Source organism: Leucoraja erinacea, chromosome 10, assembly GCF_028641065.1.
Source record: "Leucoraja erinacea ecotype New England chromosome 10, Leri_hhj_1, whole genome shotgun sequence".
In the NCBI taxonomy this organism is placed as follows: domain Eukaryota; kingdom Metazoa; phylum Chordata; class Chondrichthyes; order Rajiformes; family Rajidae; genus Leucoraja; species Leucoraja erinaceus.
The window spans coordinates 33263613-33335701 of NC_073386.1; the positions used below are offsets into that span (position 1 = coordinate 33263613).

At 41.9% G+C, this 72089-nt stretch overlaps 2 protein-coding genes across 2 annotated transcripts; both read left to right on the forward strand.

Moving 5' to 3' along the window:
• Window positions 1–15188: 15188 nt before the first annotated feature.
• Window positions 15189–38484, forward strand: zranb2 (zinc finger, RAN-binding domain containing 2). Its single transcript, XM_055641890.1, has 10 exons — window positions 15189–15520; window positions 18389–18441; window positions 21008–21116; window positions 21613–21695; window positions 22524–22600; window positions 26521–26652; window positions 27175–27326; window positions 29258–29344; window positions 35629–35796; window positions 36043–38484. Exons 1-10 carry the CDS (start codon window positions 15450–15452, stop codon window positions 36104–36106), a joined length of 996 nt encoding a protein of 331 aa, XP_055497865.1. The 5' UTR covers window positions 15189–15449; the 3' UTR covers window positions 36107–38484.
• Window positions 38485–49303: 10819 nt separating this feature from the next.
• ptger3 (prostaglandin E receptor 3 (subtype EP3)) lies at window positions 49304–58388 on the forward strand. The gene is made up of 2 exons (XM_055641891.1): window positions 49304–50543; window positions 56919–58388. The coding sequence occupies exons 1-2, from the start codon at window positions 49752–49754 to the stop codon at window positions 57216–57218; spliced, it is 1092 nt and encodes a 363-aa protein (XP_055497866.1). The 5' UTR covers window positions 49304–49751; the 3' UTR covers window positions 57219–58388.
• The last annotated feature ends 13701 nt before the right edge of the window (window positions 58389–72089 follow it).

Sequence of the window (72089 nt, forward strand, 5' to 3'; positions counted from 1 at the left end):
CTTCTGCCTCATCAGTCGGGTACTCCAGAAAATTCAGGCAGACTCAGCCTCTGGCATTCTGGTCGTGCCCGACTGGCCTACCCAACCATGGTTCCCAATGTTCCACGACATGGTGGTAGAGACACCAATGGTCCTTCAACACCACCCCCAATTATTGACTCACCCGGTAACTGGCATTAGCCATCCATGCCACCAAAAATTGAAACTCCTGGTTTCCAGATTTTGAACAGGCCTTACCGGGGATTGGGGTTATCAGACAGAACAATCACCACCATGTCGGCATCCCTGCGAGTTTCCACCAAGAAACAGTACCTGACCTTCATCAGGAAATGGGAACAGTACTGTCTGGACGCAGGGACATCCTACACGACGACTTTGATCTCGGATGTGCTGGAGTTCCTGGCCCACCTGCACCATGACCTCAAGATGAGCTACAGTGCCATCAATACGGCTCGGAGCGCACTGTCCGCATACCTCATGCCGATAGAACAGCATAGTGTGGGATCCCACCCTCTAGTCATCAGACTCCTTAAGGGGATCTTTAATACCAAACCCCCTACACCTAGATACACTCACATGTGGGATGTGAGTGTAGTTCTTACACACCTTCGAGGTTGGCCTCCGGTGGGATCCCTGAGCCTGGAACAGGCCACTTACAAAACCCTCATGCTCATGGCGCTTGTCTCAGCACAAAGGGTCCATTCGCTCCATCAGCTTAATCTGAACTACATGGTGACCACCCCAGATACCATTACTTTCACCATGCCGGGGTTGGTAAAACAAAGTAGACCAGGTACATCAAACTCCCCGTTGATCTTCCGGGCTTACCCTCCAGAACCTAGGCTGTGTGTGGTGACCCACCTTCATCATTACCTAGACACAACCCAAACGCTAAGAGGGAGAGAGAAAGCCTTATGGGTTAGCCACAGAAAGCCTTTTGGACGGGTAACCAGCCAAACATTATCCAGATGGTTGAAACAGGTCCTCAGCATGGCAGGGATTAACACAAATGTTTTTAAATCCCATTCAACCAGGGCAGCGTCCACCTCAGCGGCGGATAGGATGCAGGTTCCCCTCGACCACATCCTCAGAGCAGCGGGATGGTCTAGGGAATCGACATTCCAACGATTTTACAACAAACCGCTGATGGAACAGGACGTCTTTGCGGATACCGTTTTAAAAACCGCCAAGTTATGATTTAAAGCCCATGGGAGCTATTTTGTTTTTTGTTATAGTTAATAAATATTTCTTTTATAACTAAACAAACTTGTTGGTCTCTAGCTACCACTTCCTCCCTCGATGATCTTTCGGCAGTGAGTGATATAACTGTTACACGGTTTGAAATCACAGACCTTTGAAGTCTTCACGTAGTCACTCACGTGACTCCGAAGTAAAATAGTAAGATTAAACGAGTACTTACCAGTACGAAGTTTGATCTGTATTTTATGAGGAGTTACGATGAGGGATTACGTGCCCTCCGCTCCCACCCTCATTATATAGATCAAATTCGGACTAATGTCTCGTTGGTCTTCACTATCTTTACTTCAACTAGTGTCTATCTGTGATTCCACACCGCTGCTTGGAAGTATGCCGCGCCTGCGCGCTGGGTGGGTTCTTCACGTAATCCCTCATCGTAACTCCTCATAAAATACAGATCAAACTTCGTACTGGTAAGTACTCGTTTAATCTTACTATTCTGGTGGGTAAGCCCAGAATTCCATGACTGGGTTTGATGTTCCTGGCCTGCTCTGTTTGACCAGCCCCTGGATAGTAAATGAGGCATGGTCTGGTGTTACAACCATGTTGTCCAATCGTAACAGGTGAAGTGACTGGACTCTTTGTGCTGACACAAGTGCCATCAGAACGACCGTCTTCAGAGTTAATTGTTCCAGGGTGAGGGACCTAGCTGGTGACCATCCCCTAAGGTATGTCAGGACCACACTGACATCCCAGATTTGGGTGTACCTTGGTCTGGGGGGATTGGAGTTATATCCCTCTCATGAGCTTGATCACCAGCGGGTGGGATCCCATGGTCTGTTGTCCTGGTGCCTGAATAGGCTGACAGAGCACTTCTGGTTGTATTAATGGCGCTGTAGCTGAGTCCTTCATTGTGGTGAAGGCCTGCCAGGAACTCCAATACATTGGTTATAGTTGTAGTTGAGTATGCGGTTCCTGTGTCCGAACAGTATTTTTCCCACTTCTTGATACTTGACAAGTATTGTTTCCTTGTGGATACACGGTGGGATGCTGTCATGGTATTGATGGTGTTTTCTGACAATCCCAGGCCCAGCAGAGGCCTTTTCAAAATCTGCAACCCAGGAGTTTCATTTTATCATGGCATGGGTGGCTTATGCCAGATACTGGGTGAGTTAGCAATTCTGGGCTACTGGGGAAAGTCATTGGGGTCTCGACGACCATGTCGAGGAGCACTGGGAACCATGGCTGTGTAGGCCAGTCAGGTACTATAAAAATACCTGAAGCAGAGTCCATTTGTATTTTGCGTAGTACCCGACTGATGAGGCAGAAGGGAAGAAATGCATAAAGAAGAATTTTCCCCAGCCCAGCGCGAACGCATCTACCGCTGCTGCCTCAGGGTCTAGTTCCCAAGCGACATATATAGGAACCTGGTGATTTAGTCGGGATGCAAATAGATTGATATCTGACGTGCCATATTGCTTTGTAATTTTAGCAAATACTTTGGGATTTAACATCCATTCGGTGTTATCATTGAATTTGCATGACCTGGTGTCTGCCACTGTATTTAGCTTACCTGGTAGGTAAGTTGCTGATAGCCAAATATGTCTGTTGACACACCATTGCCAGATTGTGTTGACCAATTTGTCACATGATATCGATTTTATGCCGCCCATATGGTTAATATAGGCCACTACCGTGGTATTATCTATTTGTAAACGAACATGCAAGTGATGCATATTTGTTGAATATGCTTTTAATCCATAAAATGCACCCAACATTTCCAGATAATTTATGCCCAGTGTAAGTAGTAACAATGACTCTAGGTTAGTCCATCTACCACCTGTGCTGGATATGGAATTAGTTGCTCCCCAGCCTTGAGCACTGGCATCTGTTTGAATAATTAACGTAGGGTTAATGATGATGATAGGGCTGGAACTATGCCAAATGTTCTCTACCCACCACTGTAACTCTGATATTGCTTCAGTGGGTAATTTCATGACTCGGTCAAAGTGACCTGCATGTCGTTTTAATGCCTGCACTTTCGCTCTTTGTAAGTTTTGATAGTGCAGAGGTCCAAATTGTGTAGCTGGAAATGCTGCTACCATCTTTCCAATTACTCTCGCCACTTGTCAAATGGTTGGTCGATCGTTGACCATTAAATTGTTACATGTTTGTGCCAATTCTGCTGCTTTGTCTTTTGGCAAAGTTACAGACATGTGGACTGAGTTAATTGTGAATCCCAGATAGTCCATGGTTGTGGATGGCGTCAACTTAGATTTATCTGGATGTAAGACAAATCCCAAGGTTTCAAACAATTGATTGGTAGCTGACACAGCTGATTTAGCCAATTCCATGGTTTTGCCTACTATTAAGATATCATCAAGATATGCCATGACAATATGTTTTTGTTTTCTTAATATTGCCAAGGCTGGTTTTAGTATCTTGGTGAATAATCTTGGGGCTGATGTTAACCCATTAGGCAACGCTTTAAACTGCCATTGTTGCCCCATCCAGGTAAATTTCAGGTATCTGCGATGATCCTTTTGAATGGGCACTGAATAGTAAGCATCTTTAAGGTCGACGCTTGCCATGAAGTATCCTTTGGAAATCAGTTGTTTGGCAGTTACAAACGTTTTCATTTTGAAATGTATATACTTAGCAAACATATTTAGTGAAGTTAAGTCAATGATGATGCAACGTCCACCATCTTTTTTAGTTTTAGTGAATATATTAGGGACAAATTCCAAGGGTTCATGTTTGGCTTTTTCAATGATACCCTTTGTAATTAGCCTCAGTAATTAGCACCAGTTCGGTTTGTCCCTCTCGTTTTTCTTTAACTGAGAGGGAAAAGACCCTTTGGGGTGTATGCTGAACTGGTGGCATGTTTTCTTGAGTAAATTCTATTTTGTATCCACGAATGCTGTTGAGTATATATTTGTCATTCGTGATAGACCTCCATGCTTGCACAAACAAATGTAATCTCCCCCCTGTTAGTATAGAACCCCCACTTTTTATATGCTGGTAGGAACCAGACCCACCTACCTCCATGGTTACGGGTGTTTCTTCTGTTTCTTTGTCGGACGATGTGTTTTCTGATGTGTTCTCTGATGTGTTGTTGCTGGTTGGGGGTGGCGCATTTTCCATGGGATCCGCTCTGGGCCCTGGCCTAAAAAAGGCTTCCGGTGGTAATGTGCGGACCCCGAGCTTTCACCAGTCCCATAGGGTTGACGGCGACTGGTAGACGCGGTGGGGTACTGCCGCTTGGGTTTTGTGGGTTTGCTCGTCCCGGGGCCTGCCCTCATGAGGCCAAATGTTTTGGACTCCTCCTCCATGTCCTTTACTTTTTTGGAGAGGTCCTTGCCGAAGAGCAGGATTTCTGGCTCTGTGGTCGGCGTTTTGCACAAACCCGTGAATTTCGGGTTGAGGGCAGGTCTTATTATCTCCTTACGGAGGTTGTTAATTTCGAATTGGGTATTGCACAGCAGTGCCAGTGTATCCTGCTGATTCGTGGTCATTTCCACCCCATCCACGGAACGAGCATAGGAAGTGATGGCTGATGTCAGGAGCCTGAGGATCCGCTGTGTAGTTTTAGTTGCGGATGTGGTTGCGGATTTGTTATGACGGCCACGTTGAACGAGGCGTTCTCTGGGGCCCCTCTAGGGCCTTTACCTGCTATTGAAACATAGGCCGGCACGTTGAACCTGCAGGCCACAATATGATCATGGGATCATCGAATACAACCTGCTCTAGGGATTCATTAACAACCACATCTAACTCCCTTGTATAGGGGCTTGAGAGTTCCAGAGATTCAGGTAAAAAAGTTCTTCTCATCTCGGTTTTAAAGGATTTCCCCCTTATCCTTAAGTTTTGTCCTGGACTTCCCCATAATGGCCAATCTTCCTGCAACGTGGAGCTGCCACCAGTAGCGGCTCGTCCACGTACGGTCTACCACACCAGCAGCTCTTCCTGGTCCTATACCCCAAGCGTACTCCCGACATCTTCGGCCAGTGACCCCTCTTCTTGACCAGCCCAGCCCTGGTCGCCAAAGCTGCCCTCGGTTAAGGGGGAAACGATGGCCAGTGCGTTGTGAGGCACTGTGGTGGGAGTGCCTGAACTCCCTTTGCGAGACTGCTCCATCTCCCGAAGCAAGTCTCGCTGGAGCATTTGCTCCATGAGCCGCTCCATGCGGATCAGGCGGCTGTCTCTGCCCCGCACGGGCGGTGAGACGTCCCCGTCTGAGGAATCGGATACCACCGGCCGGTTGGTCTTCCATGCTGATTTACATCCAGCCCGCTGTTCAGGCTGCGCTAGCGGGACTGGGCTCGGCACGGTGTCGGGGATGGCGGACCGCAGGGTTTGCAGTCCTACCGCCTCTTGCCCCCCACTGATGGAATGCTCCTCTGTTGGAGCACGGGGGTCGGACTTCTTGGCTTGTCTTGTTTTGCTCATATTCCTGGTGAGACAAAACAAAACAACTTCTTTTTGGAAAAAACTACCTCAGAATAAACTTACCTGACGGTCCGTCTTTTTTAAGCTGTAGCGGGAGCGCCTGTACTCCCGTTCGTCGCTGTTGCACCGCGTGAACGCTCATGTCGCGCATGCGTGCTGGACGGGTTCTTCACGTAGTCACTCACGTGACTCCGAAGTAAAATTATTCTATTGACTTCTGATATGCAAATACACTTCACTATCCTTTACAGAAATCCAAACTTCTTGCACCATCTGCTGTTTGTTCTTTTCCATACCACTCTTTAAACTTTAGAACACATCGAAAATGAGACTTTTCTCCAAGCTTTTACCTGACAATAGATATTTTTTTAATGTGTTGTCATGGCAACATTAGTGTCCTGCGCCATGTGCTGCACCCTCAATTTATATTAATTAGTTCAAACAAACCAAAATATAATTTATTTGCATAATTAAGACCTTGTAAACAATATACGGATTTGAATTACCCACTTCCCATTCTGCTGCTACAAATGTGGCTACTTTACTTCAATATCAATAAAAAGCAGAACCAAAGCCAATTCTGCCTGCAGGCGATGGTGGACTCACTGAACTTCAAGAGAAGTTCAGTGAGTTTAGGAAACATATTGCATTGCAGCAATGTAAAGATAAAAATGGACTTCATATACAGTATTTCACAAACATTACAACTGTTCTTCTTTCCCCATGCCAGGATTTTAATCTGTTAGATATAGTGGTGACTCTGAGGAACTGGGGATTTTTCTTTACATTGGAATTGATTTCAGTGAAAACTATGGCCTTATTATTCTTTTTATTAAAGAATTGATATGATGGGATTCAATAGGTAGGAGAATCACAAACTAGTGCAAACAAAAACAAACAACTTTTGAAGAACCAACCAATTCAATAACAAAATAAATCTTCAGCGAGATTCAAATGGTGCTGACACTGTGTCCACTATCGCAATAGTCAGCAAGTATTTGTGAGCATTGGACTTCCATTCCTAATTTTGGTAAACTCAGCCAGGGTTATAGATATGAACATGAAGTTGGTATCGAACATGGAAAGTCATGTTTGTGCAGTAATATTGTTTCAATCACAAACAGTCTACATGACTCAGAAGATCCCAATTGCAAATATATGTAGTCTCGGGCTTCAAAGACGTTAAGGAACCTTGACTCATTACCGAATTCCCTAGAAATAGGATTGGATGTGGTCGCAATTCGTGCACAAACTGATTCAACTTCAATCAAAAATGAAAATCAAGTACTTAGTACGAGTGCAGGCAGGTGGGACTAAGGGGAAAAAAATTTGTTCGGCATGGACTTGTAGGGCCGAGATGGCCTGTTTCCGTGCTGTAATTGTTATATGGTTATATGGTTACTTATGGGAAGTGGCAAGAATGTCCGAGATTTTCCCTTTGGCTACTTAATACATCCTTTAGTTTAGTTTTGAGGAAACAGGCCCTTTGGCCCACCGACTCCGGACCAATCAGCGATCATCCCTGCACTAGTTCTATCCTATGCACTAGGGACAATTTACAGAAGCCACTTAACCTACAAACTTGCATGTTTTTGGAATGTGGGAGGAAACCAGAGCACCTGGAGAAAACCCACATGGTCACAGGGAGAACATTTAAACTCTATACAGAGAGCACCTGTAGTCAGGATTGAGACTGGGTCTCTGGCGATATAAGGCAGCAATTCTACCTCTGCACCACTGTGCTGCCCTTTTCTTGGATTTTGTCTACATACGCATATGCAAGGCACTCATGCAGAATAGGTGTCCAGTGATAATTGGACGTCAGCATCTTTGTTATCTTCAGGGTAATGGAGATTATTCTGTCATATGCCTAGCCTGAGCCTTATAGATGGGTGAAAAGGCTTTTGGGAGTAAGGAGCTAAACACTTGCACTCCTCACCTGTTCATGCTTTGTTGAGCTTCTAGTCTAGGATATTAATGGTAGGATTTGAAAATAAAAAATGACAGTTAATAAAAGCATGAAATAAAAGCAGAAAAAATTAAGAGATGCTCAGCTAGTCAGGAAGCATCTGTGAAAAGCAAAGTAGAACTAATATGCGTCTTCTTTTTTTCCTCCCCCCATGGGTACGGTCTGACCTGCTAAGTGTTTCAGCATATTTTATTAATGGTTGGGAATTAGTGATAATAAAGTTCTTAATTTTAAATGAATGTGAGGAAGGTGTTTCTTTATTGGAGATTCATTATCTGGCAGTTGTGTGATATGAATGTTACTTACCACATGTCAGCCCATTATAGTACAAGCCTTGCATATATGCAGAGATATAGATTACTTCATTATCTGAGGAGGTGCTAAGAAAACTGAATCCCATGCAATTATCAACAAACATTCCATGTTAAATGGTGAAGCAAAGGCAATTAAAATGTTTATAGATGTGCAGGCCTTTAACATGCCCTGAGAAACTCCTGCAGTGACGTCCTGTTGCTAAATTGATTGACCTCAAAGCAAAACCGTGAAATGCAAAATATGGTATAAATTACCACTTGACAAGATTGCAAATTATCAGAGGACAAAATTTCTGTTATTTTGCCCAATTTGCTCAACATCAGTAAACCCAGTACAGAAAACTGAGATTGACATCAAGTGCAAGTTACACCCAAGTTTCCACTAAATTATAAAAAGCATCACATTGAAATATAAAATACATAATGAGTGCACAAAACGAGCAAAGCCATCAAGCCATCAGAAGAAATTAATGATCACAGCTAAGTTGGGACCCTGTTGTGAATGCTCAGTAAATAAAGCAAAAGCAAAATACTGCAGATGCTCGATAACAAAAAAAAGTGCTGAAATATTTTGCAGGTCAAGGAACACTTGCACAGGGAGAAATATATTTACCTTTTCAGAGTGATTATTGTCTATCAAATTGGGAAAGGGAAGAAAAATATAAAAGGAGTTAGGGGTCATCTGTGAGAGAATGGATTACAAAAGTTTAATTGTAAAGCGGGAAAATGAGTAGTGATGGGACAAAGAAACAAAAGATGTCTTGGGGAAATGGAAATTAGCATAGCAAAATCATAATTTAAAATTATTGAATTCACTGTTAAGCCCGAAGAGTTATAATGCACCTAGTCAAAATACTTGCCCTTACCAAGCATTTGAGACAAAGGTTTGACAACGAAGAGGTCAGAATGGGATTGTGATGGAGTATTAAAGTATTAGGTAATCAAAAGCTTAATGTTATGTTCATCGGTTTAAATGTGTTTTTCCATAGTGTGAAGGAGATCACTTAGCTGTTTCAACTTTGAAGAGAGTTGGAGACCTGGATAGAGGAGTCACAGCTGAATTTCCTATCTGTGGCACGTGATGGAGGAGGTTTTTGAACTGTTTGTGTTTGAAAGTAAAGATATGTGGAGGCAATGATCCTTCTCGAATGTGGCATTTATCATCAAGGACCCCTACTTTCTGGGCAATGTCCTCTTGTCACGGCTTTCAGTGGGCAGAAAGTACAGAAGCACAAAGTCCAACACACCATGTCGAAGAAATGTGAATTTCCTACATCTATCAGGTTCTTGAATTAATTTACACAAACCCAATGTGTAGGAAGGAAATGTCGATGCTGGTTTAAACCGAAGTTAGACACAAAAAGTTGGAGTAAATCAGCAGGTCAGACAGCATCCTTGGAGAAAGCTTTTGACCCGAAACGTCACCTATTTATTTTCTCCACAGATGAGGTCTGACCCGCTGAGTTACTCCAGCTTTTTGTGTCTTTACACATCCCAATGATATTTCGACAAGGGAACACTGCAGCACATCTTTTTGCACTACTATGGACTAATTTTTTTAATCGAATTATGTTTTTGCACCAATGTCTTGTTTTTTGCACACACTTTTCTTTTCAGAATTTTATGTGTAATTTTGTATAATACATATATTTGCTTGGGTCTGTGTGCTTGTGATACTGTTGCAAGCAAGATTTTTCATTGTGCCTGTACCTCATAGTACTCGTGCATATGACAATAACCTTTGAACTTGAACTTATTTTAAATGACAAGCTCGTTTCAGTTGCAGTAGTAAAGTGTTCTAGCCTCACCATCTTAAACACTATTTGCTTGTGCTGTTTGACAATTTTATATTTGCAATTATGCAAATACATTTGAACTGGGATTTGAACCATGGTCAATTTGAAAAGATGGTGTTATTTTGAATTTATACAGTAAATGCTGACTACATCTAAACAGAGACTCTATACCATATCCCAATATGTGCAACTAATCAGGGCATGCAAGGACTAAGTGGAAGTAGTTAGAGAATGTACATGGTTAACAAAATGATTAGATTAAGTCAGTGTAAAGAACTTTTGAGAGCCTGTGAACCAACTGTGGGGGCGAGGGTTGTGGGGGCGTTGGTTGGGGGGCAGGGGGTTTGTGGGTGCGGGGGGTTATGGGGTTGGGGGGTTTGTGGGGGTGGTTGTGGGGGTTATGGGGGTTGTGGGGGCGGGGGAGTTGTGGGGACGGGGGGGTTATGGGGTTGGGGGGTTTGTGGGTGCAGGGGGGTTATGGGGTTGGGGGGTTGGTGGGGGCGGTTGTGGGGGCGGGGGTTGTGGGGTTGGTGGGGGCGGGGGGTTGTAGGGGCGGGGGGGGTTGTAGGGGCGGGGGGTGTCTGTATGTGTGGGGGGGGGGTGTGGGAGGGGGTGTGTGTGGTGGGGGGGGGGAGTTGTGGGGGGAGAGGAGGGTGTGCGCGGGGGGGAGGGGGGAGTGAGCTCGGAGAAAAGACGAGTAAGAGCCATGGGGAGAGGGGGGGGCATCACGGGGGAGGGGGGAGGAGCCAGCGAGGGGGAACTGAGGGGTAGTGGCTGAAACTGGTGGTGCGATTGGGACTCACATCACTGGTCGTTCTCCTCTGCCGGGATCAGAGACTCCGCTCGCCGTTTTTGCGACTTCGGCGACATCTCCGTCTCTGGGCTGTGCTAGGTCTCGGACTGGCTCGGCTGGGCTGGGTCTCTGACTCAGAGCTGTGCTGTGCTGCGTCTCCGACACTGGGCTGGGCTGGGCTGGGTCTCCCATGCTGGGCTGGGCTCGGCTGGGCAGGGTTCATGACGCTGGGCTGGGCTGGGCTGGGTTGGGTCGGGTCGCCGATGCTGGGCTGGGGGCTGGGCTGGGTTGGGTCGGGTCACCGACGCTGCTGGGCTGCTTGGGGCTGGGCTGCTTCAGGTCCCTCCGGAAATTGTGTCCGGTTGGAAACCTCCGCCGGCCATCCTCAGCTCTAGTAAAGACGCGATGGTGCAGGAAGGGGTGGACCGTCCCAGGGAGTGGCAGGGGAAGAGACTATTCCACATGGTGCTGACTGGCGGAAGAGATCGATCTGACAATGCTCGGTTTTTAAGATTTTTTAAACCTCGCTAACTTTTGCGACATTCAACCGATCGGAACTAAACATGGTACACTCGCAGCAAGGAACACGGTGGGTGAACTGGTGAAAAATCGTAGTGCTATTGTGAACCGTTTTTGCGCAAATAGAAAGACCGCGCAAACCAGAAGATAACAAGATCAGAGTTTTAGATTAGATCCTTTATTTGTCATTCAGACCTTACGGTCTGAACAAAATGTCGTTGCCTGTAGCATACATACAATAATAAACTACAGAACAGACAGTAAACACAAATTAACATCCACCACAGTGAGTCCACCAAGCACCTCCTCACTGTGATGGAGGCAAAAATCTTAGAGCTGCAGTCTCTTCCCTCCTCTTCTCCCTCTGCGCTGAGGCGATACCCCACCGTGCGATGGTAAAATCAGTCCCGCGGCTCACCGAGCTCCGCGAACGAGCTGGTTCAAACACCGCGGCCCGGGGGTGGTTGAAGCTGCCGCCCTCCAGTCCAGCGGACACAGCTGTTGACGACGTCGTCCACTGGCCCGCGGCCGAACCCCGGACTCAGGCCGCCGCCCCCAGAACGCCGTCTCAGCCACCGGAGCACCGTTCCAGCCCCAGGCCGGGTCACCTTCACGTGAGTGTCTCAGCCCCGTTCCAGGCCGCCCCCACGGGAGCGCCGTTGCCCTCTAGCTGGGCTGCCCCGACGGGAACGCCATTACCCTCGAGCTGGGCCGCCCCAACGGGAGCGCCGTTACCCTCGAGCTGGGCCGCCCCGACGGGAGCGTCTCAGCCCCACGCCAGGCCGCCCTCACGGGAGCGCCATTCCAGCCCCGAGCTGGGCCGCCCTCATGGGAGCGAGCCCAGGGCGAGTCCTGACAGGCTGCCTCCGGAGCCTCGAGGTTGCCAGCTCCGCCATTAGGCCTCAGCGCAGACAGAGGCAGAGAAGGGGGATACGACAAAAAGTTGCATTCCCCCGAAGGGAGAGACAGCAAGCCCTGTTTCAACCCCCCCCCCCCCCCCACACACACATAAACACAACCTAAAACCAAAACCTTAGCTAAACAGAACGAAAAAAAACAACACAAAAAAGTAAAAACAAACGGACTGCAGGCGAGCCGCAGCCGTTCACCAGCGCCGCCACTTCAGATTAGTTATGTACTAGACTGTTGGGTCCAGGCCCCTCAACGTGCAGTTGCGGGGGGTGGAGGCAGCCTTCGGCGTCACACACACACACTAATCCCTCCCCTTGATATTATATTGAAATTATTCATTCGCTCCTTTTATCCCATCCCCCGCCCTATCCACTCATGCATAACCCCCAACTACACTGGCGCGGCTAGAGGGTGGGGGGGAGGGGAGGGGAGTAGAGAGGGAGAGGGAGGGGGTAAAGATTGAGGGGTGGGGGCGGGGGTGACGTCACAGGGGAGGGGTGGTTCCCGAACCCAATACTCCACCACTCACCCATAGGTCCCAATAGTCACCACTTCCAAGAGAGGGGAGGGGGCATAGAGGGAGGGGGGAGCATAGAGGGAGGGAGGGGGGGAGATAGAGAGAGGGAGGGGCAGAGAGGAAGGGGAGGCAGAGAAGGATGGGGGAGGAGTCAGAGAGGGAGGGGGGAGCAGAGAGGGAGGGGGTGGCAGCAGAGAGGAAGGGAGGGCAGAGAGGAAGGGGAGGCAGAGAGGAAGGGGGGCAGAGAAGGGGGGGGCAGAGGGGGGGTGAAGAGAGGGGGGGGAAGAGAGGGGGGGGGGAGAGAGAGAGGGGGGGAAGAGAGGGGGGGGGGGAAGAGAGGGGGGGGGGGGGGGAAGAGAGGGGGGGGGGAAGAGAGGGGGGGGGGGGAAGAGGGGGGGGGGGGGAGAGAGGGGGGGGGGGGGGAGGGGGGGGGGGGGGGGAAGAGAGGAAGGGCCCCCTACCCCCTTCTTGAACGACTCTTATAAATCTGCTTCCAGCTCTTTTACCAACAGTAAATTCTAGATTATGATCACTCACTGGGTGAACAACTTTATCCTCATATTCCCTTTGGTTCTTTGGCCAGTCTCCCTGAGCCTGTCTTTTGATTTCAAATGTATCTGTCAATTAAAACAATTGACCCCTACTTGTTGAGACCACTCATCATTGTTTTAATCGGTCTCAGAATTCTCTACAAGCACAGCATTTCTCATCAAAGATCATTGTCCAGAAATGTTGACTGTTTCTCCCTCTATGGATGCTGCCTGACCTGCTGCAGCTTCTGAGTTTTCAGCTTTTAGTTCAGTTTTTCAACAAATGTAACATTTTTATTAACCTTCATTGAATAAATCAATGACTGTTTTCCGTTGTAAATCTGCTTCTCATCCAACAAAGATAATCTAACCCTAATCGAGTTCCTGAGTTTATCCAGATGTACTTTTCAGCATTTCTCTGACATCACCCTGAAGAAAGAGTGGAAGGTTCTAACCTGTAATTACATATTTTTCATCCTTATTTTCCTTTATAAACCTCCCATCTGGATCTAGTAACTTTCTAATTTAAGAGTGTTATTCATGCAATAAGTCACATGAAATTGCAGACACACTTTTCAAGCAACTGGTACCAAAGTTTGATTGTGGGCAGTGCTTGCTTTGCCTTGTTAGGATAACATACATAGAACATAGAACAGCACAAGAATAGGCCCAGGGGCCAAATTTCAGTGCCAAACATAATGCTAAGACCAACTTTTATCTCCCTGCAAAGCCATATGCCTATCCAAAAGTCTTTAAATGCCACTATCGTTTCTGCCTCTAACTTCCCTACACATATCCTTTAAACATTGCCCCTCTCAACCTAAAGCTATACCTCCTAGCATATAATCCTCCAACATTTTTGCCACCTCCAACGTGATCCCACTACTGGCCAGATCTTCCCATCTCCACCCCTTTCTGCTTTCCGCAAGGACCGATCCCTCCGAACATCTCTGGTTAACTCGTCCCTTCCCACCCAAACCACTCTCTCCCCAGGTACTTTCCCCTGCAACCATGGGAGATACAACACTTGTTCCTTTACCTCCCCCCTCGACTCCATCCAAATCAAACAGTCTTTCCAGATGAGGCAGAGGTTCACTTGCACTGTCTCCAACCTCATTTACTGTATCTGCTGTTCCAGGTGACAACTTCTTTACAGGCTCAGCGATCATTTCGCTGAACACCTCTGCTCAGTCCTTTTAACTTACCTGATCTCCCGGTTGCTCAGCACTTCAACTCTCCCTCCCATTCCCAATGCTTACTTTCAGTGATTGATGTACAAGGACATCCAAGTCTCGTTGCACCTCCCCTTTTCCTAATCTGACATCATTCAGAAAATAATCTGCCTCTCTGTTCTTGTCAACAAAATGGATAACCTCACATTTATCCACTGCATCTGCACTCACACAACCTATACAAGTCACACTGCAGCCTCATAGCATCCTCCTCACAGCTCACACTGCCACCCAGCTTTGTGTCATCCACAAACTTGGTGTTACATTTAATTCCCTCGTCCAAATCGTTAATATATATATTGTAAATAACGGGCCAACACTGAGCTTTGTGGCACCCCAACTTACTTTAAATAATGACCATTTTCCTGTCTATTGCTTGGATATGATCATAATGAAAATGGGGTATCCCTTACAGATATTGTAATGGACAATTTCCCATTTAAATAGTTTTCCTTGTGTAATATATGATTGACAATTCTTTTTTAGCTACCCATTCATAAGATAATATAATAATAATAAATTTTATTTATGGGTGCCTTTCAAGAGTCTCAAGGACACCTTACAAAAATTTAGCAGGTAGAGGAAAAAATAAGATGGAGATATTGATGACAACACGGGCTTTTATTGTCCATCTCTGATAACCCCTGAACCGAAGAGAAAATTGTATTTACAAAATGGGCATTTAATGTATCTGATCTGCTTATTAACATTCCTCTTTGTTTACTACCCTTTACAATTCATGTCTAAAGAAAGCTTTTGGATTCCCTGTTACAATAGCTACCAAAGAAAATATGTATATACTTTGAAAATGTAATACTGTTAATTATATATCAAGAAATGATGTCTATTTTGATGAAAATGAATTTGGGTTTTCTGAAATCCTTGTACCTTTAAGCCTGGTGATCTCTTGAAGCTACAGCTGGAGGCTGGCTGAGGGACCGCAGCCAATCAGCACTGGGAAGGGAACCGGAGTCCTCCTGTATCCCGGGGAGCTTTGCGGCGGCGGTACCGACTAGGCCTGTGTTGATCGAGCATCCTGCCCGAGTCTGACATTTTACTCCCGGTGGACGAGGCAGATTGCCGGGTAAATTCGGGAGGAGGGTGATGTGCTTCTTCCCCGGACACTAGCCGAGCGCGAGCATTTGTCGTCGTTGCGCCCAATTGAAGGTTTATTTCACTTTCTGTCGAGTCGGCCTCGCCAGCTCCATCTCCGCCTCTTCAATGGAAGCGGAAAAGATGTCGGCGAAGAGCTTTCGCGTCAGTGACGGCGACTGGATCTGCCCCGATAAAAAGTAAGACGTCTGAATGCCGACGGAAGGACCGGCTGGGGTGGAGTTAGGCCGGGGTGTAGCTGGGCCGGGCCGGGCCGGACTGAGGTGTAGTTGCGGGCAAGCGATGTTGAGGTGACGAGGCCAGGCGGATGAAGGGCCTGTCTTCTGGGCCGATCGGCTGTGTAGGCCCCCCAGCTCCAACCGGTTCCCTCCCTGACAACTCTTCGCACCCCAAACAGTACGTGACCGCCCTGAAATATGTTTAAATAAAAGGGTAGGCCAACTGATAACCAACAACATGTAGTTAATTCGGGGCGTTTAGCTCGACCATTCGGATTTTTCTGTAAGATACAACGCTATCACCGCGAACCGGGTTTCCACATGGCAGAAGAGGCATACGGTCCCATGGCAGCCGCAAATCCATTCCGCCGGTTCCCAGCGGTTTGTTCGAATGTGTGGCTATAATTTGGGCGTCATGAACATGGGAGGACTTGTAACAAGAGGGCAAGTCGCTCAATAGACTACTTGGCAGTAGTTTAATTCAATAAATTCAGCTATTCCCATCAAACTCGTAGTTTTATGTGTTTGCACTTCTTAAAGCGATTATTGTACCCCTGTTTGAAGACTTTTTTATTGAGATCTGCCTTGAGTATAGGCTTTGTCTATAGGTTTTCATCTTTGAGAATCACTGTCATGTATGCAGTTTGTGTTCCAACTCTGTTGAGGTGCTGTGTTGTAGTTACCTTCAATACATGTTTTTTTTAATTCAAGATGTTTTCTCATTACCGTCTCTGGTTACCTACCCGCAAATTTTAGCTAGTTTGATTATCATCCGCTAACTATTGTGCAAATTATGAGGTAGTTCCACTGCTTGGTACAACCCACTTGCTGAAATTAACAACATCGCTTTATTTTGTTTTACAAAAGGAAATATGATTATTTCACGTACTAATAAATTGGAGTAAATAGTACACAAAGTAATAGTAAAGTAGATTGTTATATATATTGATGATTAGTGCCAGCTAACTTTGAGTAATTAAATGTATAATATATAGAATACATACGTCATAGTTGGGCTTACTCTTGCAGGTCTTCCAATTTAGATAGTTAGATTACAGAAAATACAACGATGTGGTGACCATTTCAAAGTAGCCTGTTACTTGAGAAAATTATCTATTATCAACTCCTCATAATATCTCAGGAAATCTTGGAGGTTTCCTGAGATTTCCAACATCACAAAAGCATCACTTCACCTTGCAATTAACTCCATATGATGTCAAGAAATAACCAACCACTTGATACTGCGAAGTCTTAAGAGACACAATGATATCTCAGACAGCTCTCGTGACTTTATCTGAAATTATTGAAACCAACAGCTTTTCTATTATGTATCAATTGTTCAATTCTAATAAAGGACCATCAACCTGCTACTTTAATCCAGTCTCTGCAAATGCTGCTTGCTGCTATGGAGTGTGAAAATAAGTAAGGATTCCAGATTCCTGGCATCAGTGGTGACTTGCTTCTCAGTTTGATTCATTTCCAGCAATTTATTTTTTATTTTTTACTCTAGTCTTTTTACTTACATTTCTGGACAGATCAACTGTCATAAACAAGCCTTCGCCGTCCACACACAGTTGGCACTTCCATCCAACCTTTCCTAGTTTCCAGTATATTAACATACTCGTTCTCTTTCCTCGTTGCAACTTAAAACAAATTTGATTTTTAATTTGACATGAAGAGGTATCATCAGCCTGAAAAGTTTACTTTCTCTCCCACTGCTGAACTCCCTATGTTTATCCAACATTCTGTTCTTCACATTTGTCCCAGTTTTCTTTTGCTGCGCATAATGGAACAGTGAAGTGAATATGGAAATTAATGAACAGCACACATTTAATACTTCCAACGTGGGCATTAGAATTCCAGTGCTGATAACAATACTGCAGGGATAGTCCAAAAAGTTTGGAAGTAAACCGATACAAAATATTCTGAATCTTAAGGGAAATTAGTTTTTAACTTGCCAGAGTTTACAATTGCTGATATGGAAATAGTACTGAATTTCAAAGTACATCTCTGTAGCTGTTAATTATAATTGGGAGGAAGCTGGGAGGAGTTTGTAAGCACAACTCTGCCTATCAGTAGCTCTCACTCTGAGCAAATAAAATCTTGTCCACCAGCCATAAAATAAGCTCTGAATTTCATTCTCATTAAGCTCTCCTTTATCCTCCAAGCAAATTGGACCAATTCCACACTGAGGAAACTGAGTTTCCCTCAATCCATTTCTATATCAACTGTTTTTTTAAACATGCACCATTTTCCATGCACCTTCAGCCATGCTCACATTCAAAGGGCTGAATGGCCTATTCCTGCACCTATTGTCTATTGTCTATTTTTAACATGGCGACTGAACGAAACTTTACTTCTCCTAATTCGCCTGAAAATTAAATTTAAACTTGATTTTCCATACAACACCTCAGTTGATATACTGGTGTACTAATGTCATTCTGTCTTTTACCTTAAATATGCTAAATACTTAAGTCAGTTCTATTCTTTAATTAATTATGTTTGATCAAGACGAGTATTGAGGAGAGCAAGTAAAAAATAGATAATTGCTCCAAAGCTGCTTGTTGCCTGGTGGTGCTTTAATTCATCCTGACCTGACTCAAGAAAGTATAATCTAGTGGTGGTAAAGTTACTTGTCTAGAACAGTGAAGGTTGGTTCTAGAAAATATGCGCTTTTAATCATTTGGTTTGAAGCTGAAACAAGAAATTGATGTATGGAAATTCTAAAACTGGAATTGTAATGAGCTTTCCAAAAAAAATGTTCTAAATGGAAATACTATTCTATTTAAAACCAAGCTATTTGCTCATTCTTTTTATATTGTGTCTTAGATGTGGAAATGTCAATTTTGCAAGAAGAACAAGCTGTAATAGATGTGGAAAAGGTACGTGGTGCAAGGTTTGATCCGTTTCGCTAATCTTTCATCCATGTCATTATCGATCTCTGGATCGATTTACAATGAATTGAATGGTTTATTTTTAATTCTCCTCAAACCTTATGATTGTGATTTTTCTGGTTGCATTTGTTCTGGCGGAGGGTGTAGAGTGGGGACAGGGAGGGGGTTTCAGCTTGCTCTTCAACCATGGGAAGCATGCAGGCTTATACAAGCTACAGCCTAGAAAAGGCAATTTGACCCAACCAATCAATCTTAGCGTTAACGTCCAAATACAGGTATGTATTGTTCTGACGACATAGCACCCTGTTTGAGTAAGCCTTTTACATTATTTGCCTGTCCTGTCTATTCATGAACATTTTTGCATAATGCTAACCGAAGGAGCTAATTTCACAGCTTTGTAGCTAAATTATGTGTAGATGGGTATGGGCCAAATGAGGGCAGGTGGAACTAGTGTAGCATCTTGGTCATGATGGGCCAAAGGGCATGGTTCCATGCTGAATGACTCTTTGTAAATAAGATTCTCCAGCTCTTCTGACATCCACGGTCAGGGCAAATTGAGCAATTTTACTTTTTAAAGTGGAATTCGGTCTCATTATTTGTCACTTTTGGTGTCATGTGTCATTTTTGATTTTCTAGTTATGTTTAGCTTGTGCTTGTGACTTTAGTTGCCAGCCCAAAGTAAATGGTTGGTATATGTACCATTTATTGTTTTACTAACTTGTCTCTCCTTCGTTTTTGGCTACAATGAAAACTGATGTATTTCATAATTTGAGCTTTCCATTGAACATTTGCAGAGTTCTGTTCTTGCAAGAAGAGCAGTGCTCTCTTATCATTGTCGGGTATAATGAGATCAGAAGTTAGGGAGTCGTCATAAATTATGATAAAACATTGATTAAACTGCTGCTGAATATTTCACTCCATTGGGGATTCTCATAAAGTCCATGCATTTTAATCTTCTGGATCACTCTACAAGTTTCTAAGACATGACCCGCCCATCACAGTCATGCTGACTGTCCCCAAATAATTTACGAAATGCAAGTAAATCCTATAGAACTTAAGATCAGTACAACATAGGAATGTGCCGTTTTGCCCACTATATCTGTGTCAAATGTTAGGTCAAAATAATCTAATCTCATCGGCCTGCACAGAATCCATATTTTTCAATTCTCCTTTTTTCCCCCCTCCTTAAACAAGGGAATCTCATCAGAGGGGTCCTGATGCAAACCATCACCCATCCATGTTCTCCAGAAATTATGCCTGATCTGTTGGGTTACTCCAGCTCTTTGTCTTCTTTTGTAAACCAGAATCAGCAGTTCCTTGTTTCAACAACATTGTCTACTTTCCAGTCCTGGGACCTCATCCCTAGCCATAGAGAATACAAAAATCTTTGTCCCTGCAGTCTCCTCTCTTGTCGTTCTCTATAACATGAAATAGATCTCATCGGCCCTAGGTGCTTATCCATCTTAATGCTCTTCAAAAGACCTTAGATTCAAACTGCCCAACATATTAGTTTACTGTGTACTAGTTTACTTTTGTCACTATCTTCCATGTCCTCCTTGGTGAATACAGATGCAAAGAAATGTTTAGTGCAGCACCCTGTTCTCTGACTCCAAACATAAATTCCATCTTTTAACCTTGCATTCTGACCTTTCCCTGAATTTCTCTCTTGCTTAATGTATGTATTAAAACATATTTGGACGTCTTTAATCCAACATTTCATGGTCCATTCTGGCCTTTTTAATTCCCTCCTTGAGTCCTTCCTGGTGACTTTATATTCCTCAAAGGCATTGTCTGATTTGATCTTCCTAAACCTTGCATGTGCTTTCTTTTTTTTTTAAACTAAACTTTACAAGCTCTCTTGTCATCCAAGGTTTTCTTGCCTTGCCATACTTGTCCTCCTCACTAGAACATGCTGGTTGTTAAATAACTCCTAAATATTAAATGTGAACTTGCCCTACAACAGTAGTAGTAATTTGGCATGTCACTTAGCCAATTTTCTACCACTGCTGAGTGTGCAGGTCAAATATTTTTCTCTTGGAGAGCTTGGTCTGGAACATTCTATGCAACAACTAGAAACAAGTTTCAGTGGTGACTCAGAGACTCAGCTTTGAATTAGCCTCATGTACAGTGAGATTGTTCCATAATAAATAAAATGCTCTGTTATTGTGTGAACAATAATAGGGGTAACTTGCTGTTTCTTTTTTTTGTTTCTACTTTTGAAGATATGAAAATGACCATCATTGTATTGAAAATGCCTAATTAGGTAGCTTGTTTGGACAGTTGTGCTGTCTTCTAACTAAAAAGTGATCTGACTTTGGGGTTATGTAACATGAATGCTACTAATTTAGACCAACTTCCCTGTATTGTGTCTCTTGTTTATTGCTTTGATTGGATGAAACTTGTTTTACTATTTTACTGGCCAGATATTTATCTCATCATGCATTATGATTGAATGGTAACCTGCAATGCAAGATTAAACCTTTTATGTTATATATCATAACATTTCAACTTGGGAACACTTTAATTCTATATTTTGTACTTTTTTTTAATTAAGAAAGAACATGTGAAGCAAAGCTAATGAAGGCTGGAGGAACCGAAATTGGAAAGACTCTTGCTGAAAAAAGCCGTGGCCTTTTCAGTGCTAATGACTGGCAGTGTAAAACGTAAGATTTAATGTGGTACATTGAAAAATTAAAGATAGGCGCAAAATGCTGGAATACCTCAGCGGGACAGGCAACATCTCTGGAAAGAAGGAATGAAGAAGGGTCTCGACCCGAAACGTCACCCATTCCTTCTCTAGAGATGCTGCTGAGGTCTTGCAGAGTTACTCCAGCATTTTGTGGCTTCATTCGATTTAAACCAGCATCTGCAGTTCTTTCCTACACATTGAAAAATTAATATACATATTTTTAGCACAAAATGCTACAGTATTTGCAAAGTAACATGTCCTCTGTAATTCCAGTTGCAAATACGTTTGTGGAAAAGTAGGGCATGCTTATGCAATTTTACTATAGAAGATGTATAATGATTCTCAAATTCCGATTAGGACAAAGAGCTTGTGCACTAATTTTTTTTAATGCTCACTTTCACTTACCTGAAACGAAGCATAGAATCCGCACTTATTTTGGTGTTGTGATTAATGATATAATTTATTTTTAGCTGTGGAAATGTGAACTGGGCAAGAAGATCAGAGTGTAACATGTGCAACACTCCAAAGTATGCCAAATTAGAAGAAAGGACTGGTAAGATTGGAATGTGTAAATTGTACCATTATTAAAAAGCATTTCAGGGAATTCTTACTTGCAACCATTTTCAAAACTATTAATATATGGGACTTGATTGATGGCTGTGAACTTGTTTGGTTGTAACCATTTAATTTTCTTCAGATTGTAATTGGATCTAACCTGATATTGTCATAAAAAAAAAAATAAAGATGTGGATCTGAACACCATTTGCAAATCACATATTTCACATGCATAATGCTTCGATGAATAATGCTGAACTTTGATTTTTTGAACAACTGTTTTAAATTCCTACCTTTGATCAAGCGCTTCTTGTTCCTCCTAATGTATACTACTTTAGGTGCACATTGTTAAGCCACCATATGATTTTTACATTAATAGTGCTGTAGAAATGCCCTTTCTCTGATCCAGTGAGGCTTAAATGTTGGGTGCATGTTAGTTAGTTAGCGTAACTGAATTTCTGGGGTCATGTATCATGTTTGATGACTTGTAGCTGTACACATGCTTGATCCCTGATCGTGCAATTGTATTGCCATGAGTAGAGTATAAATGTAACCTGAAAATAAAATGTAAATCAGCTTTGTAGCAATTTGAAACTCATCTCTTGATCTGAATTTGTTAGATGATCTTTCATTTAAAGTTTATTAATTTATAATCAAATCTTCATTTGTTTAAATGTTTGGCCTCGTTATTTATGAAATAGATACCGAACGCAAGTTTAGTTTAACAGTTTAGTCTAATATTTATACATATGATGCTGAACTTAATTTGAAGGATTATTTATGAGCACAATTTAAAAAATTTTCATATCACTTCATTTCCCTACAGGATATGGAGGTGGATTTAATGAAAGAGAAAATGTGGAATACATTGAGCGTGAAGAATCTGATGACGAATATGATGAGGTGAGGAACTTTTCGTCTTAATGTAATTTCATGGCCAACTGTGTTCTTTTGCAGCAGAATAAAAGACCAGTAATAACATCCTCCTTCCTTTCTCGTTGCCATGGCCACTTCTTTGTCATGCTGGCAGTGATGTTTTAGCTTGTTTTTTTGACCCATTGCCCATCTGCGATTCCTCTGCCTTTTTATCAATCATAGAGGGATCTGGGTATAACCGTGCATAGTTCCTTGAAGGTGGAATCTCATATAGATAGGGTGGTAAAGAAAGCTTTTGGTATGCTAGCCTTTATAAATCAGAGCATTGAGTATAGAAGCTGGGATGTAATGTTAAAATTGTACAAGGCATTGGTGAGACCAAATCTGGAGTATGGTGTACAATTTTGGTCGCCCAATTATAGGAAGGATGTCAACAAAATAGAGAGAGTACAGAGGAGATTTACTAGAATGTTGCCTGGGTTTCAACAACTAAGTTACAGAGATAGGTTGAATAAGTTAGGTCTTTATTCTCTAGAGCGCAGAAGGTTAAGGGGGGACTTGATAGAGGTCTTTAAAATGATGAGAGGGATAGACAGAGTTGATGTGGACAAGCTTTTCCCTTTGAGAATAGGGAAGATTCAAACAAGAGGACATGACTTCAGAATTAAGGGATAGAAGTTTAGGGGTAATATGAGGGGGAACTTCTTTACTCAGAGAGCGGTAGTGGTGTGGAATGAGCTTCCAGTGGAAGTGGTGGAGGCAGGTTCATTGGTATCATTTAAAAATAAATTGGATAGGCATATGGATGAGAAGGGAATGGAGGGTTATGGTATGAGTGCAGGCAGGTGGGACTAAGGGAAAAAAAGTTGTTCGGCACGGACTTGTAGGGCCGAGATGGCCTGTTTCCGTGCTGTAATTGTTATATGTTATATGGTGTTATATGGTATTAAATTTGTGTTCCACTTAACTAAAAATAAAAGTCTACCATTTGCTAGCTTCTGCCACAACTATTGTCAACCTATGATCTGCTCTATATTTTTTAGCATTGCTTCTGTTTTTTAATGAGATGCATATTCCCATTCAGAATATTGCTTTTCCATCTTTGGCTGGATGGTGTGGGTTGCTACTTGAATTGACAATAGGTGCAGGAGTAAGCCATTTAGCCCTTCGAGCCAGCACCGCCATTCAATGTGATCATGGCTGATCATCCCCAATCAGTACCCCGTTCTTGCCTTCTCCCCATATCCCCTGACTCCGCTATTTTCAAGAGCCCTATCTAGCTCTCTCTTGAAAGCATCCAAAGAACCTGCCTTCACCGCCCTCTGAGGCAGAGAATTCCACAGACTCGCCACTCTCTGTGAGAAAAAGTGTTTCCTCGTCTCCGTTCTAAATGGCTTACTCCTTATTCTTAAATTGTGGTCCCTGGTTCTGGACTCCCCCAACATCGGGAACATGTTTCCTGCCTCTATTGTGTCCAAGCCCTTAACAATCTTATATGATTCAATGAGATTTCCTCTCATCCTTCTAAACTCCAGAGTGTACAAGCCCAGCTGCTCCATTCTCTCAGCATATGACAGAATCCTGCCATCCTGCCATCCCAGGAATTAACCTTGTAAACCTACGCTGCACTCCCTCAATAGCGAGAATGTCCTTCCTCAAATTAGGGGACCAAAACTGCACACAATACTCCAGGTGTTATCTCACTAGGGCTCTGTACAACTGCAGAAGAAAACTGCTATAATTAATTTGCTAAAGTTACACCAATATTAATGATGGTTGGAATGTAATTACTTTAAATGAATACCAATCTAAGAAGCAGACGATGTAACACCTGTTCCTGTACCTACTCCCTTTCCTTTATCCAGGGACCCCAGTAGTCCTAGGTGAGACAGGTTCATGTGCACCTCATCTACTACACCCATTGTTCCCAATGTGACCTCCTGTACATCGGCGAGATCAAGCATGGACTTGGCAATTGTTTTGTTGAACACTTAGGCACGGTCTAATGGATCTCCTGGTTTCTAACCATTTTAATTCCCATGCTGACCTTTCTATCCAAGGCTTCAATGTGAGGCTACACATAAACTGGAAGAATAGCACTGAGTGTTACAGTACGAACATGAAATTCAATCTCCTTTTCTCCTCCTCTCCTGTGCCCCACCTAAACTCGCACATATTTCTCCATTGTTCCTCCATCAACATTGCTTCCTCTGGCTTCACGATTTGCAACTCGTCCTACCCGAGTTTCAGACTCTGCTCTAGGTCCGCAGCCTCCACAATGTAGGCTCCTACACCACGTGGTCTGACTACTGGATCCACCTGCCTACACCCCACCAATTCCTTACAGGGAACTTTAGTAATAATTCTACTGGGTGTTACACTCCCCCCGACCCCCTTGCTCTTTTGTGATCAATTGGAGACCCTTCTTCAGACTGCATATCTGGAAACTTCGACCATCTCGAGGCTGGAGCGAGGGGATAGGCTTCTAGAAATTACTGGCTTGGCGATTGCTTCACCCAACACCTCCGCACAGTTCGCATTAACAATCCCGGTGGCTCAGCACTTCAACTCCCCCTCCCATATTAGACCTTTCTGTCCTGGGCCTCCTACATGACCAGAGTGAGTCCCACCGCAAATTGGAGGAGCAGCACCTCATATTTCACTTGGGTACTTTATACCCCAGTGGTATGAACATTGACTTCACCAATTTCAGGGAGTTCTTGCTTTCTCCCTCCTTCCCCTCCCCTACCCAGCTCTCCCACAGGCCACTGTCTCCGCCTCTTACTTTCTTCTTCCTGCCTCTGCCCCACCCCCACATCAGTCTGAAGAAGGGTCTCGACCCGAAATGTCACATATTCCTTCGCTCCATAGATGCTGCATCACCTGCTGAGTTTCTCCAGCATTTTTGTCACCACTTGCTCTTTTAATCATTTTACCTCATGCATTGAGAATATTGATTTCTTGAATATGTTTTATACTTTATGAATAAAGAATAAATAATAACTTGCAGGCAGGAAAACTCAGTGGGAATGACAAGTTCTCTTTCTTGAAGGTACATTTCTTAGGATGGCTAGTCATGGTTCTTTCAATTCTGGTATTGATTCAAAGGTTATTGGAGCTAAATGTTGAACTTTGCAGTGGCATTTGGTGGTTCTCTACATTAGCTTTTTGTGCATTCACTTCACAGATTTACATCCCTGTTAAATAATTGGGAGGACCAAGGCTGGCATCTTGTTACAGTTTGTCTTCATTTTGCAGTAGTCCTTAGTCACTCCGTCTCTGCTAGTCTTTCTCTCCAGCACCAGTCCCTACTTCATGTAATTTCTCAAAGCCTATCCCCTCGCTCCTGCTTTGAGATGGCAGAAGTTTCCAGGTGTTGGTGTGTTTCTTTTATTTTGACCAGAGGTTCACGCTAAGATTTAGCTCAATGTTATTATAAAGTATTAGCAAATCCAAAATGAAGTTGCCATTCGTGGGGGGGGAAATCAAGCCACACAGTGGCCGAGCAGTAGAGTTGCTATCCTACAGCGCCTGATACCCTGGTTCTATTCTGATCTCGGCTGCTGTCTGTACGGTTTGTATGTTCTCCCTCTGACTGCATGGAGTTTCTCTGGTTTCCTCCCACATTCCAAAGGCACGCAGGTTTGTATGTTTTATGGCTTCTGTAAATTGTCCCTAGTGTGTAGGATAGAACTCGCTGGCCTGAGCGGTCTTGGTGGGGCCGCGGATCCTGTTTCCACGCTGTGTCTCTAAACTAAGCTACTACCTCACAGCATCAGAGACCCGTGTTTGACCCTGACCTTGGCTGCTGAGTGTGGAGTTGGCACGTTTTCCTTATAACAGCATAGGTTTCCTCTTGGTGTTCTGACTCTCGTAATTAGTAAGTAGATGCAAAAGTGGGATAACATAAAACTAATTATCAATTAATCTTTTATTTTCAAAATTAGTTTGGAAGGAAAAAGAAGAAATTTCGTGGAAAGCCAGTTGGATCCAAAACTATACTACAAGAAGAAGTTGAGAGTGAAAAAGATGATGATGAAGATGATGAGGATGCTGATCTCTCCAAATACAAACTAGATGTGAGTACTATTCTGTTTTCCAGATAATCTTATTAGATGGAAATGGAGTTTCATTGCTTTGTTTTATCAAGTGCCAAAATAAAAGCCGCCGCCTTAATCTCAGGAGTGCGAGTATGGAAGATAATGCCACGCACAATTTGTTCTTGATGATGTTAACACGTAACAGCCTAGTAATACCCTTTGTAACCTGAAATATGAATCTTTCTTTCTGTGGGGGGGGTGTCTACAGTTGGATTAAGACAATGTAATTTCTGCTGCAACCTGTTTTTGTCATTTCAAAGTAGTTTTTACAAACTTGAGTTGTGAATCTTGTTACCATATCTTATGAACCAGTCCAGGTGTCCTTTATTGGCTTTTGCAAAAGAAAGCTGATTCTTAACAGGTGATTAGAAGGCTGTCTCAAGCTAGTGTATTTAGGGTTTAGCTTTTTTGTATTAAGAAAAATTGAAGTTTGGTGTGGAATTGACAAGATTGGAAAGTCAATTACATATATGAAAGGCATCGTTTTTCAATATTTCTTAGGATGAAGATGATGATGAAGATGGTGATCTCTCAAAATATAATCTGGATGCAAGTGAAGATGAAAAGAAACCCACAAAAAGCAGGAGTCGTTCCAAGTCGCACTCCTCTCGATCTTCATTATCCTCCACTGCTCATTCCAGTTCAAGGTCCAGGTAAACGGGTACAGGTCAAGGGTGACACCGGGCAAAATGTCAGTATCAGTTTAACTTCTTTCTTTTAAATGTTTGTTCATGTGACAAAAAAATTAAGTCGTGCATCAAAAGTTACATTCCTTCCTTTAGGAGATGACTTTTAGATGGTTTCTATGCGCATTTAAATATTACAGTATAAAATGTATTCCAAACTATGTTTAAGGGTAAAAAAATTAATTAAGTGCTTCATAGACATGCTCTTATTGGGTCATAAGGCTTGTTTTAATTTCCAATATTGTCAGATCTAATTTTAGAATTTGCCTCCTTTATTGAATACGTACTAATTTCACTTTAACTGTTGTCACATTTTTATTTTTCTCGTCACGCGTAGAATGAAAATGCTCTTTGATTCTTTTACATCAAAGCACCCAAGTGTCACATTGTTTTTCTTTAATTGACCTACAGTCTCTTCATGTCCTGTTACCTTGTTAAAGATTCCAATTTGAAACTAGCCCATTTTTTGCAATTCTTTTGACAATTAGATGTCAATTAGCATTGAAAACTTCAAACAAAAGCATAATTGAGGTGGCTGGGCCCAACTCCAATTTATTTTTCTCCTGTTATTTATCCTGATATAATATCCTATTGATTGCATATTGGAACTAAATTCTGTGCTTAAGACTTATCTGATAATACCTTGTACATCAACTTCCATTTTAATTTGTCCTTTTCTATTGTCAAATAGGTGCTTTTGTTTTAAATTCAAATTTTGAAATTGCAGGTTTTTTCTTACATTTAGCATGTGACAGCTCATTTGGAAATTAATTATGTTGGTACCTGACTCTCAAATTAATTTGATTTATCCAGTTAAATTTCATCTGCTACCTCTGTTATCTAAATTATTTGGAAATATAACAAATGTTGTTCATTTTGAGGTTGCCATCTCTTGTTATTTATATGTGCTTTGCTCAAAATCATTTATGCAAAGAAAGCAAGACGTTAATGCTATAATTTAATTTTCATTATTTGAGGCTGTTAAAACTATTATTTGACCATTCAATATTGTGAAATAATTTTTGGAAAGTTGCGATGTTAATTTTTAATATAACTAACTTCATTGTGCCGAAAGTAGGACAAGGACATAAAGGACATTTATTTATTGTCACATTTGTGAAATTTGAGTTACCATGCAGCACACAAATAAGATAAACACAACATATAGAATTTAACATAAAACATAAAAACATTCCCCCCCACAGCGGAATCAACGTTTCCCACTGAGAGGGAAGGCAACAAAGTCCAGTCCTCTTCCTCTTGTTCATCCGTGGTCTGGGCCTATTTCAGTACCACTGAAAGCTAGTGGAGATAAGGCCATACTCATATGAACATTTAAGCAGTATTTCTTTTTATGTTTGCAATGGAGCAAAAGTAAATGGTTTAAAAAAAAAATGAAGAAAATAAGGTTGAGAAATGTAGGACATTGCTTCTGCATCTTTCTCATGGCATTTTTCCAAAAGTCCGAAACTAAGTCTTAATTGTGTGTTTCCAAGTGGTTAAAGGGAAGCAACGTTTTGGGTACTTTTGGAAAAATAACTGGCTCTGTGATTTTAGTCGTATTTCTTGGTTTAAAAAAAAAAAAGTTTTCCATTTAATGTTTTATAAATAAAAATGCAGTAGATTTTTAGATGGATGTTCAATTGGTGTTCTATTAAATACGTAATTTGATGGGTTTAGGTGCACATTTATGTAAGGAACCATATTGCACTGAGAGTTAAAGTGCACTGCTCTCTCAACTTGACAATTCTATTTGATTGTTTTGCCTTTGTCAGTAATTGTTAACTGCAATAAGTTGATTTTAGTGGATATGAAATTGAAACGCACTTCTGATTCCATTTTTCTAATGCTATATGAATTTTAAACTTGCATTGGAAATTATTGCCATTTTATTGCAGATCCCGGACCAGAAGTTCTTCTACTTCCAGATCCAGGTCGCGTTCCAGCTCCAGAGGTCAATCTAGATCACCCCGGTCAAAGTCAAGGTGAATGGGGTAACATTCTCTCCTCCTAGGAGAGTTTCAAAAGTACTTCTGGGGGAGAGCTTAGCTCCTTGTGACATTCATTTCATAACTAGTGCCATTGTCGCTCAAATAAGACTACATTTTCCTTTATAACTGCATCCGCTTGAAGATATTTTATAACCCACAGGAGTCAATGTACTATTCCACCACTTTAATTTTCTGCATGAATTGATATCTCTATCCCAGTTACAATTTAAGATAAATTTGCTTCTGTGGTTGACAATGTAATTTTTGCTCCTGCCTTTACCTCCTCTTTCTCTTCTCCCCCCCCCCCCCCCCCCCCCCCCCCCCCACCATTTAAATGTCTTATAATGGGCTGCAGAGTTCAAAAATTGAACTATTATCCATTATACTTATTAATTATTTCTACTAGGAAAAAACACCTAGTTTTAGCAGATCCTGACTACAGCAGTAACGATAAATGGTTTATCTTGATCATCTAAGTTCGGCAAAAAAACTAACCAATGGTTCTGATTTACAATTACTCTACTCCCCTCTCCTAACTTTCCAAGAATTGTCTCGGGTTAGTATCTGGATTACACACGTTTTTCCTAATACTGTTTCTCTGCATTAGCTTCATATTAAAGTCTGGTCAATTTGCCCGAGAGCAATCTAGATCTTTAGAATTTCAGTATAAGGAAGCAATTTTGAGGAAAACATGTCAGATTAATAGCATTAAATTAATACATGGCATCTTCTCACATCTTTGCTCCATATCAAAGGAAACCTAATGAATAAATGTTTGAGGGTTAGCTAGTTGCTTTAATACTGAGAATTTGGCCTTAAAGTAAAATAACACAATATTATGGAGCTTGGCAAGCATTGATGTCTATCGTCAGTGGCAATGTTTTTTGATCACTGGTTTCTAAGAGCAGAAAGTGAAAAGAGTGGTTTTCGTGTTTTGGGGCAAATCAATCTTTTACATTTTTCTTGAATTTGATGGATATCAAAAAATGAAAACTTTACCTATATCGTTGCTTTTGGCTAGATTGTCACCAACTATGAAAGCTCTTAACAATAAAATTAGAAAATCTATTGTTTGGGCTAGGTAATTACACTTCCACAATTGGGGATTCATAATTTTGCTTGGTGTCAATCTTTATTGTAGTATATTGAGATCAATTTATTTGCCTTAACTGCTTATCCCTCATCTGACAGATCTAATAATCGTGCATTTGTAGCTGCAGAATATGTATTAATATTTGTGTCAGTCACTGAGTTGTGAGCCTAATGTCTGAGTTGTAATGCCTAACCTTCAGAGTATTTTGGTCTTATTCCTTCTCCCCTGGGGACTTTGGTCTTATTTCCTCCTTCCCCCAAAAAAACAAAAGAATGCCACCAGCATATGTTTTCCCCCATGTAAATTATTTTCTAAATCTTAGAAATCTCAACCAAACCAATCTAGTCCCACTTGCCTCCAAAACCTACTTACCATGTGCCTGACTATGTGTCTTTTCAATATTGTAAGTATACCCACCTCTACCAGCTTGTTCCATCTAAACATCACTCTGTGGGAAAAGTTGCCCCTCGGTCCCTTTTTGAATTTCCCCTCTCGCCTTAAGCTTATGCCTTTAGTTTTAGGCACTGGGAAAAATATGCTGATTATTTATCTAATCTATGCCCCTCATAATTTTATAAACATCTATCAAGTCACACCTCCTACTCCACTCCAGGGAAAAAAAGACCCAGAATAGCCATACTCTCTTTATAACTCAAATCCTCCAGACTCAATACATCCTCATTTTTTTGCACCCTAGATTATAGATTTTTCGAGACGAGATATAAACTTAATATTCCAAGTGTCTTTAGCATTTTCATAGAATAATACATTTTTAGTATTTAGTATAAACTTATACTAAATACAACTTCGCCCAGCTTCAACTCTTTGTTTTCACCATTGAAAAGATGGTGTGAAATCTCATTTTGGACATACAAAAAGAATCTTAACAAACTTTGTTAATGCATACAGACAGCAAGGATTTTTTTTTAAAGTTTAGCTGTGGAAGGTAATCTTTCACAAACATTCTTCTCCTGTTTTTGTATGAATATTACATAGGTTGTTAAGCATAGGTTCTGAGACTTTTTAATTTTTGCTTAAATACATTTTCATTGTCAAAGTTCTCTCTCTCTGTACCCCCACCCCCTCCCTCTCCCCCTCCCTCTCTCTAGTAAATAATCGGGAATACATAAATATTTCATCTCGCACCATGTGCTTTCAACCCATATGTTTTCATGCAGCTTAGTAAATGCTGGCAGAAAAGATGGTAACAATTGTAAATTTGTTTGTTTTAGTAACAGAATAACTTGGTATCTACCTATATATACTGCAAACTACTGTTACCTGCTTTGTATAATTTTAATTTGATGGGTTGGTTTTCATTTGTTATCGGGCAACATTATACATTAATGTAAAGCTAATAGGTGTGTTGGTTTATTGTCCTCTAAATTGCCCCTAATGTATTGGGAGTGGATCGGGAAGTAAGCCAACATTAATGTGAATGGGTGATCAATAGTCAGTGTGCACTCGGGCCAAAGGTCACGTATTCCAAACTTCATTTGAAATATTAAAATCGGTCTTATTTCATTATGTGCCAGTATTATGTATGAGCAAACAGACCTCTTTCAAAGCATTGCACCTGGTTTTCTTTTACTCGTTTTACTCATTTTATTTTGTCAAATTGATACAAATGCATCTTTTGATGCTCCTGAACACATCATCAGTGATGTAACCTGGGGTCATTGGGTGTTTCGGGTCTTTCAACATCAGTCACCCTCACCCAGGCGACCCAGCCGTGGTTGATCAGACCAAGACGTGTTCAGGTGGCATTCGCTCCTCCCCATGGACCTTCTCTCCTGATCCAGAGCCATCTCGAGGCCTTCTCCGCTGCCTCTGTGGTGTCCTTGATGGCTCTTCTCCTCGCTACTCCGTTGATGCCCAGTGCACTCAAGGCTTTGTAGAGCGATTGCCCTGCAAAACGTCTGCAGCCAACCTCGATGGGCATACACCTTGCCTTCCAGCCCTGCTTACGGCAGTCTATGACCAGTTCTTCATACCTGGCCATCTTCCTCTCGTGGGCCTCCTCCAGACGGTCCTCCCACGGTACTGTCAGTTCAAACAAGACGATGTTTTTGGTCGCATCTGCGACTTGGAGGATATCTGGCCTCAGGGTGGTCGTGGCAATGTGCTGTGGGAACTTCAGCTGTTTCACCAGGTCTACGGTAAGTTGCCAGGATTCCTGCCGGATTCCTGGCTGCTGTGTTTCTTGGTAGCTGTGCTCCGACCTTCATGAAAGTGATCATCTGGGTGGTGGGGTGTTCTCGTCTGCAGCTGCTGATTCCCATGATGATAGCTTCTGCAATGGGTTTAAGAACCTGGTTGTGACGCCAGGTGTACCAGTCCTGCCCAAGATCCTTTGGGCAGCAGCTAAGGATGCGTTCCAACGTCCCCTTGCCTGAGCATTGCGGGCAATCTGGAGATTCCGCCTTGCCCCAGATGAAGAGGTTCGATGGGCTGGGCAGGACATCATACACTGCCTGGACCAGGAACTTGATGCGCTGTGGTTCAGCCTGCCAGAGCTCATTCCATGTGACTTTTCAATCCATGGCCTGCTCCCACCGCGTCCAGGCCCCCTGCTGCCTCAATCCAACTGCTCTGGTAGACCTCTCCACCACTGCCCTCAATTCCTCCTGGACCAGCCTGCGCCTCTCCTTGGCCTTGTCAAACTGGGGAGATGGGAAGATTCCCAGGCCAGCTCTTCCCCAAGTCACTGCTCCCACCAGGACTCTGTGGCGTATCCAAGATTCCGCTTGAAGCACAGCTTCGCCGGCTCTCCACTGCCTCCCAGTTTTCACCTCCACCCCTGCCTGAGCCACCTTGGGGTTGCTGGAGTCCCTGTACAGCATCACCTCTCTGGCCCCAGTCACCTTAAACTCCTCCGCCAGGGACTTCAGGGGCAGCTGGAGCTTAGTGTTATTTCCTTAAAGGCCGATGCTGCTAAGGCTCCTGGGCAGTCCCAGCCACCTTCTGAGAAAGCTACTGCCTGGACTGATGCTGTATCCTTCAGGCTGCTGTTAAACACGTTGCCAAGACTCTTCATTGGCCTTTCGGAGACAGTTGGGATTGGTGTCCCTTTGATGCTGAAGCGGAACCTGTTCATGACTTTGCCCTTCTTCAAATAAGATGTGGGGAACTGTTCTAATCTGCACATTTCATACCTCACCATGATCTCAGTCACATAAGAGATCAATTTGCATTAAATTCCATAATTTCAATCAAATAGATGTTTGTTCTCAATGAACCTTTTTAAATGGTTCATCTGTGGCACGACCTTTAAAAGCATAGTATCACATTGACATCGACATTGAAAGTTATTGTGTTCCATTAAAGTGTTTTTTCTACATTAAATGTAGGATATTTTTTGTAATTACTTTTGCTCCAGCTTTCCATGTTTTAGTAACATAATTAGTGAGATTTTATAAATATTGTTAACATTGTATAGCTTCAAGTTATAAAAAAGTTCCACTGCTTTATTTTATATTAGTGCATGACTGCTTTTGCAGAACATTAATCCAAATTGAATCAGAATGAGAATGCTGACTACCTGTTTGTTGTCATTTTCTCGTCTGCCCACAAAGACAATTAAAAGGGAAGGATGAGGGAAGAGTTAACATTCCAGGTCAATATCATCAAAATTGTATTATAAAAAGAGTTGGTTTTACACTTTCAAGTTGATTCCTCAAATTCATATTAAGATCCATGTTGGGCAATCTTATCAATTAACTGAAAAGAATTGTTAGCCATGTTGCTGTGAATAAAGATGACTGTTGGTAAGTTTGCATATGTTACTAAATTTGGAGGTAGAGTGGACAGTGCAGAAGGTTATCTACGATTACAATGGAATCTTGATCTTGCGGGGCTCAGGAACAGCAGATGGGGTTTAATTCTCAAATGTGTGAGGTACCAGAGCAGGGCTTGCATAGTAAATAGTAGGGCCCAAGGAAATGTTGTAGAACACAGACAAAGCCGCGCAGGTCCATAATTCCATGAAGTTGGCAGTGCAGGTAAACGTGTTGAAGCGGATGTTTGGTACGTTTCCCTTCATCGTATTGAATATAGGAGTTGGAACAGGTCTAAATGTTTTCATGGGGTGGCGCATACATTGAAAGAGCTGCCTGAGGAAGTGGTAGAAGCAGGTACAATCACAACATTTAAAAGACACTTAACACTGGAATATAGATATGAAAGGTTTAGGGTGGATGTGGGCCAGGCATAAGTGGATATAGCCCGTGTAAGCAACCACGTTCGCATGGATGAATTGGGTCCATGGCGATAATGACTTTAAGCTCAAAACTTAATGTGATTTAGAAGATAGACAAGGGAAGCTGGAGTTATCTGCTACACTAAATGTGATATAGTTTCCCTTGCTGCTAAGTTCTAAATTCAGTAGGTGGCTCTGCTGTACTTTGGAACCAATCCAGCTTTTGCATCATGGATGGCTGTGTCCACTCTATTTTATTTTTAAAGCAGTGACTCAGGGCATTGCCTTTAGCTTTTTAATACTCATAGCCAGCCCAGGAGTTCCTATGATGATTGTTGCCTGAAGTGACCTATGATATTTACAATATAACAATGAACAGTATGCTTAATTAATTTGCTAAATTCTACTTGTATTAGGTGAAATTGGGTGGAAAATCAAGCTCAATATCAGTTACCAATGGTTCATATGTATTTTCACTTGGTGTTGCTATTTTTTTCTGTATTCCTTGAGATCAAATGAAACAGTATTAAAATTAGATATTCAGAACTTTGATATTTAAACAAAATGAATCAATTGGGGGAAAAAACAATCAACAAAAATAGGATTGGACTGCTGATTTCATGTTTGTTGGATTAGTGGGCACAGGTTGGATATCCCAAGCATTGAAAACTTTTGAACCCAGGTCTTCTCTACTTTTATGCTATTTTTAAATTGGCCTCTTGCTAGTTCTGCCTTTAGTAGGGTAATTAAATATAGTTGCACCTATGCAGTGTTTCTAAACTTTTTTTCCAGTCTAATGCAGTGAAAATCTATAAACACCATGTTTTATTTTTGTAGGTTGCTTTTTGAGATTAATTGATAGGTTATATAGTGTAATATTTACTGTGAAGTAACAAATAAGTTAAAACACATGACAAATGTAACCTTTATTCTTCTGGAATACTAGTTGATATAAATCTAACCTTCTCCCAATCAATCAAAATCCAGTTCTAGATCGCGCCGGGGGTCTTCATCTCCACGGAAGAGATCACGCTCAAGTTCACAATCATCAACTTCCTCTGAAAGAGGCAAAAAACGAAGTCGCTCCAGATCATCATCCTCCAGTGGCCGCAAAAAAACTAGACGTTCTGACTCAAGATCTTTGTCCGCAGAAAGGTTTGGGCATCTGTAGAATAAGATTAGCGTACAGGGTTAATAGACTTTAATAGGATGGCAGAAACTATTGTATTTAATGCATACTTTACTTAAATGTGATGAGTAGAATTTAAACCTCAGGATGATACAGGTTTGAGACGTATAGTATATGCAATGCATTTTTATCTGGATTTGGTTGATAAGATGTATCTGCAGTTTCACTAAACTCAGATTTGCACACCTCGTTGATGTTTTTGTCTTTTGCAGGCGCAGTGGATCGTCTTCTGGATCCTCCCCCTCAGGCTCACGTTCAAGTTCTAAACAGAAATAACAGTTTAGCATCTACAATTTTTAAAAGTTCAGTAATTTCTGGAAAATGCATGAAAACTTATTTTAAAGTTATTAGTGTCTTGAGCAAATTAACCTGATATGTTGTAAACATTAAAAAAAAAAAAGCTGACATATGTCCTGATGAAATCTTGCTGATGTAATCTTAAACCTTTTTGTTGCTACAAGTGTGTTAGAAATTGTACCCAGGTTTATTCAACGAGCATATCAAACCATAATAATGTTTTTGAGGGTTAATACACTTGATTTTGATCTATTATCTTTCAACTTTAACGCGAGCAGTTACTAGACGGCATGTGATCTAGAATTGTCGTACAGAATGTCTTTGTTCATGTTTCAGACCACAAGTAACACATCATGGAAATGCAGGTGACCTTCTTATTAAGAGAAACATTGAAGGAATTGGAAATCCCTAGGTAGTATTTGTTCAAAGTACTTTGTTTGCTTCACTAAATCAGCATGCAAGGCCTGGACTATAAAATATTTGCCATTTTTGTTAATATACCAGGTTGGCTGAAACTGAAATCCTTGATTTTTTTTTTTCAATTCCTCACTGTGCTGATTCAATTTCTTCGGCAGCTCCCAATGACATCCCAGCTTTGGAGGAGCATGCTAAATTTTGGGGGTATTGCATCCTAAATCTCTTTGTGACTCCATTCAGCTCTCTTTATTGTCAGCTAAGTATGAAACCATTAAGACTACTACACAATATTGAGTGTAATGAAAACATAAAGGGCTACTTCTTCCAATCTTCCCTGCTCCTCCCCGAATCATTTTTCCATCACTAACACACCAACTTGTTATGTACTTTATAGATCACAAAATACTTGTGGCTCCCCTTTTGTTTCTAAATGGTAGGGGGTGGGGGGGGGGGGGGGGAGAAAAACACATCTACAACCTTGGAAAATCCCATTTGCTTTAGAGTGGATTCAATTATCTTAAATAAATCTGGATCTAAGGTTTTTATATGCAACAGCATTAACTGGTTTTTATTTTGGGTGCCTTGACTTCGGGAAATGTTTTTCACTCCATATTAGACTAGATGATAACATGTCAAAGTGTAAAGATCTTGAGTTATGATCAAACATTGTATTCAGAGTCAGCCTGCCACTGAAACTACAACAATGTTAGAAATTGTGATTATAGAAGTGATCTCTCAGGACAGTAATTTTGGATCCACCTGTGGGGATGAATAGTGAAATAACCAAAGTTTTACACATCTTGGAGTGGGGGACGGGCAGTTATTGAAGTTCTACTTAATCAGTTTGCCTCATGCCCAAAAAGTAACATTTAATAGTTGTTATCTTAAATCCACTAATGCATTGAACATTTTTTAAATGTTTTAAAATGTTGAGCTCAAGACTGTGTATTCTTTACAATCAATTACCTTCTGTGAATTATTATGGCTTCATATCACTCTCTAATCTTGACTTGGTTGCAAGAAAATTACATTTGTGTCATCAGGCAGAAGCTCTGTTCTTCAGAATTCCAAATGTGGTTTCAGCTATGTTAACAGGTAAGTATTCTGGAAAAGCACTCATTATTTGTAAAATATACCTAATTTACCAAGCAATTGCCAACCTGGTGTAATAGTGGACAATGGTTTTATTGAATTTTTCTAATCTGTTATCTTACAGGCACCAGATATGTTAGACAAGTGAGGGATTGGTTTTATTTTCAGAGCAAAACACACATTACATTATTGTTCTAGTTTCACAAGATCTTCCATTTTAAACCTCTTTAATGCCTTCTTTCAGAACCAGCATGTCTACACATCCATTCCTATTTCTAGTTCGTATGTCAACTTTTAACAGGTGGCCAATATCTATTAGTGTTGTGGGATTCGGCTCTGGAAATAATTGATCTGATTTTTGCAGAATCCGCTGAATGTAGACTTTTGCAATGTGACTTTCATGAGAAACAAGATCTTCATAGACAATGATATTTAACGTGCATAGTAGCTAAATTTACAGGATTACAGAAAGTAAGGTGTGTAAATTAATGGCTTTCATCACTTAAAACAACAAATTCAGAATTCTCCAGAAGTTTTCCGCCATCAGATTTTCGCTGCCTAGAAATAGTGTATTCTTGTATTTAGTAAAAAAAAAAATAGCTGAGGCCACTTGATTGCTGATATCTGGGTAGGGTATTGACAACTTTATTAGTCTTAAGTTTTGGCTATTTGTAAATGGTGAAAGTGACAATTTGCTTAAGGTCATCAGCTTGTTCATCTCGTCCTATGTAATACTTTCATTGGAAATGAAAACACTTTGTAGACCATGTGTATGTAAATACTTCCAATGGTACTTTATCACGTCTTGTTCAAGCACCAATAAAAATAAATAAGTGGTTTGAACTAAATTTATCTGATTTTATTTGTTTTCAGTAATTTGATCTAAATTAGATTTTGGGGAAGGGTTCTTAATTTGTTAAATGAGACCAATGATCCCTACATTGGCGAAACTTGGTATACTTCATGTGACTGTTTTTAAAATCTAAATTATGTAATTTCTCAAGACTTTTAATGTTCATGATAATATAAGATAAGATAATATAAGATTATGATATATGATAAGACTACAGATGTTGTAATAGAGCATGACAACCCACTGGAGGAACACAGTGGGTCAGGCAGCATCTGTGGAGGGAAATGGACAGGTAGCATTTCAGATCAGGATCCTTCTGACCGAAAGACCCTGACCCAAAACATCGCCTGTCCATTTCTCTCCACAGATGCTGCCTGACCTGCTGAGTTTGTCTAACAGCTCATTTTTTTGCTGCTGCTCATTAAGATTCATTGCTGGTCTATTTTCCAGCACCATCCCCATATCCATTGATTTTTTTTTTTTTTTTAATATTCAGAAACTTATCTGTGTTTTGCATGAAGACAATAACTGACCTTCCAACCCTCCAAATAAAGAATTCCAGGGCATTGCCTTTCTCTAAAACTCTGCTCTGCTCACAGACTCCATAACCAGAGGAAATGTCCCTCTGCGTTTAGCCTATCGATCAATTGAAGATTTTTATAAACTCTTAATTTCCAATCATTCTTCGAAACTTTTGGCGAGCATAGTTCCTGTCTACTTAATCTTTCCTATTGACAATCCTGCCATTATAGTGAATGCATTGTCTATGGAAATTGGATCTTTTCTTAGTACTACAGTAAATTTAAGGAAATTGGAAAAACAAAGTACTGAGAAGGTTTCAGACAGGAAACGTCTTTAAACATTACTCAAACCAATAAGGCCATATTTTTTGTGACAGTTTTGGAACCAGAGGTCTGTCTCGGAATTAGGATTAAACCTTGGACTGAAATGAGGAGAACGTCTTGTTCAATGCATCATGATTCTTTTGCAACTCTCTGTCTTCGAACCAGACTTGGTCATTAATCTGTGTTTTGAACGCAATCAATAGATTTAAGAATGTTAAAGGTAAATTGAGATAAGGAAAGATAATGATCTTGATGATTGAGAGAGTCGTCTTAAGAGACTGAATGTGTTACCTGTTTCTTAAGTTAATGAATAATAAAGGTGTTCAAAATGATGTGATTTGGTAGAGTGAGAAAAACTTGCACATGGAGTCTAAGATCTGAGTGTAGTTAAATCGGTGGAGAACAGCTGACTCCAACTTGGATGACTCAACCTTTCCTGTCATTCTTGGATCAATGTCACTGGTACAAGATACAAGATACATTTAATTGTCATTTGGACCCCTTGAGGTCCAAACGAAATGCCGTTTCTGCAGCCATACATTACAAACAAATAGGCCCAAGACACAACACAGTTAACATAAACATCCATCACATTGCTGTGATGGAAGGCCAAATATACGTATCTCTCCACTGCACTTTCCCCCCCCCCGATGTCAGAGTCAAAGTCAAAGCCCCCGGCTGGAGATGGCGATTGTCCCGCGGCCATTAAAGCCACGCCGGGTGGTGCGAGGTCGCACACCGGGTCTTGCTGTTAGAGCCCCCGGCGTGCGCTCGCAGAGTCCCGCGGCCATTCCAAGCCGCGCGGGGCAGTGATGTCAGGCCCCGCTCCAGGAGCTCTTCAACCCCGCAACTCGGGTGGGGGAAGTCGCCGTTGCGAGAGCCCTGAAAAGCGGTCTCCCTCCAGGGACCCGCGGTGCCCACCGTCCACAGACCTGCTGTTGAAGCCTCCGACTCTCCGGTCGGGCCGCAGCAGCAGCAGCGCTCCTCCACCGCTCCACCCGCTCCGGACTCGGCCAGCCCCGCGACGGCGACGGTGAGTCGTCGGCACCAGAGTCCCCGGTCTCTTCCTGTTGGAGGCCGCTCCTCGTTGCAGCCCCAACGATAACGGAAACCCGACGAGAAAAGGTCGGGTCTCCCGTGCAGGGAGAGATTTAAAAGTTGCCCACTCCCCCCCACCCCCCCCCACACCCCCCCCAACAAAAAAAAAACAAAAGCTACATAAAAACAGACAAAAAATAATAAAACGCGGACAGACTGCAGAGGCCGCTGCTGACGAGAGTCGCGCCACCCACCGGTGGTAGTGTGTTTAAAAGATCCTTCGGGCTAGCGATAAAACGTTCTAGTTATTTCTGTCGGACTACATTTGACCTAATTGATGGATAAGGTTGTTGACCTAGGAAGCAAGGAGGTGACCACAACTCATCAATGGAGCTGTTGGAGAAATAGTCAACAGCTTCAACTTCCTGAGCATCCATGTCAGCAGCAACCTACTTAGTCCCTTCACACTGATGCTGTGATCAAGTATGTTCATCAGCATATTTACTTTCTTGGGTGTCAGAAGATTCGACGGGTCCATGAGGATTCCTTCAAACGTTTACAGATGCACTGTAAAAAGAGTTCTGATGGGATGCATCTCAGCCTGATAATGAAATGTTGAATTGTCTTCCAAATTTGATGGCTGCTTACCCGCGGGAACTTACAGAGACTAAACGCAGCCCAGTCTATTAGAGGTTTGTTAAATCCTTCATGCAATTAAGCATTTCATTGCACCCTGGTGTATGTGTATTTTTACAATACTGGACAGATTTTAGCGCAGAACATTAAAAATGTCATATCTCCACTATTTCAAGTAGTGTGGTGTTAATTTTTTCAGGGATTGTTACTCAATTGTGCAAAAAAAATCAAGTTAAGAATTAAATTAATTCCCTGATTCAACAAGTTTATATCTCAAAAATATAAATTTTTAGGACACCAAAAATGTGACGTGCTATGACACAATAAAATAGAGACAATTTCTGCATTAATTTCATTATAATTCAAAACATTTTCAAGTTTGTTGCTTTGCAGAGATGCATGTTTCACAAGCAAAACTTTAGATGAATTTGGCATTGTGCTATGAATGGCCATATTTCAAAGAGTATGACGGTGGTTACTCTTGGTGTCCACCCTATTTTAGAGTAACCACTGTTACACAATAACCATATAACAATTACAGCACGGAAACAGGCCATCTCGGCCCTACAAGTTCGTGCCGAACAACTTTTTTTTTCCCTTAGTCCCACCTGTCTGCACTCATACCATAACCCTCCATTCCCTTCTCATCCATATGCCTATCCAATTTATTTTTAAATGATACCAATGAACCTGCCTCCACCACTTCCACTGGAAGCTCATTCCACACCGCTACCACTGTCTTGAGTAAAGAAGTTCCCCCTCATATTACCCCTAAACTTCTGTCCCTTAATTCTGAAGTCATGTCCTCTTGTTTGAATCTTCCCTATTCTCAAAGGGAAAAGCTTGTCCACATCAACTCTGTCTATCCCTCTCATCATTTTAAAGACCTCTATCAAGTCCCCCCTTAACCTTCTGCGCTCCAGAGAATAAAGACCTAACTTATTCAACCTATCTCTGTAACTTAGTTGTTGAAACCCAGGCAACATTTTAGTAAATCTCCTCTGTACTCTCTATTTTGTTGACATCCTTCCTATAATTGGGCGACCAAAATTGTACACCATACTCCAGATTTGGTCTCACCAATGCCTTGTACAATTTTAACATTACATCCCAGCTTCTATACTCAATGCTCTGATTTGTAACGGCTAGCATACCAAAAGCTTTCTTTACCACCCTATCTATATGAGATTCCACCTTCAAGGAACTATGCACGGTTATACCCAGATCCCTCTGTTCAACTGTATTCTTCAATTCCCTACCATTTACCATGTAATGGTAAATGAAGACCAAAGAACTTCCCAAGAAGATTGAAAATTTTCTAGTTTGAAGAACTCAATAGGTAATGAAATTATGAGAAGAAAGTAACCTTAATATCAAGATTCTGTAAAAGCTGCTGCATGCCAAAATTAGTGAATATTTTTGGTGTCCACCATCACACGTGTAACATCAGCATTTTGCAGTAGCTATATTTCCATCAAATTATGTACCTTCGGTCTCTTATTATATATGGCCAATTACTTCCATAAAGTTTATTCAAAACATGAAATTACAAAAAAAATAAATACTGGAAGACACAGGGGCTACTTTCATTTTGGTGTCCACCCTTGGATACTGTAACGCACATTTCAGTAGATAACAGGAGTATTGCTCATTTGGTCACATACTCCATGTTTATAGCAAGAAAGTGCATTTGTATGTTGAAAAACAGCAAAAGTGAAGAAATCGGCTATCATTCTTTAGAAAAAAAATGACTAAATTTCATGTAACTTATGGTGGACACCAGACATAAAGTGTAAATAAACCCATAGGAACGCATGTTAAGCAAGGAATTTCGTTAGTTCATGAAGTTTGAGAAAATCTCATTAATGATCTCGCCCCATGTACTGCCGCTGTGAGGGCTTTTGATAAATCTGAATCGTGTTAAAATCTTTTATTTGTGAACTTCAGTTTTATGTATGATGTCACACTTTTTGTAACCAGTATTGTAAAAACACAAATGACAAACTGATCTTGATCTGGCTGCAAGGACAAAGCACGGGATTTAGAATGGTTTGGAAAATTATTATCAGTGGGATGTCACGGGTGACCATTGACTCGGCTATTTAAGATCTATTTTATGACCAAGAAGAAAAGAGATCAGTTATAAGAAAATCTGACTAATTTTATTATCAAGTATATAAAAGCATTTTTTGTTGCTAAAAATACTAAAGTCTTGGTCAACAGCAGGGTCCTTTTTTCCTGCTTTGTGTACTCTAAATTTATGTAAAGAACCAGCAAACAATATGGAGGGCAAGAGCCTCAAGAATAAGTAAATATTCCTGCAGTGATACAGTACTTTGAGGACTCGCCACTTCCATCAAAATGATGATACATCACTGCTTCCTCCTGAGATACCAATCATTGCAGCCACCAATATCCAACCAATTAATTTTACTCCATGTGATATTAAAACACAGTTGAGAGTACTAAATGCAGCAACGGCCAAGGAGCCCAACAATATCCCATAGCGTTTCACCAGGGTGCTGCATTGATTCAGATATTAGCTTTAAGGAGAAGTTGGACAATAGGCAATCGGTGCAGGAGTAGGCCATTTGGCCCTTTGAGCCAGCACCGCCATTCAATGTGATCATGGCTGATCATCCCCAATCAGTACTTCGTTCCTGCCGTCTCCCCATATCCCTTGACGCCACTATCTTTAAGAGCCCTATCTAGCTCTTGAAAGTATCCAGAGAATCGCCCCTGGCCAAAACAGATTGTTTTCTCTGGAGCATCAGAGGCTGAATGAAGACATGCTAAACGTTTACATAATTATGAAAGGCATAGATAGGGTAGACAGTCAGAATCATTTGTCAGGGTGGAAATCCAAAATATTAGAGGGCATATCTTTAAGGTGAGAGAGGAAAGTTTAAAAGAGATGTACGGGGCAAGTTTTTATGCTGAGCGGTGATGAAGCAGATCTGATGGTGGCGTTTAAGAGGCTTTAGATGGAGGAAATAGAGATTTATGGATTATGTGCAGGTGAATTGGATTACTTTAATTTGACAATATATTTGGTACAAACATCCTGGGCAAAATGGCCTGTTCCTGTGCTGTACTGTTAAATAATTCATCAAATATAGAATCTTGTTAAATATATATGAGACTTTGGTGAGGTCCCGTATAGTTAAAGTGCCATGTGCATTTTTCATCTCTATAATTATATCCATGGATTGAAAACAAGCAGACAACTCGTTCAACAGCCACTGCACAGGAAAAGACCACGAAGAGGAGATTTAAATACTGTCTCAGTTCTGCAGCATCTGAGGTAACTACAAAACAAAAGATTCCCCCCCCCCCCCTCCCCTTTATCATAGTTAATGCATATAAACATCACATAGCTAGTTTACATCTCAGCTATGCAACAGAGTAGCTTAGATTACTTAGCTGCGCTTCCCATAATGTCTAATACTTTGTTTACAACAGTTTATGAAAATAAAGATTATCTCATCATATCACCTGTGGAGAGAAACATAAGGAGAGTTTCATTTCTATGGAGAGACGTTGGTAAAGCTGCTGTTCAAAAATGCAATAAGTTAAGATGGTAGAGCAATCAATTAGAAAGGCAAATTGTGTTTTTGACTTCATTGCGTGGGGCAGAGTACAAATATAGAGGAATCTTGCTGCAAATATAGAGGACATTGGTGGAGTTCCATGCAAAATGCTGAGCCAGCAAGAAAGGTTGTTTCAAGCTCTGAAAGGGGTGGGAGATTGCAACCTTCACGTGGTCCAACCTGTTGCGACGAATGCAGGGTGGACCACGTGCATGTCATATGCAAGAAGAAGAAGCCCTGGAAATTAATGTAGGGATGCAGGATCACATGATGTGCTGTTGCGGCATGATGTGGGCACTGGTGGATACCATTGTGGTTCATGGTGACCACATCTGCAGCAAAACCAACAGTTTGGAAAGTGTGGATAAAGTAGAGGTTACTAAAGTCTCCATAATGAAGAAATGGGACAAAGTTTGGAAAGGTTAGTCTTCCATCAGACAACATGGGGACCAATTTGAGAGGAGGGTGGTGAATACAGAACCAACGGTGTTATATATCTAAATGCACGCAGTATACAAAACAAGGTGGATGAGCTTATGTTGGGATTAGAAATTTGCGGGTATGACACTGGGCATCACAGAGTCGTGGCTGAAAGAGGATCAGGGCTAGGAGCTGAACATCCAAGGTAACACATGCTATTGAAAAGATAGGCAGAGGGGGTGGGCTGGCTGCCAGAATATATGGTCATGCACTTTGGTAGAAGGAATAAAGGCAAAGTATTTTCTAAATAGAAAGTGGATTCAGACTAAAAAGGATGTATCTTTAAAATGGAGATGAAGAGCCATTTCTTTAGACAGAGGCTGATAAATGTGCTATATATTGCAGCAGATGGCTGTGGAGGCCATCGCTGGGTATTTTTATAGCAGAAATTGATATGCTCTTGATTAGTAAGGGTGTCAAAGGTTATGGGGGAAAGGCAGGAGGAAGGAGTTGACAGGGAAAAATAGATCAGTGGAAATCAAATGGTGGAGCAGGCTTAATGGGCCAGGTAGCCTAATTCTATTCCTATGTCTTATGGTCTCACTCTGTGCAGTTTTTAAATATGTAGTCACAAATTCATCTCTGGGATGAGGGGTTGTATTATGAATCCAGATTCTGAGGGAGACTAGTCCAAAAGCTCAAAGCAGATTAGATTTGAAGCAAGTTGGCAAGGGTCCAAAACTGGTTTGGCACTAAGATGATGGTGGAGTACAAAAGACATTGCAACTACTGGAATGTGGAACAACAAATGGAATGCTGGAAGACTTCAGCGGGCTAAACCACATCTGTGGAGCAAAAGGTGTGAAGGTTTGTGATCAAGACAATGCCATTCTGATGCACAGTCCTGACTTGAAATATCGGCCTACACATTTTGCATCCACTGAGTTATTTCAGGAAAAAGCTGAAGTGTTATGTTGCGATTATAAGTTTATAAGCTGATCAAAAAGGCGCAGCAGCGCCTTTACTTCTTGAGGAGGCTCAAGAAAGCCCACCTGTCCCCCCAGATCCTGACCAACGTTTACCGCTGTACCATCGAAAGCATCCTGACCACCTGCTTCATGGTATGGTACAGCAGTTGCACCGTAGCGGACAGGAAGGCACTACAACGGGTGGTGAAAACCGCGCAGTACATCATCGGTGCCCCGCTCCCTGCCATGGATGCCCTCCACCGAAAACGGTGTCTGAGACGGGCCAGGAAGATCATTAAAGACCCCTCCCACCCCAACCATGGACTGTGTGCCCTCCTCCCATCAGGGAGGCGGTACAGGAGCCTCAGGTCTCATACCAGTAGGATGAGGAACAGCTACAATAATACCATCACATTGCTGAACTCGGGGTCCCGCCGATAGACTTCTCCAGTCTCTCCGTCCACATTGTTTGATTATTGTTTGATTATTCTGTATTTTTATTTTTATTTCTATATTGCACTATACTACGGACTGACGCTAAACTGCATTTTGTTGTACCCATACTCGTATTTGTGCAATGACATTAAAGTTGAATTGAATTGAATTGAATTGATTGAATTGAATAAATCTGATGTAATGTTAGTCATACACTACAGGATGACATTGATCAGGTGGTAAAAATGGACAGAGCAGTGGCAGAAAGAATCATTTTGATAAGTGTGAGATGATGTACTTTGGGATAAACTAATAAGGGTATGATATATACATGAATCCCTGGGCTATAGTGACCCCAAATGTCACTGTACCAATTGGTGCATGTGACAATAAATGTCTCTTGTGTCTCTTGTATTGAGGAACAGAGGAGCCTTGATTTACAAGTCTAGGATTCCTGAAGGTGACAGCACGAGCAGATATGGTGATAATGAAAGCATATCAGATACTAGCCTTCGTCGGCAGGTGCGCAGAATATAGGAGCACAGAGACCATTGCTTACTCTAGTATTCAATTTTGAATTTAACAATTTCAGTTAACTAGTCTTTTCTGTCTAAACTGAGTAGCTCTAATGTATGTAATCTACCGCAATAGGTCAATTTTCCAATCTCACAGATGCTGCCTGAGTGCTGAGTGTTCCCACTAGCCCAGGGAATATCTTGAGATTTCTATAAAAAGCTGTATTCCTCATTTCACCATTCACCATGTTTGTTTCATTTTTCTTTCTCTTTTCTATCATCTTTCATCTGTTACTGTAACTAGAGTACACCCATATCATTTTCATCCAGTACACCCTCAGTCTGAAGAAGGGTTTCGGCCCGAAACGTTGCCTATTTCCTTCGCTCCATAGATGCTGCTGCACCCACTGAGTTTCTCCAGCACTTTTTGTCTACACCCGTAGACAACCTCAGTCTCCTCCCAACAACAGACAAGCACACTGTTCTCTCTGCGATTTACAACATGCTTGCCTTCTCACTTTCCCAAATCTGATCGGGGATTATTGACCCGAAGGATTCCCTTGTTTTTTTTTCCTCCACAGATGCTGCCTACTTGATAATTATTTCCAGCACTTGGTTTTCAGTATTTATATACAATATGGGCAGTTTTATGCTTTGTCGCATACAAGCAAAGAACAAGCACTTATCCTTCTTCAGTCAGACTCGACCCGAAACATTGGTACAACAACTCATCAACTGGTGTGACATCAATAACCTTCAACTCAATGTCAATAAAACAAAAGAAATAACTGTGGACTTCAGGAAGAAACAGACAGCACACACCCCACTCACCATCAATGGCAGTGCAGTGGAGTCTGTGAAAAGCACCAAGTTCCTGGGAGTGCACATCACAGATGATCAGACATGGTCCACCAACACCATCTCCCTAGTCAAGAAAGCACAGCAACGCCTCCACTTCCTTCGACGGATGAGGAGAGCCGACCTCCCCCCTTCTGCCCTCACCACTTTTTACAGGGGTGCCATTGAGAGCATTCTTACCAGCAGTCTCTCAGTCTGGTATGGCAGTTGCTTTGCTGCTGACCAGAAGGCCCTACAGAGAGTGGTGAGGACAGCGGAGAAGATCACCAGATCACCCCAACCAGCAATCCAGGACTTATACCCATCTCGCTGTCGCAAGAGAGCAACCAATATCATCAAATACACCACCCACCCAGCACACAAACTGTTCACCCTCCTACCATCCGACAAGCGCTACTGCAGCATGCGGAGCAAAACCACCAGATTCAAAAACAGCTTTTTCTCTCAGGCCATCAGACTACTCAACACACTCAAGAAAATTCCATGAACATTACACAAACAAAGACCAACTGACTGTCAAAATAACTTTAACTTAATGTCTGCAGTATGCTATTTGCACTTTTCTATATTGCACCTTTATTATTGCACCTTAATAACATACCTTAAAATTTTACTATACTCTGGCACACTGTGAATATTTTATATAATGTATATGTCCATTGTCTATCTTTATTGGTATATAGTCTGTCTGTGTTATAAATATTACTTGCACATTTGGAGTATGGGGAAATGCAATTTCAATCCTCTGTGTAACTACTTGTTGCATTATTTGAATTGACAATAAAGTTTACTTTGACTTTGACTTTGAAACGTCACCCATTCCTCCTCTCCAGAGATGCTGCCTGTCCTGGTGAGTTAATCCAGCATTTCGTGTCTATCTTTGGCGTAAACCAGCATCTGCAGTTCCTTCCTGTAAAAGCACATATCCTTGCTCGACCAACCTTAAATTTACAGTGATCTGCAAGCTTCAACTCCAGTTATCGGTTGCATTGGAAAGCAATCGATAATTCGAAAAGTACTTTGTTCTTTAAGCCTTTGTTTTACTTGGATCAGTTCTCATCATTATTATTGCAGCGCTCAGATTATGACAGCGGATCTCAAACAACCAGCCGGTTCAGAATCGCAAATTGTGCGCCAAAGAGCTAAATTACCTTGTCAGAATGCACCGGATACTAATAATAAATATTATTATTATAATATGAGGGACATTCTTGTTATTGAGGCAGTGCAGTGTAGGCTCACGAGGTTAATCCCGGGATGGCAGGACTGTCATATGAGGAAACATTGGAAAGACTGGGCTTGTATTCACTGGAATTTAGAAGGATGAGAGGATATCTTATAGAAACGTATACAATTATAAAAGGACTGGACAAGCTAGCTAGATGCAGGAAAAATGTTCCCAATATTGGGGGAGTCCAGAAGCAGCGGCCACAGTCTAAGAATAATGGGGAGGCCATTTAAAACTGAGATGGGGAAAAAAACCTTTTCACCCAGAGAGTTGTGAATTTGTGGAATTCAGGGGATATGGCGAGGGCAGGAACGGGGTACTGATTGTGGATGTGCTCTCTTATTGATCTGGTCAGCTTGATGTAAAACTCATAAATGCATTTAAACAAGCAACTCGTATTTTTAGTCCACACTTCACGATCCCGTGACATTCTAACGCATTCAGTTCACACTTCGTAATAACTGTGCTTGAAAACGTTATGAATTATATTTGATCCGCCCCTCTTCCTCCTCCAAAGGGAAAACTTGATCGATCGAGGCGCGATTGGCGTTGTCGGAGAACACGCCTTCTCGCTGTGAATACCAGGTTCATTGGTTGAAAAAGCGCCAGATTTCAACCTAACAGTTCACCGGGAGGAATAAAAGACTTTGGAAAAAAATGTCTTCGAAACGGAACCTTTCTGCGCGGTGATGGTCTCAGTTTGGGTCGCACACCTCTGCTCTACTCAGAATGTGGGACGGCACCAACTCCAGCTCCGAGGAGTTTCGCACCAATACCTCGGTCGGAGCTGCGCAATGTTTTTCGGTGTCTGTGGCCTTCCCGGTCACCATGATGATCGCTGGCATCGTGGGCAACACGCTGGCTTTGCTCCTAGCCTACAGGTCATATCATAAGGAGAACAGCAAGAAGAAGTCCTTCCTGCTGATTATTGGAGCCCTGGCCCTGACCGACCTGACCGGCAAACTTCTCATATCGCCGGTTGTCATTTCAGTCTACCTAAGCAACCGCCAGTGGAGCAGAGTAGACTCCACCGGCAACTTGTGCGCTTTCTTCGGGGTCTGCATGACCACCTTTGGACTCTGCCCCTTGTTTTTAGCCAATGCTATGGCAATTGAGAGAACGTTGGCCATCTATGCCCCCCATTACTATTCTAACCTTGTGACAATCAGACTCACCAAACTAGTGGTGCTATCCATTTGGGCCACCGTGGTGATCTTTGCCTTGCTGCCGGTAGTTGGGGTTGGGAAGTACACTCTACAATGGCCAGGCACTTGGTGCTTCATCAATACCGGAAAGAATATCTTTGGCAACAAAATTTTTGCCTACACTTTCACCGTGTTGGGTATCGTTTCCTTGTTGGTCACTTTTACCTGCAACGTCGCCACAATCCGAGCTCTGGTAATTCGCTGCAAGAAAAAGGTGCCGTCCTCCAACAAGCAGTGGGAAAGGATCACGGTGGAAACATTGATGCAGCTCATGGGGATCATGTGTGTGCTCTGTGTTTGCTGGTCCCCTCTCCTGGTAAGTCAATTGCGTTCCATGATGATTACATTCCAGTAATCAAAACAATTTGTATTGAAATATTTGGAAAATCTAGCCAGCACCGACTGCCGAGATAACTTTTTTTGTTGATAATTAAAATGATTCGATATCCACGAGTAACCCACTGATAACCTCCCAAAACCACCAATATTGTCATACACACACAATGAGTAAGTAAAAACGTGTCTCTGCGAGTTGTTGCGCGACCTAAAATGTACATTGAATGCATCATCTCGACAGTATCTGGACAATGGGGTTTTAAATACAACGCATTATTGAGATTATAAATTACATTGTACATGTATATTTGCAGTTAAATTATTCCTGGGTTTAAGACCTTAAAATTAAATAAACGCCTCAATATCCCCAACCAAATTCATCTCGTAAAATGTCCTTTCCAAATACTGCTGCGGCGCCGTGGTCACGTTCCTCGGTGTACAAGATCGAACTTTTCTTCCATCAGCGCATTTATAGCAACTAAAATTAAACCGAAGACTGGCCAAATGAAGCATCCGAACATTAAAATGTTGATGCAGGGGGTAATTGTAAATATAAAGTCCGACATAAACAAGCGCATACACATCGACAAACACACAGAAGTGAAATATCTTCACCAGTTGTCATCTTGATGCCGTTTACACCAAAGATCTTAGAGCTCTAAGATCTTTGGTTTACACTTCGTATCCTATACACGGAGCCTATATCCTCCGCTTTAGGATCTTTGCTTCGTACATACGCGCTCCCTCCGATTAATGCTAATCCAACACCAAGCAATAGGAGCAGACGTTACTAGAACTGACATATCGTGGTTGAAGAGCAAAGACGGAAGTGGCGGAGGCTTTAATCTGAAATAAAAAGAGAAAATATATTGTCGGTACGAGATATAAAGACCATTTGTTAGAAAAGATGTGGAGAATGTTTTTTTTATTTGAGGTAGAGTCCAAAATTAAACTTCGCAAAAAGACAGGAATTCTGGATCAAATTCTTTACGAAGGAATGAGGTGGCGCTTGCCACCACAGGAAATTGTTTCAGCAACTAGCTCTATGACTTTATCTAGATGTATGTGTATTGAAAGCGAAATTAGGCGAACCCTGGGGATAGTTAGATGGCGAGGGTGTGAACAGGCTCACGTGGGATGCAAACGTTGTCATTGGTCATTTTGGAGGGATATTGCTATATTCGCACATTCTACTAGGTTAACCTAAAATGAACTTTAAAAAATGAAATTCTGCTAATATTCAGCATTAAAGTAATTATTTACGAAGGGAAAACATCGTTATGGGGTCGAATGGCGCTGCGCGTACTCTGGTGATGGAAATTGTCGCATTCAGCTTTCGGGAAGTCCCGGGTTTTGCATGTATTTATTATAAATGAATACCACATTTATCGTGCTTCATTTTAATGTTTTAAATTATTATTTGTTTATGCTTGGATATGATGAGATCCATTCTTAATTTAATTTGCAAAGGGCACATATAACAGTCGCGGACACTGGACATTGACAGGACATCTCCGAGCAGGGTCTAAGGATAAGCTGCCTGAGAGTCACTGCACACTGCCCCTTGCCGGACGGATATTTGCATATAATGGGGTATACAGTACAGGTGGCAGTGGTCAAAACCGCGATTTCTCCTCCAGGAAAAGTGCAAGTAGGCATTGTGGACAAAGGCGGTGGGGACAGGGGCTGCACCATCGGGCCCACGTGAGTCCCTGTGAGTGACTGTTTGTAATTAGGGTATACGCTCAGGATGAATGCCAATTACACATTTTGTTTTCCCCAGGCTATTTCTCTGTATTCAAATGAGGTTTTAATTAAACCTATCTGTCATCTGGTTAAGGCAGGACCAAATATCTTGTTTAAGAAGGAACTGCAGATGCTGGAAAATCGAAGGTACGCAAAAATGCTGGAGAAACTCAGCAGGTGCAGCAGCATCTATGGAGCGAAGGAAATATGCAATCTTTTGGGCCGAAACCCTTCTTCAGAGGTTTGAAGAGATCTTCAGAGGTTTGAAGAAGGGTTTCGGCCCGAAACATTGCCTATTTCCTTCGCTCCATAGATGTTGCTGCACCCGCTGAGTTTCTCCAGCATTTTTGTGTACCTTCCAAAGTTCTTGTTATTCACTTCATGAAAATATGATTTCTGATTACTATGGATGTGATTAGGTACATAAAATTAGTAAAGGGAATGGAATGTTACCATATTAGAGATATTCAAAGACTTTCAAAGGAGCACACTGCATACTCACCATGATTACCACATTTGCATCAATTATGTTGAGGGATTACTGCAATTAGCCTTGGTTTTTCTAAAATATAGGTCAAGGGTTGATTTGATTGAGATTAACTTGAATTGATTTGTCGAGGTCAGGGAAGTGTAACTTCAAAGTATATGTGATATCAATAGCTTTTGCTGGGAATGGGTATATAGATTGTTTGAATTAGGTACAAATTAGCCTACATTTCACTAAAATAGAGTTTTATGTTAATTCCATAGCTTCATTCATTTTCAGGCAGTTGTGAAATGACACCATTGTGTGGAATCGATAATTGGTTGATATGTCTTATTGATGTCAAAAGAGTAAATACTGATCTGATTAATCATTCATGAAATTTCTATAATCAATTTGCAATTTCCATGATGTGTGGACAGTTTAGCAGACAAAAAGTATAACCATTTTGTTAGCAAATGTAGATAAAATTGAAAAGCCAACTACATTCAAAATGAATAAAATTGTAATAGGGAAATAGTAAAACAAAAGGAAAAATTGACAACAGGACTTTAGAGAAACAAGAATTCAGTCCCAAACAATCCTCATAGGGTATGTATGAGATTAATTTTAACCTCAAGAAAAAATATCGAAAGAAGAGAACAAGCACAAAGAAACACTGAACAGTTTTATAGGGAATGTATGATATTGTCTTTTCTGGCCTCTGGTAAATTATGTTCTGATAAAGAATCACACTTATTGCACCTTTCAGTTGATTTTGTTAGTCCTGCTAGAAACTAGAAAGATTCATAAATTTGTTTTTGCTTCATTCATTTATTCAAAATACTCGTCACTTTCTATTGGCCATGATACAATGGAGACGCAAGGAGACTGCAAATGCTGGAACCTTGAGCAAAAAATGGTCCTGTAGAATCTCTGCAGGTCAGGTAGCATCTGTGGAGGGAATTAACAAAAATTGTTCTGGTTGGAACCCCCACCAACTTCTTCATGTTGATAGAAGTTGGTAAGGGTGGGTGGGGCAATATCTGGAAAATAATATTTGGGGCTGGGACAGAGCCTGGCAAGTGATGTGTGAATATGGTTGAGAGAGCATTTGATGGTAGATAGGTGGAGTAAGTAACAAAGGCAAAAGGTGAAGAGGAGCAAAATATTATTGGATACGGAGGAAAACATTAGTGAAATGTAAAGAAGTGAGGGATATGGGAGGGGGAGAGTGAGGGGATGAAAGGGATACAAAGCTTTGTCTCACACCCACCTCACCCCCCTCCCCCACCTCACTCCGATCAGTGTGAAGAAGGATCCCAACTGTCCACTACGTTCACATTTGCTGCCCGAGCTGTTGAATTACTCCAGCACTTTGTTTTTTGCTTATGATCAATAATAACACATTTTTTTCTTTTCTGGATGCTTCAATATATACCACACCTATTATAGTTTAATTATATTTCGCCTTGGATTGAATGTTAGAATATTGATGAAACTTTTTTGTTTCGTATATCTTTTAATTTTTTTTAAATTTCACCCATCCTTTCATCTTGAACAGAATTGCACAGAAACACTTAGTGAACTTGTTAAATTTCCACTGAACATACTCAGTGACTGCAAAGCAACAATCAACAAATTATCAAGACATAGCAAAATTACAAACTTGATATAACTGAACTGGACAGTTCTCTAGTCAGACCAAATCGCAGGCAGTGCATCCAATCCTGGACTTAACTGACAATGGAGGCAATTCTTCTTCTTCATGCGTGTGGCGTGCACAGCCTAAAGTTGTAGGACAACTTGTTCTATTTGATCTTATTTGATTGTGCACACTGGGTTGCTTGCATTCGTCGAAACGTGAAGGTTGCAATCTTCCACCCCATGGAGGCAATGCTTTCTCTAGGGTCAGGGTTCAGAAAAAGCTAAAGAGACCACTGCTATTCAACTTCCTAAGGGGATATCTGATAAGTGAATACACAGAAATACTGCTAACGCTTTTGATGAATATTAATTTTAACTGAAAGGAGAACAAAAGGTCAGTGGTAGATCATGAAATATTATATACTGACCCATTTCAGGAAATACATTAACATGCAAAAGATTACTAGCATTCAGAGTGGAGAAGCATAGTTTTAAAGCCACATTGTTTAAGCCACAAACGTAGGTGATTCTCGAGTGGAAAGACTGAAGTAGGCCAAATGGTCTTTCAGTTCCAGTCATTCATCATCAAAGATAATATAGTAATGAGTCAAATAGCTGTCAAGTCTGTACTGACCCTCAACAACCCATTTACACCCACCCTACACTACACTAATTGTGTTTATTTGTTCTCCCAACATTCACATCAACTCTCCCAGATTCTACCACTTACATTGCACACAAGGTATAATTTAAATTATCAATTAAATGTATCAATCCACGTATATTTGGAATAGGGGAAGAAAGTGGAGCATCTTGGGGAAAACCCACGCAGTTTAGATAGAGATGCATAGACAGAACTGGCTCTCAGGCTTGAACCCAGATTGTTGGAGCTGTGAGGCAGAAGCCCAGCTAGCTGAGTTATTGGGCCATAAACAAAAGGCATTTCAAGATTGTTGCGAACCTGGAATATTGCCAGTAAACCCAGTTCTACTATATTTCATATTTTCTTATACATTGAACAGTGCAGCACAAGAACAGGACCTTCAGTTTACAATGTCTGCATCGAACATGATGCCAAGACCCTGGCAGCATATTCCAGGCACTCACCACTTTCCATCCTGGGAAAAGGGTTCTGACTGTCTCTCCTAACAATGCCGTTCATAATTTTATATATTTCTATCAGGTCTCCCCTCAACCACTGGTGCTTCAGAAACAACAATCCAAGTTTGTCCAACCGCTCCCTGTAGCTAATAACTCTCAAATCCAGGCATTATTTTGGCAAACCTCCTCTGTATCCTTTCCACAGCCTCCATATTCCGCCCGTAATGGGGCGACCAGAATTGAATACAATACTCCAAAAGCGGCCAAACCATAGTCCTATATAGGTACATATAGAAGAAAGCCATCCAGTCCTATGCATGTCTTCTGTACAATCCTGCCAATCTCAAATTTCTCCACTTATTTCCCTGCAACCTATTCTCACTTACATTTCCACTAACATTTGCCAATTCTCCAACCAGTCACTAACATAAGGAGTAATTTACAGTAGGCCACTAACCCGACAATCAGCACATCTTCAGGATTTAGGGGGAAACTGGAGAATCAAAGGGAAGCCCATTCAGTGATAGGGAAAGGGTGCAGCCCCACTCAGAAAGCACCAGAGATCAGGACCAAACCAGGTTGTTGGGACTCTTGAGACAGGTGCAGTACCTTGGAGGTTCTATACCCTAGGTACTGCAAGATATGGGATGAGAAACTTCACCTCCCGTATTGATTATTGTAACTCTCTCCTTTCTGGTTTACCCCACAAGTCCATCCATAAACTCCAATTGGTCCAGAACTCAGCTGCCCGCATTATCACCAGAACCCCATCCACCGAACACATAACTCCCATCCTCAAACAATTGCACTGGCTCCCTGTCCAATACCGCATTGGTTTTAAGATTCACTTTCAAAGTCCTCCACAATCTCGCTTCTCCATAACTCTCTGAACTCCTCCAACCTTACATTCCATCCCGAACTCTCCAATCCTCTTCTTCCTCCTTGCTCTCCACTCCATCTGCCCGCCTGTCCACGATGGGGTTCAGAGCTTTCAGCCGTTCTGACCCTCGCCTCTGGAACTCTCTCCCATTATCCATCCGTACCATAGAGTTTCTCCCCACCTTTAAAACCTCCCTCAAAACTCACCTATTCAGACTGGCCTATCCCACGTACATCCACTTTCTATCAAATTTATGGATATGTTGTTTTTGTTTTGTTTCATTTGATTTATATATTTGTAATTTGCTTGTTTTAACTGTAAGGTGTTGTTGAGTGTCCTGAAAGGCGCCCATAAATAAAATGCATTATTATTATTATTATTATTACCCCTTTCATGAGGCACTTTCGTAAGGTCAGTTGGATATACAGAGAATTGTGAAAAATGCAGGTATATAATAAATAATGTTCTGTTTGGGGGTTTTTTTTGCCTAATAAATCTTTTAATCATGTCTTCTTCAGGTATTGATGCTGAAAATGATCTACACTGAAAGTTCATCTGATCACTGCTACAACACACATTCAGCCAAGTCATCAATATCCAACAACGAGCTGCAAAGCGATTGCAGTTTTTTCCTCACGGCCATTAGACTGGCATCTTTAAATCAGATCCTTGACCCCTGGGTTTATTTGCTACTCCGCGCAATCCTGTTAAAGAAGGCACGTCAGGTCGCCAGTGCTGTCACTAATTGCTCTGTGGAGGGGTTAAAAGAGATACCTGTAACAGCAGAAGCAAAGGCCCCCCTGAAAGAACAAACATAAATCAATAACTTACAATCTGATCAACTGCATGATGTGGAAAATGTTAACTCTTTGATGCCTGTAAGCCGTAGAATATGCATGTGATGCAATTCTTATAAATACTGAAAAAAAATCATGTATTTTATCTGAGCTACTCAATTAATGAATCTAAATGTTTGTAAACATTCCTTAGCAATTGTATATTTCACACCAATTTTAATGGCTGGCACGGTAGAGATGCAACTGCATAAAATGGGAATGAGGGGGATTTGGATCTCTGAACTTCAAGAGCAGCTTTGTAGGAGAATGGTAGTACAAACAACATCTTGGCTCAACATAGTAGGAAAGCACATCGTACACCTGGGAATTCATTTGAAAGGAGATGACACTTTTGAGGAAAGCCATTAATCATTTTCATCACAGACATTGTGGTCTGAAGGGCCTGTTCCTCTGCTGTACCTTTTTATGTTTTTTATTCCATGCACCTCATCAACATCTTGTACAACTATAACATTACATCCCAATTTGTATACTCGCTTCTCTGACTGATGACAGTGGGAAAAGCCTTCTTCAAAATCCTATCTGCCTGTGATGCCACTTTCAAGGAATTATGTACTTGTGCCCCAAGATCCCCCAGGGCCACGTTGTTCACTATGAAAATCATGCCTTGGTTTAAATACCCAAAGTACAAAACCTCACATTTTTAAATAAACCTAAATTAAACTCAATTTGCCTCTCTTTGGCCCACGCCCATCTAATGAAGATTTCACTGTTATTTTGTGGTAACTATCTTCACTGCCAACAACACTACCTATTTTTGTGTCATCTGCACCTTATTGGGGAGCATCAGTCTGGAGCTCTGGTCCTGATTTAACTCGTGTTGATATTTCTCCTTTTCCAATTTCTGTGCTATTCAATTGTCTTGCGGAGTTTAATCACTTGCTGGACGGCTGAATAACCAGTGGACACCCAGGGAAGATACAGAGAGAGCAACTTTTATGCACCATTGCTAATGTGAAATAGCAATTTTGTACTAGGAAAGAAGACAGTGGTATCAACATAATTTTTTTTTAAAGTCTTTCAAGAACATCTCAGGAGATCCTTCTTCCCTGTGGCTATCAAACTTTACAACTTCTCCCCCTTTGGTTGTGGAGTAGAATAAGACTGACTCCCTTCCACCCCCCCCCCCCCCCCCCCTCCTCCCCAATCTTTGCACATCCCCCAAACCTTTCCACTTGTCATTTTAATTTCTTGTTTCATGTATTTTGTGTTTTTTATGACTGTTGGTCCCTTCTGGGATAAATAAGGTTGTATCGTATCGTATGATCGAAACATAAAATACCGGTGGAACTGAGTAGGGAATTCTGTGGAGGGAATTAGCAGACAATGTTTCAAGTTGGGATGATTCTCTCCACAGATGCTGCCTGACCCGCTGAGTCCCTCTAATACTTTGTGTTTTTCTCAAGCTTCCAGCTCTTGAATTTTAAGAAGGGTCCCAACCTGAAACGCCGCCTGTCCATTCACTCCAAACTTGCTGCCTGAACCTCTGAGTTCCTCCAACACTTTATGTTTTACTCAAGATTCCAGCATCTGCAGTTTCTTGTGTATCTCTTTAAGGAATGATGATATGCTTTGATCTAGTACAGAAATACAGGCCAAAGTATACCAATCTGACAACTGTACAGCTTAAAGACAATATATGTATGGTGTTGTAATTAATGTGATAATTAATTTTGTCATATAATTAATGACCAACAATTAAGTACAATTTTACCAAAGTTTGATGTAATGCATATCCAAAAATTGATTTGAAGGAGGAATTTTAATCTCAAAGATCATCAGTGATATATTTTTAAATATGGAGAGTAGTTGTTGTCAGTGTATTAATTACACTTCAGAATATTAACTACATTACATATATATTTGTAAATACAACATCGCATGCAATAAAGTTATCCAATGGTATTGTGTCCTAAATCGGTTCTGTGAAGATTGCATAGATACTTTCTATATAAATTCCTAAATGTCTAAATCAAAACTAACTGCTCATTGGTTTGTTTGTCATGGTAAAGATCTTGAATTTTGTTTGTATCTCATGTTGATTGCATTAGATTGCAATAGTTTTTCATATTTCTACATGATAGAAATGAAGGGATACCTTCTCTGTTTCACAGATTAAGTCTCTATCGATATAGTTATATCTATTAGATACAAGGTTACCAACTAGAAACTTTCAATTCGGGTATGCACAGTCAGATACATATATGAACATTTAAAAAAGAATTGCAGTGATTTTTTTGGGAATGTCTTAGATGCCTATAATTTTTATTTGTTGTCCCTGACAAGCGCTAGCTCAGTGTAAACAGTTACCACACTCACCAACATACAGTACTTAACCAATCTGCAGCCATTACCGACAGTTTTGATGCACACCAGGACTGGTAACCAGGATATCCTTAGGGAGATGCAGGGAAGTCCTAGAACTATCACAGGGGCAGGAATTATTGTCACATCAATTCATAATTCCAATACAAATTAGTTAGATTCAGATTAGTTTATTGTCATATGCAGCCGGGTGCAATGAAATTGCATGTTCACTTTAAAATCATAGAGTAAACAGTATACATACAGTAATGATAAATACAACAAAGTGCAAAACAACAGAATAGTGCAAGTTTGTAGAACAAAAAAAAATGTAAAGTAGTGTGAAAATATTAAAGCACAATAAAAGAATAACCAAATAGGTTAGTGAAGAGTAGAAATACATGGCAGTATTTCTGGAAAGGGAGTTGTGAAGGAGGTAAATGGTTCAGGAGTCTAATAACGGTGGGGAAGAAGATGTTCTTAATTAGGATACCCGAACTATCAAGCTCCTGTATCTTCTCTCAGAAAGTGGAAAAGAGAAAAGGATGTGGCCACGGTGGCAGGCATTCTTCTCAGTCTGAAGAAGGGATTCAGCCCAAAACTTTGCCTATTTCCTTCGTTCCATAAATGCTGCTGCACCCGCTGAGTTTCTCCAGTTGAGTTGTCTACCTTCGATTTTCCAGCATCTGCAGTTCCTTCTTAAACATCATTTACAATACCTCCCTTCTTCCTTATCCAATGCACCATGAAGATGGACTGGAAGGAAGGAAGTGATGAGCCTGTGAAGGGCTGGTCTGTGTTCACCACTCTCAGCAGGTTTAGACAGTCAAGTGCAGAGCAGTTGCCATAGCAGGCTGAGCTGCAGACTGTCAGAATACTTTCTGTAATGCATCTGTAGGGGTTTGAGAGAATCCTTAGTTCTAAGAATGTCTAAGAATGTTCTAAGATGTCTAAGAAAGCAAATATCCTGATGCACTTGATCACCGCATCATCAAGTTCGCTGATGACACCACTGTGGTTACAGATGGGGACGAGTCAGAGTATAGAAGTGCGATCGACCGACTGACCAAATGGTTCCAGCACAACAACCTAGCTCTCAACATCAGTAAGACCAAGGAATTGATTGTGGACTTTAGTAGGGGACGGATGAGGACTCACAATCTTGTTTATATCAACGGGACGATGATCAATAACTTCAAATTCCTGGGCGTGCATATATCAGAAGTTCTTTCCTGGACCCAGCACACCAATGCAATTGTAAAGAAGGCACATCAGTGACTCTACTTCCTGAGAAGATTACGGAGATTCGGCATGTCGAAGAGGATTCTCATAAACTTCTACAGGTGCATGGTAGAGAGCATTCAGACTGGTTGCATCGTGGCCTGGTTCGGCTATAGACAATAGGTGCAGGAGTAAGCCATTTGGCCCTTCGAGCCAGCACCGCCATTCAATGTGATCATGGCTGATCATCCACAATCAGTACCCCGTTACTGCCTTCACTCCATATCCCCTGACTCCACTATTTTTAAGAGCCCTATCTAGCTCTCTCTTGAAAGCATCCAGAGAACCTGCCTCCACCACCCTCTGAGGCAGAGAATTCCACAGACTCACCACTCTCTGTGAGAAAAAGTGTTTCCTCGTCTCTGTTCTAAACATGAACGTGAACTTGAATGTCCAGGAGCAAAAAAGACTACAAAAAGTTGTGACCACTGCCCAGTCCATCACCGGCTTTGACCTCCCCACTATCGAAGGGATCCATTGTAGTCACTGCCTCAAAAAGGCAGCCAAATTCGTCAAGGACTCACACCATCCTGGCCACACACTTATCTCACCATTGCCATCAGCAAGAAGGTACAGGAGCCTTAAGACTGTAAGGTCCAGGTTCAGGAACAGCTTCTTCCCTACAGCCATCAGGCTATTAAACACAACAAATAAGTTATGAGCTCTGAACTACAAAAGATTATATTATTTTTGTTATTTGCACTATATTTGTTGAACTTTTTTTTTACCTGTTATATACAATGTTTACATATTCACATATTCTGTTGTGCTGCAGCAAGTAAGAATTTCATTGTCCCGTTCGGGACATATGACATTAAAATATGTCCTCTAGCCCAAGTGGGAGGAGAGGGGTGAAAACAGTTAAAGTCCAAGGACGCACAGCCTTTGTTCAGAACTGCTGTAGATTTGGGAGGAACAACAGCAGCAACAGATTAGCAAGAGATACGACTGATTGGCTCTAGCCCAAGGGGGAGGAGAGGGGTGAAAACAGTTGAAAACTGAGGAATTTGCTTTGTAAATTGGTAAATCAGGCAATTTATCAGTCAATTTAAGCAGGACAGCTCTTTGCGAGCGGCAGTGATTGAAGTGCCCTGTGAGAAAAGTGTGAGTCTTTGGCTCGACAGTGCCCTGTGAGAAAAGTGTGAGTCTTTGGCTCGACAGTCTTTGGCGAGGAGGCTGAGGAGAGGAGACCAAAGAAGGCGATGTCAGGCAAGCTGATTCAGTGTGATGCTTGCAGTATGTGGGAGGTCAAGGACACCGCTGGTGCCTCTGGCTGCTACAAATGCGAAAAATGCATCCAGGTAGAGCTCCTGAAGGGCCGTTGGGGAACTGGAGAAGCAAGTGGATGACCTCCGGTTCGTACGAGAAACGGAGTCGTTCCTTGACAAGTCCTACAGTACGATTGTTACACCTAAGGTACTGGAAGAGAGAAGGTGGGAGACAGTGAGAAAGGGAGGGAAGCATGGAATGCCAACGTCCCCGGGTGGTGTACCTCTTGTAAACAGGTTCATCCGCTTAGAAGCTGTTGGGACAGAAGACGTGAGCGGCGGACTGGCCTGTGATGCGAATAGGGCTGTTGAGCCAAAACCAAAAAGGCCTAAGGCAGGCAAGGCCATTGTAGTGGGAGACTCCATCGTGAGAGGTACGGACAGGGGTTTCTGCGGCAACAGACGGGATGCGAGGATGGTGTGCTGCCTTCCCGGTGCCAGGATCCAGGATGTCACGGACAGAGTGCAGAAAATCCTCAAGGGCGAAGGTGAACATCCGGAAGTGGTAGTGCATGTCGGCACAAACGATGTCGGAAAAAAGGGGATGAATATTCTGCAGCGTGACTTTAGAGAGCTCGGAAAAATGTTGAAAAGCAGGACCTCCAGGGTTGTTATCTCCGGTTTGCTTCCAGTTCCCCGTGCTGGCGAGAGCAGGAACAGGGAGATACGGGACCTGAACGTGTGGCTGAGGAACTGGTGCACGGGGCAGGGATTTAGATTCTTAGATCACTGGGATCTGTTTTGGGGTAAGGGGGAACTGTACAAAAGGGACGGATTGCATCTTAACAGGTGTGGGACCAGCATTCTGGCAGGCAGGTTTGCCACTGCTACACGGGTGGCTTTAAACTGAATAAGGGGGGTGGGGTGTCGAATGGGATAGTGGAGGATGGAGTTAAAGGGAAAGGGTTTCTTAAATGTGTGAGCGTAGAGACCGAGGGGTGTAAAATGAGGGTAGAAGAAATAGGTAGCAAGGTGAAAAGTAAAAGTGGCAGGCAGACAAAACCAGGGCAAAAATCAAAAAGGGCCACTTTTCAACATAATTGTATAAGGGGTAAGAGTGTTGTAAAAACAAGCCTGAAGGCTTTGTGTCTCAATGCGAGGAGCATTCGTAATAAGGTGGATGAGTTGAATGTGCAGATAGCTATTAATGACTATGATATAGTTGGGATCACGGAGACATGGCTCCAGGGTGACCAAGGTTGGGAGCTGAACATCCAGGGATATTCAATATTCAGGAGGGATAGACAGAAAGGAAAAGGAGGTGGGGTAGCGTTACTGATTAGAGAGGGGATTAATGCAATGGAAAGGAAGGACATTAGTTTGGAGGATGTGGAATCGGTATGGGTAGAGCTGCAAAACACTAAGGGGCAGAAAACGCTGGTGGGTGTTGTGTACAGGCCACCTAACAGTAGTAGTGAAGTTGGAGATGGTATCAAACAGGAAATTAGGAATGCGTGCGACAAAGGCAAAACAGTTATAATGGGTGACTTCAATCTACATATAGATTGGGTGAATCAAATTGGCAGGGGTGCTGAGGAAGAGGATTTCTTGGAATGTATGCGGGATAGTTATCTAAATCAACATGTAGAGGAACCAACGAGAGAGCAGGCTATTTTAGACTGGGTATTGAGTAATGAGGAAGGGTTAGTTAGCAATCTTGTTGTACGTGCCCCCTTGGGCAAGAGTGACCATAATATGGTTGAGTTCTTCATTAGGATGGAGAGTGACATTGTTAATTCAGAAACAATGGTTCTGAACTTAAAGAAAGGTAACTTTGAGGGTATGAGACGTGAATTGGCCAAGATTGACTGGCAATTAATTCTAAAAGGGTTGACGGTGGATATGCAATGGAAGACATTTAAAGACTGCATGGATGAACTACAAAAATTGTTCATCCCATTTGGCAAAAGAATAAATCAGGGAAGGTAGTACATCCATGGATAACAAGGGAAATCAGGGATAGTACCAAAGCGAAGGATGATGCGTACAAATTAGCCAGAAAAAGCAGCATACCGGAGGACTGGGAGAAATTCAAAGACCAGCAGAGGAGGACAAAGGGCTTAATTAGGAAAGGAAAAATAGATTATGAAAGAAAACTGGCAGGGAACATAAAAATTGACTGCAAAAGTTTTTATAGATATTTGAAAAGAAAGAGATTAGTTAAAACAAATGTAGGTCCCAGCAGTCAGAAACAGGTGAGTTGATCATGGGGAACAAGGATATGGCGGACCAATTGAATAACTACTTTGGTTCCGTCTTCACTAAGGAAGACATAAATAATTTGCCGGAAATAGCAGGGGATCGCGGGTCAAAGGAGTTGGAGGAATTGAGTGAAATCCAGGTTAGCCGGGAAGTGGTGTTGGGTAAATTGAATGGATTAAAGGCCGATAAATCCCCAGGGCCAGATAGGCTGCATCCCAGAGTACTTAAGGAAGTAGCTCCAGAAATAGTGGATGCATTAGTAATAATCTTTCAAAACTCTTTAGATTCTGGAGTAGTTCCTGAAGATTGGCGGGTAGCAAACGTAACCCCACTTTTTAAGAAGGGAGGGAGAGAGAAAATGGGGAATTACAGACCAGTTAGTCTAACATCGGTAGTGGGGAAACTGCTAGAGTCAGTTATTAAAGATGGGATAGCAGCACATTTGGAAAGTGGTGAAATCATTGGACAAAGTCAGCATGGATTTACGAAAGGTAAATCATGTCTGACGAATCTTATAGAATTTTTCGAGGATGTAACTAGTAGCGTGGATAGGGGAGAACCAGTGGATGTGGTGTATCTGGACTTCCAGAAGGCTTTCGACAAGGTCCCACATAAGAGATTAGTATACAAACTTAAAGCACAAGGCATTGGGGGTTCAGTATTGATGTGGATAGAGAACTGGCTGGCAAACAGGAAGCAAAGAGTAGGAGTAAACGGGTCCTTTTCACAATGGCAGGCAGTGACTAGTGGGGTACCGCAAGGCTCAGTGCTGGGACCCCAGCTATTTACAATATATATTAATGATCTGGATGAGGGAATTGAAGGCAATATCTCCAAGTTTGCGGATGACACTAAGCTGGGGGGCAGTGTTAGCTGTGAGGAGGATGCTAGGAGACTGCAAGGTGACTTGGATAGGCTGGGTGAGTGGGCAAATGTTTGGCAGATGCAGTATAATGTGGATAAATGTGAGGTTATCCCATTTTGGTGGCAAAAACAGGAAAGCAGACTATTATCTAAATGGTGGCCGATTGGGAAAGGGGGAGATGCAGCGAGACCTGGGTGTCATGGTACACCATTCATTGAAGGTAGGCATGCAGGTGCAGCAGGCAGTAAAGAATGCGAATGGTATGTTAGCTTTCATTGCAAAAGGATTTGAGTATAGGAGCAGGGAGGTTCTACTGCAGTTGTACAGGGTCTTGGTGAGACCACACCTGGAGTATTGCGTACACTTTTGGTCTCCAAATCTGAGGAAGGACATTATTGCCATAGAGGGAGTGCAGAGACGGTTCACCAGACTGATTCCTGGGATGTCAGGACTGTCTTATGAAGAAAGACTGGATAGACTTGGTTTATACTCTCTAGAATTTAGAAGATTGAGAGGGGATCTTATAGAAACTTACAAAATTCTTAAGGGGTTGGATAGGCTAGATGCAGGAAGATTGTTCCCGATGTTAGGGAAGTCCAGGACAAGGGGTCACAGCTTAAGGATAAGGGGGAAATCCTTTAAAACCGAGATGAGAAGAACTTTTTTCACACAGAGAGTGGTGAATCTCTGGAACTCTCTGCCACAGAGGGTAGTTGAGGCCAGTTCATTGGCTATATTTAAGAGGGAGTTAGATGTGGCCCTTGTGGCTAAGGGGATCAGGGGGTATGGAGAGAAGGCAGGTACGGGATACTGAGTTGGATGATCAGCCATGATCATATTGAATGGCGGTGCAGGCTCGAAGGGCCGAATGGCCTACTCCTGCACCTAATTTCTATGTTTCTATGTTTCTATGTTTCTAAAACACTCTTGGCTCTGACTCTTGTGCGAAGGGAACAAGTTAGATTGCTAGTGGATACTTTGAACTTGAAGTGTAAACCATTTGCAGCGCAGTTCTGATGATGAGGAGTTGTGAACAGAATGGAACATTGTATTGATGGGGTGGTGGGGGTATGGAACAAACAGCCAGAGGAGATAGCTGAGGTATGGACTGTCCCAACATTTAAAAAACAGTTAGACAGGTACATGGATACGACAGGTTTGGAGGGATATGGGGCAAATGCGGGGAGGTGGGACCAGTGTAGCAGGGACATGTTGGCCGGCGTGGGCAAGTTGGGCCGAAGGGCCTATTTCCATGCTTTGTCACTCTATGACTTTATGTACAATTAACAGTAAAAATCCTCTTGTATGATGGAAGAAAGGTCATTGATGAAGCAGCTTAATATATTTTTGTCAATGATACTGCTGCAGTTCATCCCTTTGGTTCTAACTCATTTATCTTAAGAGCTATGTTATTGTTCTGATACCAGTGCACAAAATTTGTGATCTCCTTCCTGCGCTTCATCTCTTCATTGTTGTTGATCTACCAAACAACAGTAGCATAATTGGTGAACAAAGGTCAACTTGGTGTTGTCCTTGGCATGGATATACAAGGAGTAGAACAAGGCACTGAACACACAACCCTGAGGGGCAGGGGCAAAGGTGTTGAGGATCAAGGTGGAGGAAATGTTATGAAATTCAGGAAATTTAGAAGCCATTTGCAGATGGAGGCCCCAAGGCCAAGCTCGCAGATTAAATGGCAAGCTTTAGGTGAATTTATTGATCAGTATTTGAAAGGTGTATTTAAAATACTATCTGAAGCAAATTAAGACTACTTAAGAAGGAAGTCAATATTCGAAAGAAGTATCTGAAGCAAATGTTCCTTGTGATTAAAATCAAAACAAATGGAGGTGGGAAAAATTGCTGTATGAATAGCTAGCTAACCATAAACACGAAACAAACATTAATGATCGATATTTAGACTGGCAATAGTCCTAAAGGAATAATGATGATCACCATTTCTATATATTATTCGGACTCAGAAATTTTAAGTGCAATATCAATTTAGAATTGTTTCCATGCTGTATCATTCTATGTCTACGACCTTGATAGACATGGCTTCTAGTTAAACTGATTCAATGACAATGTTCTGTCGAATAAAAGACAAGCATGGATAGAACATTGCAATCATTTTCTTGTCATGATTTTGTGCTTGGAAAGGTGATAAAATAATTTATAAATGAGCTGCTTAAAATAGTTTTGAATGTTGCAAGCACATACTTGAAGGATGAAATTATCTGCAGAGCATATTGGCACCAGAGGTATGGTTATGTTGGACATACAGACATGGTATTCAGCTGATTAGAACTATAGGCAGCAGATTCGATACAATATTGATAGCCTGTGGGATTTCTTGATTCATGTGGAAGGCAGGGATCAATTTCACCATTTCACTTACTTAACAACTCACACGATGATCCCGAGAACAATGTAGAACTTTGTATGTTAATTTAAAGGTGGCACAATTTCCTTTAAAGTTTGTGTCTTCGTGTGCACTGATATTGTATGTTAGAGAAACAATTATGGGCTTGGGGGATATGTCAGTAACATCTCAAGAAATAACATAATCTCAATATAAATAGTCTCATGCACTTTGATTGTTTGCAAGATTGAAGGAATAGTAAGAGCACAGGTAATCCAGAGGATGTTCAAATTCTGTCCGGGCAGCTGAGGAATTTAAATTCAATCAATCTCAAGTACAAGGCTATTAATAGTGGTAGAGATCATACAATTATTGGATTCTTATACTAACATCTGTGACCATAAAAGTCTTTGAAGTATCATGGAGAAATTGTTTGAGAAGATAGGGGTGTTGCCAATAGTCCGAAAGGTCAAGTGTCAAGAGGGTTTTATTGTCATGTGTTCCAGATAGAACAATGAAATTCTTACTTGCAACAGCACAATGGAATATGTAAACATAGTACACTGCAAACAATATAATAAATGTGAGAACAAAAAAAAAGTTCAGTGTGTATATTTCTCACGTACTCATGTGTACATATATATATGGATGTGTGTATATATATATATATATATATATACGTGTATATACTCCAATACCCCCAACGCAATATTCCATCACTCACCCATAACCCCTACAGGAGGCCTGGTCCCCCAAAGCACCCCGTTCCTCAATGCAATATTCCACCACTCACCCATGCACAGCTCATTTCCCCTCATCCCCCAGCACTCCCTGCCCCTTCCACTTCATCCTCCCTCTTCTTTCCCCAATCCCTCCCTCACCTTTTACTTTCCCCTACCCTCAGTCACTCCCTCCCTCCATAACTCATCTCGCCTTCCTACTCCCCTCCCATCCCTCTATACTCCACCTCTCCCACTCCTCACCTCCCCCTATCGCCCCCACTATCCCTCCTGACCTCCCCCACTGCCCTCCTCACCCTCTATTCCCTACTCCCTACTTCCCCCACGCCCCCTCCTCTCCCTCTATTCCCCCTCCTCCCCCCCCCTCCCTCCTCCCCTCCCCCACTTTCCTGCCTCTCCCTTCCTGCCCCCTCCTCTCCCTCAATCCCCCCACTCTCCCTCAAACCCCCCACTCTCCCTCCTCACCTCCCCAGGATCTCGAAGTTGCCGATGTCGGCTTTGGAGTCGGAATCGGCCTTGGAGTTGGCCTTGGAGTCGGCCTTGGAGTTGGCCTTGGATTCGGCCTTGGATTCGGTCTTGTAGTTGACCTCGGAGTCGGCCAGGCTCTGCTCGCTCCGCTCTTCAGCTTTATTCTCCCCGCCAGTGAGTGACAGAGGACCTGGCCAATCAATGTGGCGATGTTGTGCCGGAAGGGGCGTTGCCATCCCAGCCTGGGCGTCGCCGTCCTGGGTGACTGATAGGAGAGGAGACCAATCTGCATGGTGGTGACAGGTTGGAGAGGTGACCAATCTGTGCATGCACGGTTTTTAAAATTTTTAAACCTTAATAACTCTTAAACTATACCATCGATTGGAACAAAACTTGTTGCACTTGAGCACAGGAGAATGGTGAGTAGGGTGGCGAAAAATCGTAGCACTATCGTGTACTGTTTTTGCGCAAATTGGAAAACCCAGCAAACTGGAAGAGCACAAGATCAGATTTTAGTTATGTATAGATATGTACACATACACTCACATGCACACATACGCACACACAAAAAACAAACAATAATAGTGCAATAATAACTGATGTGTGAAGCTGATGTACAGCAGCATGCAGGGATATGCTTGTGAATTCTGCCACAGCACCATCTCGGCACTCCAGCCTCACAACTCGACTAGATTAGGGTGAAATTTATTTCTCACTTATTTTGAGGTATTTTATTATTCAGCGGTCTCCTTAATCTTTTTACCTTTTAATTTTAACCATATTTGAAGCAACTCGTAATTTTTTGTTAAATGCCCTATCTTGCTCCTGTCAAGAGATATCAGGGCATTCATAGCACAGAGCCATTTATGGTACATCATCTGAGACGCAATCAACATTAAGGTCTCACACCTTGCACTCTAGGATCAAAATATCAAAATATGTATTCACAACCACTCTATAATGGTGTGAGGAGAGAGCAAGTGCTGAAGGGCCTGTCCTTCTTGGGCGTCATTTGCGCGTCAGGCAGGTGGCGCGCGAAGATTTTGTGAATTCCAAAATCCTGGGGCGCCACGCACGACCGCGCATCACTGCCTACATCACCACGCACCATGCGTGTGTAATGCACGCCATGCACGCATCACGTATGCGTCACGACACACGCGTCATGCGGCGTAAATGATGTAGTGTAAATGACACGCAAATGATGCCCAAGTGGGACAGGCCCTTGAGTTTAAGCAGCAGACTGAATCAAATGCTATTTAACCATGAAGAATTCATCTGCTGCCATTCACACCGCATAAAGATCCAGAGTGATGATTAGATTGGCTTATTTCAATCATAGTTCCAACTAGTAATTATATACTGAAGGAACAGGGCGGGAGGTTACAACCTTCACATGGTCCACCCTGCTTCGACTAATGCTATCAACCCCACGTGCACGAACAAGATCAAATAGAACAAGTTGTAAGTCAACTTTAGGCTGTGCACGCCATACGCAAGAAGAAGACTGAAGGAACACTGTACTATACAACATCTGTTCCACCTTTGGTTGACAAATGTTATCTTTAAGCATTTGGTGTGCTATGAAGTGTATGTGTGAAGGCAGGTATTTGCTTTCATTGAACTGTATCCATCACTTGTTATTTTGTCAAAAACCACAATGATACTTTTATGAAATATATTTTTAAAATAATTTAACAACTTTAAAAGATTAATTGTTCTCAGATTATCAATCTGTTTTGTGTGCATAATTCTCAAAGTGTGCTTTGTGATATAATAATTTCTCCAACAAAGCTTCCAGTGATAATTAATAACGTAAGTGCTGGTCTGTTTACTTTAACTCTGCCCAGAGGTCACATGCTCTGTTAATGGAACAATATATATTAAGAATATTAGTCACACTGAATTTATGCCTTAGAAAAAGTAAATAGTGTGTCCAGTGTGTGTATGTTTTCAAAGTAACCATTTTACATTTAAAACTAGTAGTCTAGATTACTTTGTTTTAAAGTTGACCATTACTGTTAATGATGATTATTAATTTTAAATGGTCTTGTAGCTAAAATATCACTAGTCAAACTGTACCAGGATTGTTACGACACAAATTTTAGAAGTGAGGTAAGAGTGACTGCCCTTGAAGCCAAAGTACCAATTCGCCAAATGTGACATTGAGTGGTGTGGTAAAACCGAAATCAGTTGATACCAAAGGCAAAAACATGTTAGCAGAAGGAATTGTCTGTTGCGAAAAGGCAGTTGGGGTAGTATTGGGGCAGTTGGGGTTGTGACAGGTTTGGCATATCACTGCTGCACTATCCTGGACCCAAACATCTGAAGCTGCTTTATCGATAACCTCCCTTCATTGGAAGTGGAGATTTTTGCAGATGATTGCACAATGTTTAATTCTATTCACAACTCCTCAGCAAATGCAACAGTGCATACCTTCATGCATGGAGAATACTGAGACATCATTCAAGCCTGGTTTAGTATGTGTCAAGTAAAGTTGATGACAGAGAAGTGTTGCAGTGACTAACCACCTCCTCTTGACATTAAATGACATTGCCATCATTGTGTGTCCTTCAGTCAATATGCCAGGGATCATATTGAAGCTCAACCAGAAACTCAACTGTGCCGGTCACAAAAATATCATGGCTAAACAGCTAGTCAAAGATTGGGTATCCTGCAGCAATCAGGCTTAAAGCAGTTCTGGTCACTCCATAGACAAAGGAGGTGGAGAGGGCGTAATCGAGGTTTACCAGGACGTTGTCTGAATTAGAGGGTATTGGCTATAATGATGAGTTCAACTAATGGATTGTTTTCTCTGAAGTCTCTTAGGCTGAGGGGAGCCCTAGTGGTCATGATAGAAAGGCAGAGCCTTTTACCCAGGGTGGAAAAATCAAGTTCAAAAGGGCACAGTTTTAAGATTAGAAAGGGAAAGTTGGAATGGAATGGAATGGAATGATTTTTTGTCACGTGTGACAAGGCACAGTGAAATTCTTTGTTTGCATACCCATGGTATACAAATAGCGGCCACCTACAGTGTTGATAAAGTTCCTTTGCAGACAAATATGCCGGAGAAACTCAACAGATGAGGCAGCATCTATGGAGCAAAGGAAATAGTCGACGTTTTGGGTCGAAATCCTTCGTCACACTGATGTGAGAGTGTGGGAGGCGGGAAGAAGAAGGAGGAACGAGGAGGAGACAGTGGTCCATGGGAGAGCTGGGAAGGGGAGGAGAAAGGAGGGACTACCTGAAATTGGAGAAGTCAATGTTCATACCACTGGGGTGTAAACTGCCCGAGCGAAATATGAGGTGCTGCTCCTCCAATTTACGGTGGGCCTTAGTCTGGCC

What these genes read in the sequence shown, in the direction of transcription:
- zranb2 (XM_055641890.1), top strand. Translation starts at nt 15,450, where the DNA reads ATGGAAGCGGAAAAGATGTCGGCGAAGAGCTTTCGCGTCAGTGACGGC. An exon ending in TGGATCTGCCCCGATAAAAA is followed by an intron (nt 15,521 to 18,388) that starts GTAAGACGTCTG and finishes ATTGTGTCTTAG; the next exon opens with ATGTGGAAATGTCAATTTTG. An exon ending in TCACCCCGGTCAAAGTCAAG is followed by an intron (nt 29,345 to 35,628) that starts GTGAATGGGGTA and finishes ATCAAAATCCAG; the next exon opens with TTCTAGATCGCGCCGGGGGT.
- ptger3 (XM_055641891.1), top strand. Translation starts at nt 49,752, where the DNA reads ATGTGGGACGGCACCAACTCCAGCTCCGAGGAGTTTCGCACCAATACC. An exon ending in TTTGCTGGTCCCCTCTCCTG is followed by an intron (nt 50,544 to 56,918) that starts GTAAGTCAATTG and finishes TGTCTTCTTCAG; the next exon opens with GTATTGATGCTGAAAATGAT.